The 72,089-nt window shown below is 40.3% G+C and overlaps 1 pseudogene; it reads left to right on the top strand.

Moving 5' to 3' along the window:
* The first annotated feature begins 26,800 nt into the window (after positions 1-26,800).
* LOC110739485 lies at positions 26,801-31,554 on the top strand (annotated as a pseudogene).
* The last annotated feature ends 40,535 nt before the right edge of the window (positions 31,555-72,089 follow it).

The raw sequence follows: 72,089 nt of genomic DNA on the forward strand, positions 1-72,089 counted from the left end.
CCTGCCTATTGAACATTATGAGCCAACACTTCGAATCATGCTCTATAATGAAGAGGCTAATTGGGAGGCCATGCGTCTAGCATTGGATTCATTCCCGGAGCGCAGGGGCAACGCCGCCTTGCGTCATGAGATATACCGTCTGAGAATGACAAGAGCTTACAACAGAAGAGTACACAAGGGACCCCTAAAAGTGGGGGACTTTGTGTTACGAAAAATGGAGGCAACAAGTAGGGCCAATGAACAAGGAAAGTTAACCCCTAATTGGGAGGGCCCCTACCGGATTTTTGAAGAAGTTAAAGGCGGCACCTACCGCATGGAAACTCTAGACGGCAGGCAGTTAGCCAGAACTTGGAATGTAGATAACTTGAAAAAGTACTACTTCTAAAGACTTGTAAATCTTTGTAAATAGAGTATATTAATGAAAGAATGCTTTATTTTCATTGTTTCTTGTACAAAGTCCCATCTGTGCAATGCACAACCGGGCAAACGTCTGCTCTAAATTAAGTAGATATAAGCTAAGTATCAAACTTAGTAGCTATTTATAAGGCCAATGGCCGGATAGTTTTCAAACCGCCTGCTCCAACATGAGCAGGCAACCGACGACGCCCATTTGGGTGAATTCGTCGAAGAGTGCATCTCCCATTTGGGTGGTACATTGTTCTATAAATCATAACTCAAGCGGCTTTAACCGACTGTCTATGTTAAGGATGAATCACGGCCGTTTGAATAATCAATTAAAACCTAGACTCAACCAGTCATTGCTTCAAAGCAACACAAACGGTAATTGAAATCTTGGTCAAATGTAACCGGTCTTTGCCCAAAGGCACTACAACTAGTTACAAACCCAAATTAAGCAAGGTCAGAACCTTGACAGTTAATTCATAACCTGGTTATGATGCATACGCCCGGCCAATGGGGCCGCTTGCATCCTAACAAACGGCGATGGCAGGTTTCCCAAAGGGTAACTCATGGCCGGGCAAACGAATAATCTAGGTTGGCCCTAGCCGGCACCGTCTGCTAATCCAACTTGGAGTAATTCTTCTTTAAATACGGTCAATGACCGCTTGTCTATCCGTCCGGATGCTAGTTTGGACGGCTACTTGCTGAGGGTTGGCAATATTAAGCAAGCAACCGTCCAGGGGCAGTTAAAGCCAATGCATCCGGCATACCGCATGTGCTGAGTCAAATTGCAAAACGAAAAAGATTTGCACGAGCATACTAAAAAATTTGCAAAAATAAAAATTGCAAAAAATGAAGCAAATTATATCAAAGGCAAAACCGACTCGGTTGGCAAAATATATTAATCAAATCATTGTCAACCGGAACTACGTCCGGGGAAAAGAAGTTCATGAAATACTCGGCTCGCAGGCCGGAGATAGAAAGAAAAACAATCGTCACTGCTACTAAGGCTGAGACGTCTGGCCTTGGCCGGACGGAGGAGCGTCTTGAGTTTGCTGGGCTTGAGCTTCGTTAGCCTCACCCGGCGCTCGTTCTTCCGCCTGCTCCTCCTCTTCTTCCTCGAAATGCCGGCACATTCCTTTAAGGGAGCCGGCTTCTCTGTTCCGAGGACCTTCGCATCGAACACCTCTGTGACGTACTTGTACCGAGGTCAAAGGAAGCCTAGTCGGTGTCTGGGTGGATAAGGGACCAAGCCATCTTCATGCGCTCTTCACAGTCGCGCTCATTCTCAGAGATCAGCCAGTCTTGCTCAGCTGCCAGCTTTTCCTTGTGGTCCGCCTGTGTCTAGGCCAGCTCATTCTTTAGGCGGTTGACGTCTGAACGCAACTCAGCATTCTCCTTGTTAGCCTCCCCCCAGTACCTTGACATCGGCCTAAAGGTTTTTCACTTGCAGCTCAAAATCAGCCGCCCTCTTGTTGGCCATCTCAGCAGCAGCCGTTAGCTCCTTGATTTTCTCCTCCTGTTTCATCTCCCGGCTTTTAGTTTGAATTTCATACATTAGGGTGTTGTATTGAGTAACATCAATAAGGTCAGCCTCCTGCTTATTGACGTCTCTTACCTCCTCCTACTTCTTCCTCAACGGGACCTTCATGTCGTTTACCCTTAGCATCACCTGCAAGACCAACCGGAAAAGGGTTAGTCTCTCAATTATGCTATGACAGGCTAAAGTCGTATCACCTAATCAAAAATAATTCCTAAGTCCTCTAACTAAAGTAGATAGGGAAGTAGGGTCGAATCCACAGGGAAACAATGTTCTTTTACTCCTAATTAATTATTATAATCTAAATTATAAAGTAACCAATTTGTGTGTGTGAATTATACTAATAATTAAACTAAGCAAATTAAATAAGAGAATAATCAATAATAAAAGGTCTAGGGTATAAGTTCACCAATAAATAATACTCCACGGTAAAAATAACAATCAATTATTAATGTATAAATTAACCAGATTATAAAGGGATTTTGCTACGTATTAAAATCACATAATTAATCTACCGGTATTAAATCGCATCTCTCGAATCTTGACCTAACCATTTATAGATTAACATGCCTATTGAAACTAAGCCTAAACAATAATTCTCATCTCTCGAATCTCGAATCAATATTGCAAAACTCATACAATTAAACCTGGTCAAATCTAATTGCATAGTATTAAATCAATAAATAGGAAATTAATCAATCAAATAATCAACAATAATAAATTACCCTTTCGTATTATTTATGAATCCCCACAAACCCTAGAATTAAACTACTCACACATAATTAAATCTCCACTAATCAAAGCAATAAAGCAAGACATAATTAAATCAAAGCAATTAAATTAATGAAAGTAAAGAGGGAAGAAATTGTTACCAAAATTAAAGGAAATAATGAATTGCATAAATCAAGGAGTGTAGAGAGAATAATAGTATCAAGAACAAGCTTAAACAAAATCTGGAATTAAATCTAGGGAGAAAAGACGTAATCGTCAATGTGTAAAAAAAAAACGTCCCACAATCTTTGGCAATAAAAAGTATTTATACTAAACTAATAATCCTAATTAAATAAAAAGATAAAATAATTAAAAATCCTAATAAAAGCACGCGCCCAGTCGGGCGAGTGCTCGCCCTGCCGGGCGCGCCTTCGGGCGAGTGCTCGCCCTGCCGGGCGCGCCTTCGGGCGAGGGCTCGCCCTGCCGGGCAAGCTCCCGGGCAGACCTGGACTTCTTCAATTGGGCCGTTTCTTAGCCCAATTCGCATTTCCTTTTTGGGTTCTAAATACATGGTCCATTGCCCCATACCCTTCTTATTCGTCGAGCCCTTAATCACCGCTTTGATGACTCCTACCGGTCCTGGGCCTCGGAATGTGGTCATATAAATGCGGCCTTACTCCAATGCTCGTAGTGGCTCTAATAAATCCAAGAAAATTCTCCAAATCTGCAATTTCCTATAAAACAATACCAAATCTACGAAAACACTAGAAACATATATTAGTAACAAAAGTAGCTCCGTAGAGCTCAAATAAACACAATTATGATCATTGGGATGGGGAATAAATATATATATAAAATAGACTTATCAAACTCTTCCAAGCCAAACCTTTGCTTATCCCTAAGCAAAGCAATGAATAAATAAACCAAAACTTTACCCCAAAAACAATTTAAATCAAGCACAATCGATTCAAGGCAAATCCAACAAATATGCATCAAAGTCAACCATTCAAATCCATCTAACTACTCATCTTCCCTAACAAATGTCAAATAGAGCAAACCACAAGTGTATATGGAATTCAAGACTAGTGCTCACACACTCTTCACTCTTTTATGTGGCGAGTAAAAGATGTACTCAATCGCTCTCCATCCAACCCCTTTAAATGTGAACAATGCCCTCCCAAACTCACATCACTCGTGTGGTTAAAAGACAAACACTCAACCTAATAGTCGACTCGAAATATGTCAAATCATTCTTTGCATTGATAAACAACTAATTTCACATTCACACAACTCTATGCACAAAGGTCAGAAGGTCTTCAAGCTTGTAATGTAAGGCTTAGGTAAATGGTAGGAAATATTTGGGAAAATGTGAGAGTAAAGCCATGCTTAAGGGAGCCAAAATCCTAATAAATAAATTCAAGGTCAAAATAAAATAATGACCAAATCATCTCCAACACAACTCAACTCTACCAAAAATTCACCAAACATCCAATTATATTAAAAATTCCCAACACTTCCAATTTCACTCATATATACAAAATATAACACTATAGAACTTGAGTGAACAAACAAACTTTGAACTTTTTTTTTCCTTCTTTTGAGCAACCTTCATTAGAACACTTGAACATTGAAACAATTTTTTTTTTTCATTTGCTCTTTTTTTCTTTTTATCTCACATTGGAAATTTCCAACTTTGAACAATAATTTTTCAATTTTTTTCCGATCCACAAAAATAAGAACAAATAAATAACTTCTCAAATCCACCCACATTGTGCAAATTAAGTGCACACTACAACTCCCTCACCTCACTCACTATTAGCTCCCCCAAGCCAAGCTTGGGACTAGTAACCAATGGGGCTTAAATAGGCTTGTAATGTAGCTAAATAAACAATGAAAGGGCACAAGCAACAACATGGGTAGCAAGAAGGGAACAAATGTATCTAATATCATCTGAAGCCTACCTAAAAGAACAAATGCCTTCGTCCTCCTCATTGTGCATAATAATGAGTCATATAAATATTATTCAGATTTATAAACCAATACTCAACTTCATTGACATACCAGGTTCTAACACACATTCCTAACCAAATTAACTAGTCAAGCACCAAATCAACAAATAGTTGGACAAAATTGACTCATGTTAGGGCATCCAAGCAATCAAACAACAAATCATGGCTAACCTATCCACAATACTTATCATCATATACCAAGAGTCAAAACAATTTCGAAATTTTCATGTAGGGGCATAGGGAAGCTTGATTCATAATTCATTGGATCGTATTTTTGTATTTTTTTTATTTGAAAAGCAATAAAATCTAAACTATAAAGAAATAAAATCTAAACTATAAAGCAATAAAAAAGACTACACTAAGAACACCAAAGAAAATAAAAAGGAAAAGGAAAGAAAGAAAACCTATATATACAAGAAATTCCCCCAAGCCAAACCAGACAATGTCCTCATTGGCTCAAAGGGAAGAAAGTAACCCAGGCGACTACCCCTCATCATTAAAATTGTATCCACCACCATCCCAAACATTGCAATGCATCACCTTGGTACAATTCTGGACAAGAAAGAAACAAAGTGTTAGTAGGAAAAGAGGTAAAAATGAATCAGGCTCACTATTTCGTTCATAACTTTTTTTATACAAATGATAATGCAGTGATTCTAATTTCATTGAAAAGTAGACTTGAAGATCTTTCCAACGATAGGTCACACGCAAAATTCCATTAAGAAACGCAAAAGATATGGCGTTTTGAAGTTGGCTAGTTTTGTTGTTGCGCTCTCGCGCCCGGTTAGGCGCGCCTTCGGGCGAGTTTAACACTTTTTTCGACCTTTGTTCCCGCGGCCGATCGGCCGAATTTTGGGAAAAAATCTTCATTTCTCTCGCGCCCGGTCGGGCGAATTTACTCGTATACGGACTTCCTCTCGCGCCCGGTCGGGCGGGTGCTCGCCTGGTCGGGCGCCCTACAGCACTTTGAGTCCAATTTTTCTCAATTTGTTCCTTTTTCTCCACTTTTTCATCTTCAAACCCAATCCCTACGCAATTTAGAGCCCTTTCTATAGCATCCACTTCATCCTTCCATGTAGTGGCTTTTCCCGCGGAAGATGTGACACAAAATATTGCCTCCAAGGGGTCTCTAACGAGAGCTTGGGGCTTATTAGAAAAATTATTTACAACAACCACATCAATACTATAGCACTTTTCTTCCAACATGGGGCTTTTGGGGGCATTATGTAGATTAAAAATAATATTTTCATCCCCTACACATAATGTAAGTTTACCACTCTTCACATCTATTGCCCCTGCAGGATGAAGGAATGGTCTACCCAAAATAATCGGAATTTGCAAATCTTCCTCCATATCAAGAACAACAAAATCAACAGGTATATAAAATTTATCTACTCTAACAGGTACATCCTCTAAAACACCTAAAGGATATTTAAGAGAACGATCAGCCATTTGCAGAGTAATATTGGTAGCTTTCAATTTACCCATATTTAATTTAGAGCTCACATATAATGGCATAACACTTACACTAGCACCCAAATCACATAAAGCTTTATCAATCATCAGATTGCCAATGTGACAAGGAATAGAAAAACTACCCGGATCTTTTAGTTTTAGTGGAGATTTATTCTCTAATATAGCACTACATTCTTCAGTAAAAGCAGCTGTCTCTACATCACTAATAGATCTCTTTCTGGTCAAGATTTCTTTCATAAATTTAGAATATGCAGGAACTTGAGTAATTAATTTTGTGAAAGGAACCGTTACCTGCAAATTCTTAACAACCTCCAGAAACTTACCAAACTGCTTATCTAACTTACTCTTGAGATGTCTATTAGGAAATTGTAGCTTGATAACTAGTTTCTGTACATCTCCCCTCTTGTCTTAAGTTTTACCCTGCAGTTTATTATCAGAAGAGTTAGTTTTATTCTGGAGCCCTGCAGGGTTAGTAACAACAATATTTGGTGTAACAGAATCATGATTAGCAATTTTTGTAATGATAGGTTCATCATCTTTGGGCATAGAAGGCCCATCGTAATTTGAACCACTTCTCAGCGCAATTGCATTCACGTGATCTGTAGGTTGCACTGGTTGCGATGGTAGGGCTCCCAGCTGGCGAGTTTGTAGAGCAGAGGAAAGTTGCGCAATTTGATTGTCCACGATTTTATTATGAGCTAGAATCAAATCAATTTGCGCATCCCTACTCTGCATCTGTTTCTAGTTAGGAACTCCTGAAGGATATCGCTTCAATTGCTTACGAGCTCGAAGAACCTCTTCCAGGGATGAGAATATAGACCTCTGGATGACCGAAAAACCAAAAAAGATGCTGATATAATATGGGGTCTCCAAGGATGTAAGAAGGTGGGGAGTGAAGTAGGTCATCACTATCAGTAGTCACGCAAAAAGAAGCAACGACGCCTTTCGGCGAAGGGTCTTCCAAGCCCTGAGATCGCGGAGTGCTGCACGCTTCATTAATAGGAGTTATATACTTACTAGAGCAGCGAGGAGCTACAAAAGAAAAGAGCTCGCCAGAGGGAGCAATCCACCTAGTCTGAACGAATCGTTCGACTATGACCTGGTCTCGTTCTGATTTCTGATAAGCCAGAATCAAAAGGAGGGGTAACAGTCTGTTGTGGTCTCTGAGGTGGAGGTTGATAGTACCTCTGCTGCGGTTGTTGTACCTACGGTGGGGGGTTAGGCGCATTCATACTATTGTACGACATATTTTGGTTATTTCTCAACCCTGCATTGTAGGTGTTAGAGTATGGACTAGTTTGCTTATAAGCCTGAAAAGCATTAATTTTTTCAAGCGAACTGGTACATTCTTGAGCCCAATGACCTACAAGACCACAATTTTCACAATTAATTGTAGAGTTAGTACCAATAGCAGAAACATTAGCAACGGGAGATGAATTAGAATTATTAATATTGTCTAATTTCTGGCTAATAGCAGTCAATTGTGCTTGCGAAAAGGATATAGAATCAACTTGGTGCTTTCCCTTATTTGCAAATCCTCTGGGATTCCCATATTGGGAATTATGAATAGCCATCTCTTCAACAACATTACACGCTATATTCACATCTAAATTCATAAATCTTCCGTTAGTTGCAGAGTCCAAAATCATTCTTGAATTATATCCAATCCCATTGTAGAAGCCTTGGATTATCTGCCACTGTGCTAGCCCATGATGAGGGCATTCTCTCTGTAAATCCTTAAATCTTTCCCAAGCTTCATACAAAGATTCATCTGCTTCTTGGGAAAAATTAAGGATCTTACTCCTTAATAAAGCTGTTCTCTCTGCAGGGTAGTATTTGTTATAGAAATTCAAAACAATAGTTTCCCAGTCAGTAATACCAAGTGCATTTCTATTCAGTCCATTGTACCATAATTTAGATTTACCACATAAAGAAAAGGGAAAAAGAATCTCCCTGATTTGGTCCTACGTGACCCAGCTTGCCTAATAGTATTACAATATTGGCAAAAATCCAAGATGTGAAGATTTGGATCTTCACCCTTAGCTTCGCTGAATTGATTCCTTTCGATCATGGTGATAAACTGGGGTTTAGTCTCGAATTGTACTCCCTCGAGATCGGGTGTAGGAGCAAGGTGTGGAAAATCTGTCAGGGACGGCTGCGAATAATCGCTGAGCTTGCGAGGTGGTTGAGCCGTCATCTCTGATTCTTGTTTCGAATAGACTTCTGTGTCACTAGAATCAGATGGTGGAAAGGTATAATACCCTCGGAAGTAGCTCGTACCTGTCTAAAAAGGTTCTTCTGTCTATGAAAAGAACGTTCAATTTCAGGGTCAAACGGGATGTAACCTGATCTAGAACTCTTGGGCATAAACACAGAACTAAACAAACAAGTATGAGAAACTGTCCCAACGAACTTGCGTTCTCTAAGACGAAAGAAAATAATTTAGACTACAAAAATAATCAGAAATATAAAAAAAACCGTTTCCTCGGCAACGACGCCAAATTTTGACAAGATAAAGTCGTATCACCTAATCAAAAATAATTCGTAAGTCCTCTAACTAAAGTAGATAGGGAAGCAGGGTCGAATCCACAGGGAAACAATGTTCTTTTACTCCTAATTAATTATTATAATCTAAATTATAGAGTAACCAATTTGTGTGTGTGAATTATACTAATAATTAAACTAAGCAAATTAAATAAGAGAATAATCAATAATAAAAGGTCTAGGGTATAGGTTCACCAATAAATAATAGTCCAGGGTAAAAATAACAATCAATCATTAATGTATAAATTAATTAGATTATAAAGGGCTTTTGCTACGTATTATAATCACATAATTAATCTACCGGTATTAAATCGCATCTCTCGAATCTTGACCTAACCATTTATAGATTAACATGCCTATTGAAACTAAGCCTAAACAATAATTCTCATCTCTCGAATCTGGAATCAATATTGCAAAACTCATACAATTAAACCTGGTCAAATCTAATTGCATAGTATTAAATCAATCAATAGGAAATTAATCAATCATCAATAATCAACAATAATAAATTACCCCTTCGTATTATTTATGGATCCCCACAAACCCTAGAATTAAACTACTCACACGTAATTAAATCTCCACTAATCAAAGCAATAAAGCAAGACATAATTAAATCAAAGCAATTAAATTACTGAAAGTAAAGAGGGAAGAAATCGTTACCAAAATTAAAGGAAATAATGAATTGCATAAATCAAGGAGTGTAGAGAGAATAAAAGTATCAAGAACAAGCTTAAACAAAATCTGGAATTAAATTTAGGGAGAAAAGACGTAATCGTCAATGTGTAAAAAAAAAACATCCCACAATCTTTGGCAGTATTTATACTAAACTAATAATCCTAATTAAAGAAAAAGATAAAATAATTACACGCGCCCGGTCGGGCGAGTGCTCGCCTTGTCGGGCGCGCCTTCGAGCGAGGGCTCGCCCTGCCGGGAGCGCCTCCGGGCAAGCTCCCGGGCAGACTTGGACTTCTTCAATTGGGCCGTTTCTTAGCCCAATTAGCATTTCTCCTTTGGGTTCTAAATACATGGTCCATTGCCCCAGACTCTTCTTCTTCGCCGAGCCCTTAATTACCGCTTTGATGACTCCTACCTGTCCTGGGCCTCGGAATGTGGTCATATAAATGCGGCCTTACTCCAATGCTCATAGTGGCTCTAATAAGTCCAGGAAAATGCTCCAAATCTGCAATTTCCTATAAAACAATACCAAATCTACGAAAACACTAGAAACGCATATTAGTAACAAAAGTAGCTCCGTAGAGCTCAAATAAACACAATTATGACCATTAGGACGGGGAATAAGTATATATATATAAAATAGACTTATCATGCTACAACCGGCAAAAGAATTAAAATTGTACAAAAGCACCCCAATCGACCAATTACCTCAGCGAGCAGTGAGTTGATGCGGTCAATGTTGACCAGGTGTACACCCGGCACCGCCTCCTTTTTGGACCGGGTGAGGGTCCTCAACATCCTCGTTGAAAGGAATGGTGTCCTTCCAACAAGTGTATTCTTCCGATAGAGGGTTCAGAATTATTACAGAGCTAATTCTCTAGTAAGGTCAAGTGATTGGAATGCCTAGGTGGAGGCCGCTTCCGATCAGTAATATCGAGGTACAATTGATATTACAGCTTAATCTTAACTGAACCCTTCGGGTCGAACTCAATCAAATCACCGATCCGAGACGACAAATTAATCCGAAAGGATTTAATGAGTCGACAGAGTTTTACGAATACAGACGTCGGAAATCGAGCCTAGGGCATTGAGACCGATCGTCGCAAAATCACAAGCGACAAGTACGAGTGTAGCCGTAGCACCACAATGGTCTAACCATGTGGATGCTAGGCTAGTTCGAGCTAGAATGCACCTAGCATGGCTAGGCGCACCATCGCAAGCTCATGGTGCACCATCGCAGCCTAGGTGCACCATCGCAGCCTAGGCATGCGCATGGCAGCCTATCGCAAAGCACCACAAGCCCCAGGCAGCCCATCGCAGCTAGCAGCGTGCTAGCCTGGCTACCTGGGTGCGCATGGCAAGCCATCGCAAGTGCCACAAGCACCAAGCAACCCATCGTAGCTAGCAACGTGCTAGCCTGGATGCCTGGGTGCATGTGGCAGGCTATGGCAGCACGCAAGCTCAAGGCCAGGCACCATCGCAAGGCATGGCACCACGCACAGCACCATCGCAATACCAGGGGCTTGCGTGTGTGTGCGTGTGTGCCTCGTAGCCTCGCCTCGCAGCCTCGCACAGCAGCAACAATGATGCGTGTGGGCTAGTGCATGTGTGCGTGCAATGGGGATGCTGGGATGCTAGGCAGCAGCACCACGCATGCATGTGCATGTGCGTGTGTGCGTGCCTCGCACCAAGCATAGCAGTGCTAGGCACTGGCTGGTGCGTGTGCGAGCGTTGCGTGGTGCATGGTGCGTGAGGGGATGCCCAACATGCGTGGCTCGCTAGTAGCACACATGTTGGGTAGGCGTATGCATGTGCGTGCGATAGGGAGTGCTAGGCAGCCAGCAGCGCCCAGCACTTAGCACTGGGCAGCACCAGTGCCTAGCACAGCCTAGCACCAAGCATGCGAGGCTGCTGGGCAGTCTGATGCTGGCTGGCTGGGCTGGCTGGAACATGCTAGCTGGCGTACTAGATGGCAACAACCTAGCACCCCTTTCAAGTGAGGCGGTTTTGTGAGGGTGGGGACCAAGGCAATGGTCCCCCCACCCCTCCATGGTCCTCACCTAACTCTCTCTCTCCCCTTGACACTTATTGCATTGTGATTGGATTTATTTATTAATTTATTTTAGAAATAAATTAATTAGCAAAATTATTCATTCTCCCACATTGGTGGAGGATGAAAAACCAAGGGTTCATTTCCCTATAAATACCATGCTTGGGTATTGGGAATGAACAACCTTGAGTGGAATTAAAAAGGCAACTCTAAGAAAGAGTAAACCTTTGATTCGTAAAACTCATAGTTATTTTGTCCGGGTCTTGACTAACCTTCAAGACTTAGGATGCTCAGGTCGGGTCGAGGGTACGATCCGTCGGAGATCTCGTCTTTTCGGGATTTTGAAGTAAGAGCTCTTTGGGAGCGAAGCATGTGTCAAAGGTATAATTCTTGATCTTAATCTTTTTTGATTAAGTTTATTATGCTTGTTAATTGCTTTAATTAAGGGGCGGGTCTTGGTGGGTTTCTTTCCGCGTAGTGTTGGGTCACTACGAAACCCTACACTCTTGGCATACTGTTGGAGGTCAGGCCAACGAGAAGAGGCATATGCATTAACAGATTTATTTGGCAAGTATTGAGCATAGGCGGCACCTACATTCTACCGGCTGCCTGAAGAATCCCCTGATTGGGTAGCTTGGGCCTTGACTTACATAGGCCCAAGCGGCCAGGGGGGATCAAAGGTGAGAGCCATACCTTCATTTTTAGGCTGAGGGGTCATCCCACCCCTAGCCGCATTGGAACCGGACGCTACAGCAAGCAGCCAGCTTGAGGGAATTTCAGGCTCCCTAGTCTCAACCTCAGCCGGCCCTATGCTTAGGCCAAGGTCTTTCAGGCTCTTGCCTGCTGAGGTGGGCCTCTCAGGCACAAGCGGCCTTCCTGAAGAGGTAGGGGCAGCCGGAGTCCTCCTAGACTTGGAAGGAGGCTGGGAGGGCTCCTCGCCCGGTCTTTTCAGCATCTTAGTTAGGGAGCAAGGAACATTCTTACTCCCCGTCTGCAAAAGAAAACAAAACAGCCGGTTAATAACAGAGTTGACATCAAACCATATAAATGGTAAAAGAGCTCAGTCGGCACTTACCCCATCATCTTTGGCCGCCAGTTGGGCCCTCTTCTTCTCTAATTGATCCTTCCGGATCTGAGCAACGGACTTAGCAGGCGTCTTTTCTGGAGGCACCATCTCTAATCCTTTCTCTACAAAGAAGAAAATCAAAAAGTTAAATGCCATTCAAGAATGATACAGGCGGCATAAAGTGCTGGTTATCAGTCAACATACGTCTGCTAAACATTCTGCTAAGGCCACAGGCGGAAAGGAACGCCTCGTCCTTTAGCCAGTCCGGGTGAGGGACCCAGTTCTTTGGGACAATGACTTCAGTCCCATCATCCAAAGGCAGGGAGGTCTTCTTGAAGAGCCTCGTCTCCATTATTTGCATCTAGGCCTCTTCCGGCACTCTAGGAAGGGCGCATTTCTTCCCAAGGAGAGCCGGGTGCGTATTGTAGCGACGCAGCCGGTGGTTTAGATGCAGCGATGGTGAAGAAACCAAGTAAAACTTGCTCTTCCAGCTGCTCCATTTTGACGGCTTGTCAAGTGTCATCATGTATTCCAGATGCGTGGTCAATGTATACCACGCATTCCAGCCGCCTAGGGCACGGCTAAGGTAGTGCATATATGCAAATGCCTCCCAGCTAGGCGTTATGTCCTACATCTTGCAGGAGGCTATGTATCCTAATATATTCACCCAAGAGTTGGGTGTTAACTGCCAAACACCAAGGTCGTAACCCCTTAGAATGGCTTTTATAGTATCATGGAGGGGGAACCGAAGGCCGGCTTTGAATGCCGCCTCATAACAGCCGAAATAGTCGTCGGCATGATCAAGGTCGTCATCCCAGACGACGGATGCCTCTATAGGCGGCACCACAATTTCCCATCCTTTCCCAACCGGGCGTTTCTGTAAAAATCCGGGTAAGGTGGAGTTTAGAGCGACCACATCCTTGGCGGTCATGTGCGCCTCTGTTAGATTATTGATGGAGGGCCATTTATATGCCTCCTCATCCTCTTGGGGGGCATCCAGTTCCATGGTAGATACTGAAGAGTCTGATTGCTGGACGGTCTCTTCACCGCCTACACCCTCGGACTCTTCCAAGATATCATCACTGGGCGTGCTAGGTACACCCGGATGGTCATAATGTACAATGTCAGCCGGAGCTTTGGATGAGCCGTCTGACTGGTATTCGGGCTTTAAAGTCGTCCATCTCGTCCAAGCCATTCTGGCCTGCACATGAATAGAGACGGTCGGATTTGCAGAAGAGTAAGGGTGTTCCAAACACCTCCATACGGCATCCCCTGTCCTAGATTCAGCCGTATCCGGTGACCAGCTGACAACTGTCCTAGGCCGTGCCGTGTGTGTGTCGGGTGAATCCATTATTCTTTACAAGCTATACAACCGAAAAAAACTCAAAAAGTTGCAAGGGGTAGAGACGGTACCTTGAAGATGCTTTGAATGTGGGGAAGTTGGCTATCCAGATCAGCAGCTGGAAATCTTTGTGTTGCTTGCTAGATACCCAGACGGTTGTCCGGATGTACTCCCTTTGAAAGCAATCAAAAAATTGTTGAAGAGCCCAAACGTTTCTCTGAAATTTTGCTTGATGATACCCCAGACGGTAGACCGGATGTGGGTGTATTGAAAGCAAAGGGAACCAGTCCAAAGACCCTCAGGTGGTTTTAGCAAGTTTTGAATGAAGAGCACTCAGACGGTGACCGTTTGAGTGAGGAAACGGAAGCCGGTTGTGCAAGAACTAGCAGCCAGTATCAGAGTTCTCTTTCTCAGAAAATTTTCTCAAAAAAATTTGTAAAGTGTGAAAATGAGAGGAGGGGGTCTCTACTTATAGAGAACCTCAGAACGCGAACCGTCACCTTCCCAATTTGAATTCAAAAAAAAAAGAAAAAATAAAAGAAGAAAAAGAAAGAAGAGAGAGAGAAGGAGACGAAACGTCCCCCCCTTAGAGCATGACACCTGTCACAGGTGCCACGTGGCAAGCCACGTCACACCTGTGAGGGGCAAATGTTTAGGGTAAAAATACCCTGTCCACGTGAACAAATCACGTGCTAACACGTGTCATCATCAGAGAGGTTCTAATAGAACCAATCCTCTGGTGACACGTGGCACTCTAACCTATGAAAGGAGAACTAATCTCCTCTCACTATAAATAGAGGAAAATCCTCATTTATTACACATTCAAAAATACACATAAAAAACCCGAGCAATATTAATTGCAGAATTCTCTCGGAATCCGAGAGAAAAACCTTTACATTCCGCACTTTTATAGATCTGGACACATTCTAACATGATCGTCGAAGGCGGAACTCCACCCAACCGGAGTTTCCGTGGTTTTGCTGGCATAGACAGTTGGCGCGCATTCTTGGAATTGTAACTCTCCCGATAGATTCCAAAAACCCCGAAACAGTTGAACCCCATGATCAGTTTAAATAGTCTATCACGCTCCCTTAATTGGTCTAAGCTGCACCCTTGTACAGCTATTCTAGTTGCAACACTAGCCAACAAGCCCAATTTCAAACGCCCCATTAAAAAAAAGCCCCAAATCAAAACGAGCCCACCCAAAAGACTGAACATATCTTTAAAATGCAGCCCACCCAATTGTCATTTATACAAAACCGTCACTTTCAACAGCTATTTTTTTTAAAATATAATTTTTTTAAAAAAATCATCACTCTCAAACTTAAATTTCTGAAACTTATTACTCCTCTCTTTGATTTTCTCTCTCTTACAATCCAACACAATTCAATCTCTCTCCTCTAAAACAACCATGGATATTTGAGATGAGATGAAAATCAAACGGATTCTCCCAAAAAAGGTATTTTTTTAAAGATTTTACTTAATTTTCTTTGAATTTATATGAATTATACTTAATTTTGTTTGAATATTGTTCAATACTATGTTGTTCGAAATTTTTATTGGAATTGTTAAAAAATTTAGTGAAATCAAATAGATACCTTATATTCATAAAATGTTTTGAAATGTTCATAATATTATTATTTGTAGTTCATATGATAAATATTCTTAATGTTCATAAAATGTTCTCATTTTGTCTGTTTTGTCTGTTTATGCTTGTGTTCATATTTTAAATACTTATGTTCACTTTCTGAAATGCATATGTTCATATTTTTTATGCATATGTTTACTTTCGTTCTTAAATTCTTATGTTCATATTTTGAATCCTTTTGTAAACTTTATGAAATGCTCATATAAACTTTCTGAAATGCATATGTTCACTTTCTGAAATCCATTTGTTCATATTTTTTTTTTATGTATATGTTCACCTTTTAAATGGCTTAATTATGTTCATACGCATTCAAAAAATGAACCAATGCATATGTTCATATTTTGAATGCGTATGTTCCTTTTCTAAAATGCATATATTCATATTTTTAGTGCATATGTTCATATTTTTAATACTTACAATGCGTATGTTTCATAATCATTTATTTTTTATTTCTTTAATTTTCTTATGTTCATAATTAAAGGCTGTAAATTCAATTCATATGAATTGCATGTTCACAAACCTAATCAGATTGATCATAATTCATTACAAAATCACCACAAAAAAAATCGAAATTCATACATAGATAAAATTAATAGAAATTAAACAAAATACAATTACAGAGGAGAGAGAAAATGAAGAACGAAAGAGGAAAAACAGAGGAGAATAAAATTTTGATGAAAATTATGATCGAAATTTTGATGAAAATTTTGATTAAAATTATTATAGGAAAGAAAAGTGAAGAGCAAAGTATTACAATCAATTTGTGTTCATCACCTATTACAAATTGGCAAATTACCCAAAAATTATATATGAAATATCAATCACAAATTAAGAAAATATAGCCAATTAAACCAAATTACAAATCAATAACATAAACTAACTAACATCAACAATCTATTCAAGATTCCAATTAAATCCATCACGAATCAACGAAAATACAAAAAATGGAGGAGCGAGAAAATCTTAAAAGAAGAAGTTAATGGCAAACACAGTGGAGAGAGAAAATTTCAACCAAAATTAAGAACTAAGTAAAGAATTTGGAAAAAAGAGAATTTTATGTAAAAACGAAGAAATAAGGAAAGAAATAAAATAGGAAGAAGATTGAAGGAAGGAGATGAAGTAATATATACTAGTATTCCAGTAGTACATAGTATATATGTGTGTTCGGTGTATAAAAAGGGGTATTTGATGAGTGGTGCAGCCAACTAAGAATATGCCACGCCCCCTCACATGAGAGCCCATTGGGGTTGAAGTGTGGATGTAGCATGGGCCCCACCATACCCAGCGTTTAATATTCCACTTTTAAAGGAGGGGTGGATGAGATTTGAATCTGTGACCTTTGTGTCACGCTGGCTCTTGATATCATGTTAGATGACCAACTCAACAAAAAACTTAAGCTAATGGTTGAAGCCCAGTGTCGGTTTATATACTCTATCATTTTGGTTACATACTAGATTAATCTCGTGCGATTGCATCCGCACAATTTGATCAAATAATTTTTTTTAAATTTATTTATTTTTTCATAAGAAAATTAATAAGAAAAATATTCCCAAAACAATCAATTTTTTTTTTTAAAAAAGAAAAAGTTTATTAAATTATGAAAAGGGTACCCGAAGGAAGAAAAATTAAATTATTATTGTTAAAGAGAATAAACCGTTTTTCAGAATTTGATACTAATAATAATGTAATTGACCAGAATTTTTACAAAATAAAATAAAACTCACAAAACGATGACATCACTTATAGTTTTGGAGGGAAAATTTTTAATGACAACATGACATGTGTCTAATTTTAAAATAGAATGATGTCATCGGTTGCTACTTTAGTATTAGTTATAGATTAGTAGGGGGAATTCGAGTCGACATATTGAATTTGGATTAGATTTCATGTCGAATTTCGGTCATGCTATAAAACAATTAGAAGTAGTTTAAAACTTACGGATTACGAAGTAATGTAATTACAAAGTTTGATATATTGGTCATATCGGGTTGATTTCATATTGTTCGAGTTTGGTTCAAGTAGGTTCGAGTTTCTCTTGATAGCTTCAAGTCGGATTTGGGTTGAATTAGTGATTGCCAGCTGTAGGCGTCAGATGAATTAGCCTACTTTAACATAAGTGGATATGCTTGATGACGCACAAGAATTTATGGATTTGACACAATATGATTAGGGACAATAAATAAAGTAGTGTTGCTAACAAATTTTTACACAAAACATGTAAGTCATTAATGGGTCATTACAAGAAAAGGACAAAGACAACCATGATTAAGGGACAATTCTGATGTAATCACGAATTAATCCATTAAAGTTAAACTCTTTAATAATCCAAGAGACTATGTTGATGATATTGTGTCCACGTCACCTGTGCAATTACTGAATAAATTATGGATCGAATTATGGAAAAAATTAGTACGTTCCTATGAGTCGTCATCATATCACAAGATTCACAACAAAACGTATTAATTTTTGCCTACATCCATATGCAAGAAGCACTATCTACACCCCCCTCTCCTTCATAATGACGAAAAAGAACATCTATCAAAATAAGAATGAATTATTTATCAAAAAAAAAAATTATAGTAATTTTACAAAATAACAGAAAATTACTGCAGTTGTACATTGTTTTCAATTTTGTTGTCCAACAATCTTATACTATGAGAACATAACATAATTTAATTCAACCAAAAAGTACAGTAGAAAATTCTAAACTCTAACATAATTCAATCATAAAAATATCACTTCTTACCATATATATATATATATATATATATATATATATATATATATATATATATATATATATATGTTTATGTATATACTACCTCCAATTAAATGTTATGTGCAACTTTTGCCATTTCGGGATGATCAGGGTTATGTGTAACTCTCTGTTTACTTTCTATTTTTAGTAAACAAAAACCCTGGAAATTACATATTTACCCTTACTTAAAAATTTTGATTTTCTTAATTTTACCCTTATCTTATTTTAATCACAATAACCTTTTTAATCTAATCTAAAATCATTAACCTAATTCTATCCACCCCATTTACTCATCTCCTAGTCTACCCACCACCCTTTCATCTCCTTCCTCAACCTTTCTTCATCTCTGTCACCTTCTTCATCTCTTTTAACCTCTTCATCCCTCCTCCCTCACGAGTCACAACCACCGCCCCTCCCACCACCATTCTTTCTCCTCCTTCACGACCACCTTCCATCCCACCAGCGTCTTTCTCCTCCCTATGACCATGACCCTTAGCTCCCACCACCACGAACAATCTTCTTCATCTCTTCTCCCTCACAAGTTTTGGGTTTTCTGAGTTTCGATGTTCTAAGTTTCGATTTTCTTGGTTTTGAGTCTCTCCCACCACCGTTCGATTTTCTGAGTTTTGTTTTCGATTTTGTGAGTTTTGATTTCGAATTTCTGAGTTTTGATTTTCTGGATTTTGATTTCAAGTTTCCGGGTTTTGATTTCCAAGGTTTTAATTTTGATTTTTAGGGTTTTGATTTCGAATGTTCTAGTTTCGATTTTGTGGGTTTTGAATTCGATTTTCTGAGTTTTGGTTTTTTTTTTTTTTTTTTTTTGGGTTTTGATTTCAATTGAAGGCGATGATGATGGTCGGATTTCTGGGTTAGGGTTTCAGAGCGTGGGTTTTGGGTTTTATTGAAGGTGATGATGGTGACGATTTATGGGTTAGGGTTCTAGGGCGTGGGTTTTAGGTGTTTTGGGTGCCAAATTCTAGGTTTTTAGGTTTGAGATTTCTGGGTTTTTAGGTTAGGGAGGGGGCTGCCGGAAAAGGAGGGAAAGACGGGGGAGAGGGCTGCCAGAAAAGGGAGGGGAAGACGAATAGGGGTTGTTTGTTTGGAGGTGGTGATTTCGTGGGGATGGTGGGTTTTCATGAGGGTGGTGAATGGTTTTGTGGGGGTGGTAGTGGTTTCGTGGGGTTGGTAGTGGTAGTGGTTTCGTGGGGGTGGTAATGGTGGTGGTGAAGGCGGCGGTGGTGTTGTTGAAGGTGGTGTGGGTGGTGTTGCCTGGTCTTGGTGGTGGCAGTGGGTTTTGATTAATTAATCTCTCTCCACCTTAATTACATACCACAAGTTCCTTAACTTTCTCTAATCTTTGCCCCTTAAATTTTGCATTGGTTTCCGCAAACCCTCAATTAGTTGCACATAACATTTAACGAAAGTAGTATATATATATATATATATATAACTATTTCATATGTCCTAGTCTACGTCAAAGTTTTTAATCAAGTGTTTCTATGAAGACATCTTTGTAGCTCCAAAATCAATTGTGAGAAGTTGCAATTTTTTCGATATAGGTGGAAAATTGCAATTATACATTTTTATTTAATGTTAGCTGTTTAAGAGATTATTTGTTATACATAAAAAGTTCTTGTACTTTTCTTTTATCATTCTAGCTTAGATCAATAATGTTAGAATATATTGGTTTTTGGCATTGTATTGTACATATACTAAGTCGTACTCTTCTTTGATTATGAAAAAAAATTGAATATGAGTAAACTTTTCTTTTGATTTTTTTACATGCTCAATATGTAATATCTTTGCTAGTTATACATATTAGTTTTCAGTGATTAAATTATTTTATTTTTTTTGAAAAAAGATTCTCCACATTAGATATAAAAAATATAGGCTGTCAAATATATGAAACTATGGACACCAAAAAGCGTTGCAAATTTTGAGATTATGGACAACAAAAAGCATCGCCAAATTTGAGAAAGTGCACGAAATGATACTATTTACGACACTTCGTACAAAAATTTGGACAATAAAAAGTGTCGACAATTGCGACACTTTTTGGTGTCCAACAAATTTCTCGACTCACGTTTTTACGACGCTTTTTTAGAAGCGTCGAGAAAAAAAATTTCGACGCTTTTTTGTGTCGAAAATAAGCTTAAAAAGCGTCTAAAAACCACGGAATTTCTAGTAGTGTCATGCCCCCCATTTTATCTCTCCCCTCAACTCCGTACTCTTCTTAATTTCCAAACAGCTTTTTATAAACAAGTATCCCATATTTACATTACCCTCAACATCCTCCTCAAATCGGGAAGCTATAAAGAGGCATTTAATCTCCTCTTTAGTTAGCTTCCCTAGATCTTGCTTCGAAAAGCAAGCATACCCCATAATTCTCATGAATATACAGAGTGCGGGGTGAGTGATGTGGCTAGCATGGCTAGACCAAGTGGTAAAGTTGGGATACCCCGCTATAGTATTCCACCAAACTTGCTCTTCATAGCTCGAGAGGTAGAAACTATCGAGATTGTAGATTTGGTTGAAGGTAGGCCATTCAAAGATTTCGTTGAGGAAAGTTAGGGTCTTTTCGGAGTTGAAAAGCCTAAATTTAATTTCGCACTCAAGAGGATCTCCTTACCATTGATCCGGCGCATGGAAATGGATGAAAGGATTTCTAGTGTTATCGACTCGTAGGTTAGTTCCCTTTTCTTAAGGATATTTAACCATCCGAATTGTCGGCCACACGCCGAACTCCTTCATCGACCCCTAATTTTTGGCATGCTTCTTGGTCATAGAATCTAGTTGTAAGAACTTTTCTTTTTGAAAGCTCGATATGTAATTTTCTATGCTTGTTAGGGATTCTAATAGGGGGAGGAGCGGTGTTTTGGTTTTGGTTTTGTTTTTGGCTCTCATTACATTGGTTTTCATTATTTCGAATTCCAGTATCTTGAGTCTTTCTTTTGTTTCCCCCTCCTCCAAATAATCTCAAAACCATTTTGACAAAAGAAGGGAAAAGGCTAAAGAGGTTCACTCAAACACACCACACCACAATCACCAAAATACAACACAACCACCTTAACTTCAAACCCCCAAAATAATCCAAGTACTTGTTTCAATCAAGCAAAATATATTCCAACACAACCAACAAAAATTTTCAACCAACACACAATTTCACATGTAATTTCAATTTCACCAAATTCACACAAATCAAAATTCACAAGTTTATCAAGAATGAGCAATCTACAATCACAACATCACTATTCCAAACATAATTCATAAATTTTCACCAACTATTTTCAATAATCAACAATAGTTGTCTAATTTAAACCAATCATGCAACTAACTACACAATTATATGAAATAAACAAAAATTAAGAAATTTCAAAGAAGAACCCTAAGGTTCAAGAGGGAAAGTGAAGTAGGGTAGGAAATTATACCAACTAGAGTATGAAAATACTCTAAATTTCTTCCAAAACTACTCAAACTCGCTCCTCCTTCTTCAAGCTTTCACCATTGATGTTGTTCTTGCCTTGGAGAATTGTGGGTTTTTGAATTTTCGCTCAAATTTGTGGTTTTTAAAGAGAGAATTGGATGTAGATTAAGGATTTGTGAATTTTGTGTGAAGATTTTGAAAGATTGATGACGATTTTAAAGAGAGAAGGTGAAGAGAAATGGGGTTTTTAGAGTGAGAAAGTATATGGAAGGAGGAGAGAGAGTAAGAAATGGAGAATGAAAGGTGAGGAATGAGGGAAAAAGGGTAAAAAGAGATGAGAAAAGCCCCCCCCTTTTTTTTACCGGATCTAGCAAGAGCGGGCGTGCAGTGATGTTGGAGCGCCCACTCCAATTCTTGAATGTGAATCTCATTTAGCTTCCCAGAACGGAGCGGGCTTGCAGGTCACCAGGAGCGCCCGCTCCAAAATTGATTTTCGCGATGGCATTTGCAGGAGCGGGAGTGCAGATATCTTGGAGCGCCCGCTCCTCCTTTACAACTTGATTTTGATTTTGCTGCCCAGATTGGAGCGGGCGTGTAGAGGCCAAGGAACGGCCGCTCCAAAATTAAATTTTGCTACGACTTTTGGTTGGAGCGGCCGCGCTGGTTGTGTGGAGCGCCCGCTCCTTTTGTTGCATTTTCCACTGATTTTTTTACCCCATAATGGAGCGGGCATGAAGTCATGTTGGAGCGCTCGCTCCAAATCTTTAGAGATATTCTGATCCAATTCCTCAATAATGGAGCGGGCGTGCAGCTCACCAGGAGCGCTCGCTCTAACACTTGGAGAAGTTCTTGATTTGTTTCTTCAAAACCAGGAGCGGGCGAGCTGACCTGTTGGAGCGCCCGCTCCATTCTTTGACTTTAGGTTTTGACTTAGCTGAGAAGTTGGAGCGGGCATGCATGTGTCATGGAGCGCCCGCTCCTTCAGGTACCTGAAGATACTGATTTTGTTGTAGAATTTAAGAGCGGGCGTACAGTGTACAAGGAGCGCCTCTCCTTCCTCATTTGAGGGTTCCTGTTTCTGAGTTTGGCTAGGAGCGGGCGTGCAATGAGGTAGGAGCGCCCGCTCCTAGCTGTTGACAACTTTTCTGTTTTTGTTTTCTTTGCTTCTTTTTTCTCTAAATACCTACTTAAAAACCACAAGAACACATCTTTAACCAAATGTTAGCAAAATCAGTTTAAACATGCTCATCTTCTCCATTTTTCCACTCAATTAATTCTTTTATTCTCTCTCTCTCCTTTTTTTTCTTTTTCTTTTTATACTCGGGTTGCCTCCCAGAAGCGCTTCTTTAACGTCAATAGCTTGACGACCCCCACACTCAGGAGGTAAGACTACATTGTAACAACTCAATCAACCCAACATGAGCACCCCCATAGTAAAGCTTAAGGCGATGCCCATTGACCTTAAATGATCTCAACCCATCTTAATTTGAAATTTCAACGGCTCCATGCGGGAACACTTCTTTGACAACAAAAGGACCACTCCACCTTGACAAAAGTTTCCTAGGAAACAATTTCATTCGTGAGTTGTAGAGAAGTACCTTTTCGCCTACAAGAAATGTTTTATTTTCAATCTTTCGATCATGCCATTCCTTTGAGTGAGCCTTGTAAATGCTAGGACACTCATAAGCTTCCAATCGAAGTTCTTCAAGCTCATGTAGATTAAGCCATCTTTGTTCTCTCGCACTAGCCAAATTGAAATTAATCTTCTTAATGGCCCGCCGAGTTCGGTGTTCTAGTTCCACCGGAAGATGACAAGATTTTCCATAAAAAAGTCGATATGGAGTTGTGCCTATTGGGCTCTTGAATGTCGTTCTATATTCCCAAAGAGCATCATCAAGTTTTTCCGACCAATCTTTCCTACTTCTTGCAACCGTCTTCTCAAGGATTAACTTGATTTGACGATTGGAAACTTCCACTTGTCCGCTAGTTTGTGGATGGTAGGTTAGACCGAACCTTTGATGAACTCCATGTTTTCTCAACATCTTTTGGAAGGCACTATGCACAAAGTGTGAACCGTTATCACTTACCACCGCTCTAGGAATCCCAAATATTGGAAATATGACTTTTTTGAACAATTTCATTACTACCTTGTGGTCATTAGTTGGGTAGGCAATGGCTTCAACCCATTTTGAGACATTGTCAACCGCAACAAGGATGTAATAATTCCCATGAGTGGAAGGGAATGGTCACATAAAGTCTATATCCCATACATCAAATACCTCTAACTCAAGAATTGGTTGTTGAGGCATCTCATTTCGCTTGGATATGTTGCTGGTTCATTGACAACGGTCACAAGTCTTCACAAAGCCCATGCATCTTTAAAGATGTGAGGCCACCATAAACCGCTTTGTAAGATTTTCAAGGATGTTTTGTTGGTTCCCATGTGGCCTCCACAAGGGTGTCGGAATGGCACATTTTTAACACATTTTGCACCTCTTCATCCGAGACACACTTTCGGAGCAAACATCTACTCCTCTCTTGTAAAGAATGGGGTCATCCCACACATAATGTTTTGCTTGTCTTTTAAGTTTCTTCCTTTGATTCTTGGAGAAATCTAGAGGAAACTCCCCACATGCCAAGTAAATCACCAAGTCGGCGAACCAAGGAAGCTCTTTCTCATTTAAAACAAAAAACATATCATCTTTTAATTCATTACAAATGGGTACCTCATCATCACTTGCATGCACTTTCTCCAAACGGGAGAGATGATCCGCCACTACATTCTCGGCCCCTTTCTTATCACGGATTTCAACATCAAATTGTTAAAGTGAAAGGACCCAACGAAAAAGACGAGGCTTGGACTCTTTCTTTGCCACTAGATACTTAATAGCCGCATGATTGGTGTAACACAATAGTTTTGGAAACAATGAGGTAGTTCCAAAACTTCTCAAAAGCATGTACTACAGCAAGAAATTCTTTCTCCGTTGTTGTGTAGTTGCGTTGAGCTTCATTCAAGGTCTTAGACATGTAATAGATGACATGAAGCTTCTTTTCAATTCTTTGTCCCAAACACCTTCAATTGCAACATCGCTAGCATTACACATGAGTTCGAACGACAAATCCCATCTTGGTCCTTGCACAATTGGAGAGGTGATCAAAGCCTCCTTTAATTTGTTGAAAGCATCAAGACACTTTTTATCAAAAATAAAGTTGGACTCCTTTTGAAGAAGAGCATTAAGAGGTCTAGCAATGAGGGAGAAATATTTGATAAATCTCCTATAGAACTCGGCATGCCCCAAAAAGGATCTCACTCCTCTCACATTGATTGGTGGTGGCAATTTCTCGATCACTTCAACCTTTGCCTATCAACTTTGATCCCTTTGCTTGAAATCTTGTTATGAAGGACAATTCCTTCTTCTACCATGAAGTGGAATTTCTCCCAATTTAGAACCAAATTGACCTTCTCACATCTTGCCAAACAATCTTCAAATGAGAGCCCTTCAACCGAGAAATCATCCATGAATACTTCCATCTTGGCCTCAAGCATATCTCCAAAGATACTCATCATACACCTTTGAAAGGTTGTCGATGCATTGCAAAGTCTGAAAGACATCCTCTTATATGCAAAAGTACCATATGGACAAGTAAAAGTTGTCTTCTCTTGGTCATCCGGGTTTATGGGGATTTGAAATAAACCAGAATAACCATCTAGAAAAAAATAATACTTGTGCCTCGTTAGTTTTTCAAGCATTTGGTCAATAAAAGGGAGGGGAAAATGATCCTTGTTGGTAGATGCATTAGACGTCTATAATCTATACACATCCTCTAACCGTCATCGTCCTAGTTGGAATTCACCATTCTCATTCTCAATTACGATTATTTCCCCCTTTTTAGGGACCACATGAACGGGAGAAACCCATCTAGAACTCAAAATGGGGAAGATGATGCCCGCATCAAGGAGTTTGGTGATTTCTTTCTTCACCATGTCCCCCATTTGAGGATTGAGTTTCTCTTAGCACCCTCCTCAAGTATTATGTGGTGCACACATAAAGCGAGACTAATACCTTTAAGGTTGTCAATGGTATAGCCTAAAGCACCTTGGTGGTTTCTCAATACACCACATAACATTTGAGTTTGACACTCATTCAAAGAGGAAATCACAATTACCGAATAAGTTCAGTTAGGACCTAAGAACACATACCTTAGGTGTGATGGTAGAGGTTTGAGTTCTACCATTGGAACACCCTTACCTTCTCTTGTTGTAGCTATTTCCAATGCATCATGGTTTGTGATTCCAATACAAACTTGCTCAATGCTTCCCTCCGTACTTCCTTCAAGCCTTTCTTCATACAATGCCATCTCCTTGCTTTGTTCCCCTATCTTTTCTTTGTTCAATAAAACATTCTCAAGGGCATCGTTAGAAGTGAGCAAGTGCTCATGCATAGATATCACAATAGAATCAATAGTATTAATCATCATGCAATTCTCCAAAGTTGAACATGGATATTTCATACTTTCATTCAAATCAAATTCTATTACCTCATCTTCTTCTTTAAGTGTTATTTTAGCACTTTTAACATCAATTCACTAGTAGAAAAAATGAAATAGGCACCGCACAATCCGCACCAATTTTTTAAAACCGGTGCGAAAAAAAATAGGCGGGATTGGGAAAGTTTTCGCACCGGTTCCAATCAAACCGGTGCGAAAAGTTTGTTTTCCCCACCGGTTCAAACCGAACCGGTGCGAAAAACAAACTTTCCCCACCGGTTCAAACCGAACCGGTGCCAAAACTCTTGCTAAATATAAATAATAAACCCGGTCTCTTTCTTTCTCTTTCATTTCCTCATCTACCTCTCTCTCTCTCTCCTCAAAAACCCACCATCACCGAAAAGTTAACCAGTCCAAGCAACCAGTCCACCACCATCGCCTCTCTCTCCTCAGAAACCCACCATCGCATTTTTCTTCGATCTCCTTCTCCGCCACTGCGCCGCAAGCGTTTTCATCGATGGCTATGTTTTTCAGAAACAATTTAAATTCAATATCTGCAATTTTGTCGTCCTTCTCATCGCTGCTCATGTCATAGTTTTGGTACCACCAATCGCACTCTTCTTCTTCATCTTCTTCGTTTCAATTTTCTCTCTCTTACTTTTGTTGATATTTCTGTTTCAGGTGTACTGGATTTTCAGAGTTGCAACTGAGAAGCAGCAACAATTCCTGGAAGATCCAGAAAACACTGATTTTTCCTCCTTCTGAATTGTATGTTCCGCCGCTAACCCTAATTTTTAGTTTAATTTTGTTTGATATTTGTTGATCATTATTGAAGATTTCTTGTGTACTGTGTGTGTTAGTGTGTGATTGCTGTGATTTTATTTTTGTTTCTTTGAGATGTACTGGTACAACTGTACAAGGATGCGTCACTCTGTTTTGGTTTTGATTTTGTTTTTTTTTTGTTCTCAATTTGGATCTTCGTTGCGATTGATGAAGTTGATTTTGTTGTTGTTGTTATAGGGTTGTCGAATCTGGTTGTGTTATTCATGTGTTATTAGATTGATTGTTAATGGATTTACTCGTGAATTTGTTCTATGTTTGAGTGATTTTTGCCAATTGAGGTTAATTGGAAGAAATGAAGGGTTTTCTGGTTTCGTGGATGCAGTGGTGGGTGTGGTGGTTGTGGTGTGTGTTGTGTAGAGCTTGTGTGTTGTGGTGCTTCTGCTTGCTTGTTGTCGCTGTGGGGATTAATTGTTTCCAGGGGGGGAGGGTGGGGGGATGTGTTTCTTGGATTATTGTGTATGTTCTTGCTGTTGGGATTAATTGTTTCAGGGTCATTTTTTTGGCTTAATTTTAGGGATATTGTAGGATTTATAGTGCCAAGAACCGTAAAATGATGAATTGTGGTGGTGGAATTGATTTCAATTGTTTAATTGAGCTTGTTTCGAGGAAAAAGATTTTTATGGGTCAATTATGGGTTTACCAGAAGTTACAGGAGTGAATTAAAGGCGTTTCGTGTCGATAAGCTGTGAAATTCAGCCTTTTAGTTGATTGTTTAGGAATAGTTGTTACTCAAACATTTGTTTGATGTTGATCATCGATGGTCTCATGGATTTGACTGCCTATCAGTTTTGGAAAACCATGATAAAGACTCTCTTTCAGATATAAAAATGAAGAGTTTATGTTGAAATTCTGACAATCTAGTACGAGTACACTTTTTGATAATTGTAATGGACTGGTGGGAGTATGTTGGTGTTTCATTATTGGAAAAATTGTTAAGGGATGCGAATGCTTTATTGCGTTGTGCATGTATTCTGGGGTCTTCGATTTTATTTACACATGCCTTGACTTGACTTATTATTATAAAACAACTCACTATCCAAATGAAACACTCTATGTGCGGTTCCTTTCAATTGGAGCCTGCCACTCAAGCAGTGCTACTCCTATTAAGCCTAACATGTTCTTCAAAAAGGTTTACCTGACATGCAATATTGAAATTTGATTGTGATTTTAGTATAATGTTATAGTGATTTGAGTATTTAGCTGAAGCTTGAAGTTGATTGGTGAGTGTTAGAAATCCACCAATTGTATTTTTCATGAAACAAATATTTTGTTGGCTGTTTGATAATCTTTGAACTGCAAACAGTGGTGTCTCTGTATTAAGTTGCAGTTGTAGCTTCTAGGCTTGACAAATATGAGAATTCAAACTTCAACTATAAGCCATGTGAATTTTGTATTAGACTTCTTCCATCCCTAAATAATAGACCACATTCTACTCTTGGATTGTAATAAACTATATAGGTTTAGTTTAAAAACTTATTAATTATCCATATGATAAAACTAAGTATGTGGCATAATAATGGTTTAAAAACTTACAAAAAGAAGGATCGCCATGGTAATAGAACCCAATTCCTTAAAATTGACCTTCAATCTAATATGGCCTATTATATAGGGACGTATAAGGAATACCTGTTAATATACCTTTTAAGCCTATAAGGTTTATCTTGTTGATTTTGGAAGATAGGAGGATTCTAGTGGTAGAGATGAAATTTGAGTGTAGTGTTTCCTACTTCTGTGATGCAAAAGGAGTGATGCTGTAATGACAAAGTGGTTGACATCATGATTTAAACTAATGATGCGCATTGATGCAGTGGCTATTACGCAAAAAATGGTCTATTGTGTATCAGCTACTTTGAATTCATATATGGATATTACTTGGTTCTACACTTATGAAATTATGTGGAATATGCAGAATAAAGAGACACTACTGCAGTTGTTGAATGCTAAACTCTGTAGAATGATTTTTTAATTCATTTGGCATTCTTTGATTCTTAACTATTATGAGCTAGATTCAATTATTCTTTCTAAATATAATACCATTAATAATTGCTACTGACTATAGTTATCAGTTCTTACCCTTTTTTGTCTTTTTTTTTTTGTTTTGTTTGGGGGGGGGGGGGGGGGTTATAAACACCCTTATATGCCTCTTCTCATGCCCCTAAGTTGAAAGGAGAAAGAAGAAAGAAACTCAAAAGTAACATTGAATTGTTCACGTTATCATTCTTAAATCTAGGTCTTTGTGCTAAGTTCCTTGTAGATTGATAACCATTTTTTTTATTATTTATAATCCCTGTTCCCTTGTAGATTCTATTTATAGTGCCGCCTATTTCTTATGTAACATGCTGAACTTCCTATTGCTTGCGTAATTACATAGCTGAAGATATGAAAAGTTCTTCATTTATCGTCTGGTGATCTATTGTTTTGTGACCTCAAACAATTTTCCGTTGTTTTACATGAATGATTAAGTTTGATTTATTGTTTGGTATGTGCTTTGGTGAAGGTTCTTCTTTTGCACAAGATTATTGTTATCGTGATATTCCCCTACCTAAAAAAGATAAGAACCATAGACAATGTTAGTTGCTAGGAACTATGTGTAGATCTTCGATGATGAACCTTTTGCTTGCCCTCATGTAGATGACTGACCCTTACAGGGCGTTTTATTTTTTTTTAATAATCAAATGAAAAGGACTATTCTATGTAATATTTGAGTAGCTGTTCATAAAGAGAAATCTGTCTACTCAGTACTTCAGATGCTCAAAACTTGATACTAGAGATAGTTGTGGCTCTGTAATCTTTCTTTTTGTTTCCTTTCCTTTATTTAAATATCTACTTTCCAATGTTCATAGCTTTGTAATTTTTTTACCATCAATTGTTTTAATGTGATAAGAGTGATAATAATGGAAGCCTCTTCCAACATTGAGCAGTGAGCACTTGTTCGAGTTATGCCACAATGGTGACATGAATTAAACAAGCTGATTAGATGTCTGGTAGCTGCTAATTTGACTATGTTATTTTGAGAACAAGAATTTTTTTCTGAACTTTTCTTAATGTAGGCAATTTGCTCAACGTTTGAGGGTTCAGAAGCTTCAGTACATAGCTGAGCTGGAAAATAATGTACAGGCATTACAGGCAAGTTTTTATTTAGTAATTTACCAAATCGATCATTTTTTCCCTTCTCTTGTGCAATTATGGGAAAGGAAATGATAGGTCAAAGGCCATTGGTTTTATATTTTCTTGTCTAATTTTACAGGAAGAGGGGTCTGAAGTTTCAGCAGAGCTTGAGTTTCTCAATCAACAGAATCTAATCCTAAGCATGGAGAATAAAGCTCTTAAGCAACGTTTGGAAAGCTTGCCCAGGAGAAGCTCATCAAATACCGTAAGTGTTGTCAACTATTTTGAAGATACATAAGCTCTCTTTTGTAATATGGTGATGTCAAGGATGTGGACACTAGGACTCTAGATTGCGATTGTCTGACAAGCTGCTTCAGCTAGGCCATCTTTATGTTAACCTAGTCTTGTCTCTGTTTTCTGGTGATGCTTGATTGTCTGGAAAGCAGCCAGAAGCTTGATGCTTGGATACTAGGAAAATCCTCTTATTACTTTTTTTTAATAAATCACTCATTGGAGTGGGGGTGAATTATTCTTTGAATTAGTGGGTCCTTGGGGTCACAGTGATAACGACATGCTGAATGATTTCATTGGACTTGTATCAGTTATGGGAGATATTTTAGCTACTATGATAGTAGAAAATCAAATGCATGATGTGTATAGTGTGCCAAATTGCCAACCCCTTTCACATATTGTGGTCAAACCATCCAAGATGCTACCATTTGATGTCACATTATACATTTCTATGAGGCTTGTCTACTGGTATAGAGGAGTTTGATAAATTCATGAATGTTGAATCTTGCTTTGATATCTTATGATAAGATCTTTCATGCTGATACTGCTAAATTTTTGAAATCCCATTCATCACTTCGACTCTTTCCCTGGTGAATTTATAAAAAAGAAATATAGTACAGACTTTACTGAAAAGTGTTGCCCTCATAATAAAGAACTTGCTGTTTTGAGATTATGTGTCATATCTTGCTAATAGCTGCTATGTATCTTTGTATGACTTTGTAAAATTTGAAGTTTCTCTGGAGCTCCCTGTTATCCGTTTTCTTTGTTGTGCCATGTAATTGCTTATTGCTGTTATCAATGAGAATTAAGTTAAATAGTGCTAAGAAAGTTCATGTTGGTTTCAGTGGAGCATGAAGTTTCGGAAAGAGAAATAGGCTGTCTTTGGGCTTTGTACCAACAGCAGCAGCAGCAGCCACACCAGCCACTTCAGCGACCTTCATCTAGCCACAGACGTACAAATAGCAGAGATCTTGATTCGCAGTTTGCAAATCTCAATTTAAAGCATAAGGAGTGTAGTTCAGGGCCTGACTCCTTCAGTGGTCCAGTTGGTATTTGAACCTTGGGATTGTCAGAGGAATTTGTATGTGCTTTGTGTCCTTCAATCACTGATGCCAACCTTGGGATTGTCTTTTTATTATTTTTTTTTCAGTTTTTTAAAGTGTAATATTACAAGTTATTGAAGAAAATATATGCGTTTTATGTATATTATGATTATATATAAGTATTTGGTACAATTTAAGTGAAAAAAATGCAAAAAAAAAAAAAAAATAATAATTATTTTTTTGGGGCATTTTTGGCACCTGTTTTGGACCAGAACCAGTGCTAAAAGGTTTTTTTTTATTGGCCACTTTCTGCATCGGTTCAAAGCAAGAACCAGTGCTAAAAGTTTTTTTTAAAATATTATTGGGGACTTTTCGCACCGGTTTTGAACCGATGCGAAAAGTCTTGGGATTTGGCATCCCTCAAATCAGAACCGGTTCAAACCGGTGCGAAATGGGGGTTTTGAACCGGTGCTGTTTAGCAATTTTCGCCTAGTGATTAAAGCACCCGAAGTAGCAAGAAAAGGTCTACCAAGAATTATGGGAATGTTAGCATCTTCATCCTTCTCTAGTACTACAAAGTCGACCGGAATGACAAAATTTTCCCACCCTTAGAGGAACATCCTCTACCTTAGCCTTTGGAAATTTAATCGATCGATCGGCCAATTGTAGGGTAATGTTAGTAGGTAGAAGTTCCCCTATTTCAAGTCTTTGATAAACCGAATATGGCATAAGGCTAACACTAGCCCCAAGACCACACAAGGCATTATCAATTTGCATCTTATATATAGCACTAGGGATAGAAAAGTTACCGAGATCTTTCAACTTTTGTGGCATCTTGTTCATGATAATAGCACTATAATTCTCGGTGAGATTCACCGTTTCCACCAAATTACACTTTCTCCTTCCACTCAAAATATCTTTTAGAAACCTAGCATAGTTAGGCATTTTCTTGATAGCATCGGTAAAAGGGATTGAAAGGTGAAGTTGTTTTAATGTTTCAAGAAATTTTCCAAATTGCACATCTAATTTGTCTCTCACAAATTTATGGGGATATGGAAGTCTTTGCAATTGTTTGGTTTCTCTTTCTTTTTCTTTCTCTTTCTCGTTAGCTTTCTCTTCTTCATGCACAAAATCACTCTCAAATGGAGGCTCACTCATGCTCACTTTCTCATGGTTTTTCTTGGGGACACTCTCTTCCAACACCTTTCCACTCCTTTTGCTATGGCATTGACGGGTCTCTTTGGATCTATCCCTTGGGGTGGAAGTCTGGAAGTGCTAGACCCTTCCTTTAAAGCATTGGCCAATTAAGAAATTTGTGTTTCAAGCATTTTATTATGAGTCATTACCTCACTAAATTTCTTGTCACTAGTGGCCATGAAAGTGTTGAACATCTTAGTTTGACTTTCTATCATTTCCTCTAAATTAGGTCTATATGGAGGTGCTTGTGCATAATTATCTTGGGGAGCTCTAGTACCTCTCACATTGGAATTAGAAGCATTTTGATTAAAAACCCTCTATTGTTATTATTGTTCCAACTGTTCCTAGTATTGTTGTTACCTCCTTGGTGATATTGATTTTGATTTCCATAGTTCCCTTGATTATTATGGTTATGGTTACCATAACCACCTTGTTGGTTGTAGTTACCTTGGGGATTTTGGTCCCTTTGGTTCTTATTACCCCACTAGTTTTGGTTATGGTAATCATAATCATTACCTCTTTGATTATAAGAATTTTCCCCTTGCCCTCTTTGATTAGGTGGTAAATCCCTTAGATTGTCATTTTTAGGTCTATTATCATAAGACAAAGCATTGAGATATTCATTTTCAAGTTCATTACCATCCTCATATTGGGGTTGGGGTTGGGAATCATAAGTGCAAGAAGAAGTATCATGATCATATGAGCCGCAATTTTTCATAAAAGAAATACCCACTAGGCATGTTATTAGAAGTAGAGGTAGATGGATTAGAATTCATACCTCTCCCCTTAGATTAGGAGGGATGTTCTTGGTGTGAAGAGGGAGATTTAAGCTTTGCCTTGATATATGTCATCTCCTTGCCAAGGTTGGCGATTTGAGATGTCAAATTGTTGATAGCGTTGAGGTGATCGACGGAGTAAACTGGATTCCCTCCTTTTCTTGAGGACTCCCTTTCTCCTTCTTGCCAATCCATATGTTGCTTCACAACATCCTCTATTATCTCTATCAATTGCTCCTCCGTCTTGTTCATTATCGGGCCACCGGCTCCCGCATCTAAACTAGTCTTCCCTTAGGGGCTCAAGCCTCCATAGAAAATTTAAAGCACTTGGTATGTGGGAATACCATGATGAGGACACTCCCTTTAATATTCTTTATACCTTTCCCATGCCTCATATATGGTTTCACTAGCTCTTTGTTGGAAGCCTTAGATTAAAGCCCTTGCTTCGGCCGTCTTCTTTTGAGAGTAGAATCTCCCTGGGAAAGCCGTGGTGACTTCATCCCAAGTTCTCAAGGAATTAGGTCTCACCTCCTTTTCAAGCCATTCAAGGGCTCTTCTTATAAGGGATAAAGGAAATAGCTTTAAGCTCACAAAATCTTGAGTGACCCCATTCACCTTGATCGTGTTACAATATTTCTCAAACTCATTCAAGTGTGCAAGGGGGCTCTCGTGCTTTGCTCCACTAAATTGTCTCCTTTCAATCAAATTTATCATCGCGGGTCGAATCTCAAAATCATTGGTCGGGGTGTTTGGGGGAGCAATCCCGCTTGAAGCTCTTAAGCTCCCGGAGTTCCCAACTCCTTCAAAGGTCTTTGTGGTGGTGGTGGTGGTTCACCCATTTGTTCTTGTTGTTCCTCGAAATTGAACTCCCTAGTTGGGGAAGTAGTCAAGGGCCTAGAACCGGCTCTCCTTCTTCTTTTATAAGTTCGTTCAATCTCTAGATCGTAAGGTACCCAAATCCTGTTATGGGTTCTGCGCATACACACTCAAAAATTGCAATTAGTAACAAGGCTACAAGTGTAGCCAAAAAGAAACAAACTCTTTTTGTATATTTTTTTTTCTTTTTATGGTGAGCTAGACTCAAGCAATCTATTAGCAATTAACAATACTGTTCCCCGGAAACGACGCCATTTTGATGGGCGTTAGAACGATCGCACATTCCACACTCATTCAAACACATTTATAAGCAAACATCTCACAAACCAAGCACAATGATAAGTAAGAGTTCGGTCCACAAGGAACGGGATATAATCGCTAAAGATCTTAATACGCAAGCTAGTTCAAAGACTTTTGTTGATTAGGGGTTCGTCAAGTAGACAAACAAACTATTGTTCTAAATCAAGTAATTAAAAGCACTAGGTAATGGGATCTACTCAACCATGGTAATTAAGCATATTGGGAGCAAATAGAGACAAGAGATAGCAAGGACTACATGTAAGACCAACCTCATGCAATTAAGAGTACAACTCACACTCCTAAACTTAGATCCCTCATTAGTTTAGCAATAAGAGATATTCACAACAAATCACGGCCACGCCATCTCATAAAGCACGCTGCCAGCTCCACCAATTGCCGCCAAGCGCAGCAGCTGCTCCACTAGAACCTCGCAGCCACACATCCACCTTCACTCCCCACCTTTCTTAACTTCCACAACACCAAAACAAAATAAACACTCACAAAATCACCTCACATTCGCACCTGCTCCAATTCACTTGCTCGCCACCAATAACCGCAAGCAGCCACCTCTTCTTAAACAAAATTTGCCAGCCACCACTCCTTACTTTCCTACCTTCACAACCTTGCTCCTCCAACACCGCTACATAGCCACCACACCACTTACGCAATCAACCACCGAACCAGCATTTACCTTCACTACAAAGCAGCAGCACCTGCATCATCACACAATACACCTCAGGCCGCCACAAACTGCAGTCCACTCTCTCACTTCCGTCCACCGTTAAGCAGACCAGCCACCATAATGTCCTCACCACCAATTCTCGCAAGAAATGTCGTAAAATCAGAGCAAAATGGCAGATTGGACATGGTTCAGGTAAACTGTTGAGAAGTTCGGTCAAAGTGCCAAAAAGTGCCAAAACAGTCAGAAACATTGGAAGTTTTCTAATTCGAAGAGTTCGGCCAAACACACCCATGGTTCGACCGAACTAACCCATAGTTCGGCTGAACCTACCCTCGGTTTGACCGAACCATTTCAGAAGCTTCGCACATGATATTTAATGAGATCGAACAGTTGAGATTGAAGGTCGAAGATGATGTTCGATGATAGCCATTGATGATGTTGATGTGCGGCGGTGATGAAAGTTCAGAGCAGCCAAATATCGAAGGGGAGAGAGTTTGGAGTGCATATAGGCGCATAGCAGCTATTGATTTAGCATGTATATAGGAGGGCTTTTTGAGGTTTTCAATTTTTTTTTTCGTTTGATTTTTTCTACAGTGGTACATTCATGTGTACCATTACGCTACAGTGGTACATTCATGTGTACTACTATGCATGTATAATGTATAGTGGTACTTTTTACCATTATATTTTCCACCAAAATTCCTTCCACTTTGGCCCACTTTCACGTGACAAACTTCCACTTAATAACAACTTTGTCATCCTATACATTAGCAAATCAATAGTTGCTATGCGCTAGTAGTTACCCGAGAGTTTGGGTCTAATTGTTTTTGAGTGGGATTTGTTTTCTATTAATATCCTTTTCTCTTTCTTTCTTTATTCTTTTATTTTCCTTTTTATCTTTTTATTTCCTTTTTATTTATTTCTTTCTTTATTTATTTCCTTTCTTTTATTTTTCTATTTTCCTATATATTTATAAATACCCATTGTGGGTAATTAAAAAAAGCTTAGTTTTATTCTCTCTTAATTAGATAGTTTTAGCTCTCCATCTCTCTCTCTAGTTTTTAGGGTTATCTTTAGGATTAGTTTTTAGATAGAGAAAGTGAGGAAATCAATGGTAGATTTTGGTTGTTTAAGATTCAAGAGCAAGACTTGTATTTGAACCTTCCATCATCAATCAATGAGCACCTTCTTACCTTTTCTTCTCTATTTTGTTTATTGTTTTTGATTATTGCCTTTGGTATTGCTTGTTAATCATGTTGATGCTTGTTAATTTTTTGATTAATCTTGTTATTAGCATGATTAGTGAGTTGTTCCCCCATCAAGGGGATGGGTGAGGTGTAGTTGGATCGTGAGCATGTCTTAGGGTTTGGAATTGATTTGTTTGTGATTAAAGTCTTTTTATGTTTGATGTTCTTCAATCTACTTGCAAAGTGCACGTTGTTTGTTGATTGAGGGTAGATTGATGCTAGGTGATGCGATAGATGAACTAGCTAGATTCATTTGTATCGATTGTTATTTGATTGCACCTCCCAATATATGGTTCTAATGTGACAACATAGAGGCTATGTTAGGAGAAACTAATTGACCACGACGGGTGGCTAGATTGGATTTACATAGATATTTAAGCATGTCTAGTTCATAATTAATTCGATTCCATGCTTTGTTTATGCTCGAGTGAATGCTATGCCTAAACCATTTCCCTTAGTGTTTTATTTCTTGTTTTAGTGTCTTTAGACTTTAGTTTACATATCCCCTATCCCGAACTAGCTTAATTGTTGATAGCATTTGGTAGTGCTTAACTTTTCCCTGTGGTTCGACCCCTATGCTTATACTCGTATTAGGTTTGTTTAGGTTGTATAAATTGTATTTGATCTAGGGATGGATAGTTGACGACGTGTTTATTCCCTTATCAGGGGCGCGTGGCAATCAATCGTGTATGAGAACATAAGCTCTCCTTGTTTCTCCCGAGTCAAGATAGGACATACCCAAAGTCGATGTATGTTGAATAAAGATAATGAGGTGTCAAATGGTGCTAAGATATTGAGACACCAAGGTTTTGATCAAGTGAATTCTATTTTGCTTTCTCAACAGGCTAATAAAGCAGGGGATAAAAATAAAGGACAAGATACAACCTCTAGGCTACAGATTCCAAGTTTAACCGGGTCTTCATCAAAGTCTAACACGCTCCAAATTCTGGTAGAAAATGAGCCCAATGGGGATTTTGGCCCATGGACTTTGGTAGTTAACAAAAGAAATCAAAAAAATAAAATATATTAATATTAACAATAGGAAGTTTATTGCAAAGGGAAATAATAATAAAGTTGATAATAACAACAGTAAAATGACAAAGCTTATATTAGTTGATAATAACAACAATAAGCAGGCTTTGAGTGCTATTAAAAATAAGAATAGTGATAAAAAAAAAAGGAAGATGTGAGTAATATCAATTATGGAAGCTTGGTTACTACCACTAATACTTCGAATTACGTAATCAAGGGCCCATAGATTAAGAACAAAGAAGAGCAATTAAGTCATAGTAAGGGTGTAATTATTGTTAAAAATAAGGTAACAAAAGAAAATGAAGAGACTACTTAAGCAAGTAAGGCAATGATTATGGAAGCCCAAGCAAGCAATTGTGTATAAAATACAAGTGTCATTAATGGCCAGATGTTGCTCCCTACTCGCCACTTTGAGGATATGTAAGTACACGAATCATCTTAACCCTTGGATTCAAGCCCCCACGACAATACAATTTATGCTTCTCCTAAAGTAGATAAAAGCCCTCCTCCAATTTTATTTTCAAATTGTCCTGTTTCTCACAATACTCAACCTATTATCTCTTCTATAAGCCATACAAAACCCTCATCAACATCCTTCTCCACAAAAGAAACTAATGATAACCTACCAGAGGCGCAAGATCTCTCATCAAGAAATCAATCATCAAGCTCGGGGAAAGGAACCGATTCTTCAGGGAATCCATATTCACGAGCTTCAGCAGGGCTCGGGGTCGAAATCAAACCTTCTACAGTTATTCCCATTATCACCGATGATCAAGATATTGTTAGTGAAGAACAAGCCGGGTTCTCCGACGGAATTGACGGGTGCGGTCAGATTGTTGGATGCATTGAAAAGGAAACAGGAAGCTCTAACAATTCTCAGAGCGAAGGAAAGGGATCGCACATACCTCTTCCAAATTCCAAGAAGAATACCAGTTTTTCACTTGCGATTAGAAACACGAGGGCAAAACGTGGAAAAACACCATATCGCAACCTTCATCTTGCAGGATGTGGTGGTGGGAATGCAATTGCAAATTCGATTTTACAGGTTTCTTCAAAGACCGAGGGAGATAATGGCTCAAATGACCCCTCTCTCCCTGGAGGATGTTCTACCAATAGGAATGCAAGAATATTAGAGGGATTGGGAGGAGTATTACCTTCCACCGAACCCGATGCCGACTGATCGTCTATCTGTGACTCTTTAGCGTCTGCTTCCGAATCTAAAAATGAGATTAATCCTCTAGAACGTTCGCGGAGCAACAAGGGACAAGTTCATTCCTCATGCAAGACATTTGGCCAATCTTCATCTTCTTGCCGTTTTCGTTTTTCTGGAAACAAAATCAGAGGATCTAAGAGCTCGACAGGTTATGCTTCAATTAGGCTTTCATGAGTACAAAGCAATCGAGGCAAACGAAAAAAGGGGAGGCATTTGGGTGTTTTGGAAAAACATGGTTGATTTGGCTGATTTTAAGGAGGATGCATGTTACCTTTTTCCTTGGGTTATTTCACTTCAAAAACATGAATACAGAGGCCTTGGTTACTGGCATGCATGCCCCTTCTACTCCAAAGGAAAGGCATACGCTATGGGAGGGAAATGCAAGATAACCTTCCACCGCCTAATGCTCTATGGCACCTATTTGGTGACCTTAATGAGGTTTGTTTCGGGGTTTTTTGGAATCCCTCGGGATACAGGTCTTGAATACAGCCGAACGGTCTTGGACACCTAAATGAGAACAAATATTTAGTTTGACGGAATATTCGCCTCCGACGATCAAATTATTGATCGAAAATCAAAGTAATTTTAGAGAGAGAAAGTAGAGAGAAGTTGGAGCAATTTAATATTCTTGAATGATATGTCTTAATCCACCCCTCCCATCATAAATGATTAGGGTATTTATAGGGGTGGGAATGTGTGCCTCTATAGGGTTAGTACCTTTAGGGAATTTTTCAAACTCAACATTTTGAGCCCCACTGTGTTCATGCTTTTAGGCATGGTGGCGCTCCAAAGGAAGGAAGCTAGAAATAGAAGAGCCGCCAACAAGTTTTAGGAACTTGTAAACCGTTCACAGGTGCGAAGGTTACACCCCATTCACGATCACGGATATCGCTAACTCCATAGTGGTCTAAAACGATGACTGGATGTTCGGGGATGATGGTACGAATCCAACCTAAAAGAGATTGAACCCCCCCTAAATCAGCCTCTACTCAAGTCTTATGTTATTCATGTGCGCTTTCCGATAAACATACATTCATCAAATTAATCCTAAGCATATTTAATCTACGTTTGTTGATTATTAATGCACAATCAAATCTATTATTGGTGATCACTTGAATTAAAATCATATTAGCCTAAATCAAATTATTAATTATCTTATTAGGCGTGAATTCAAGTACAAATTCCCTTTAAACCTGCAAGAAGGGGTGTATCAAGCAATAACAATCAATCATGAATAATTAAGCAATGTATAATTGATACAACAATCATCATCATAATCAATATCATCGAAACATCATTAGTAAGATCCTAAGCATGATACTAAATGGATTAATAACAAATCCTAGCATGTCACTAATAAAAATCATAATCAAAGCATTAACCTAAACATGATACTAGGAATCATAAAAGCATCCTAACATGATACTAGAAATTATATAAACATCTTAACATGATACTAGGAATTAAAACAATATTCTAAACATGATTTCTACTCCAAAATCAAAGAATAAAGATAGTAGATCTACTCACTTTGATGCGTCAACCTTCTTGCTATTAAAACAATAAACACGTTAGTAACTTCAAGAAAGATTAAATCAACAAAGTAAATAGATCAAATATAAATTGAAATAGAGATTTGGGACCAAACCCTCAGAATTATCAACCTTTCCCATCAAGGTCGAAGGCAAAGTCGAGGATGGCTAGGAGTATTCAAATTTCGCAAAGGAAGTATGGTGTTTGGTTGAGGAGAGTATCAAGGATGTGTTTTGGCTAGGCTAAGAATACGAGAAATCAAGAGAGAGATAATATTAGAAAAGGTATTGATGATTGTTAGTGAATGAAAAGGGGGTGATACGACCTCTATTTATAGAGAGTCGAAGGACAAAAAAGAGTCATAATTCAAATCAAAGTAAAACAGTTCTCATCGCGGCGCGACAACTTTATCGCGACGCGACAGGTTCATCGCGGAGTGATGGTTTTGGAAAGATAGAATCCGTACGGAGTTTGATTCCCAATCGGATTGGGTCAACCAAATATTCGTATGTATTCTATTTTCACCGGGATTAAGATCATTGAAAAATAGATGTTTTATCCAATGTAAAATTTTTAAACCTTTATCTTTTCGAAAACAGGATAAATCAAAACCTTCTAAAGGATTCTAGAAGCTCATAATAAATCCTAATGAATTTAGGATCGAAAACAAACTTCCAAAAGATAGAACCTTGTAATAAATCCTACTTGGTTTAGGAATGGGATTAAGGTAAATGGACCCTCCTCGTGATCATTGGGTCGCAGGCAAGGCTTGGTTAGAGCTCGATTTAGTATTTTGGCCATAACTTCTTCGATATAAGTCGGATTTGGGCTTATAATATATCGTTGGAAAGCTCTTTTCAATCCCCATCCAAATAAACAATAATTGGACCGAAATTATGGACCAAATTAATCTGGTTTGGACGTTTTTATGAGTTAGACATGAAATGAATGATTTCAAGGCACGAAATGAATGATTTTGGGTCTAAAGACACGAAATGAATGATTTTGAATTAAAATTTTTTAAGAAAAGTTAGGGGTATGGTCAAGGCTTAAAGGAATTTCACGAGACTCTTCAACTCTTTACCGAACTCGTTAATAAAAGATGTGAAAGGTACTCATCACTGGGTTTGGTTTTTGGGGAGACACAATAAGGTGTCTACAAAAACCCCCACTTTGACTGAGTTTGGAGAAACGTAAGTTTCGAACACAAAAGTCAAAGTAAATTGATAGGAACGGAGAATGATTCAGAACGTTCTGCGATCCCAAACCATTCTTTTTAACGCCGATACCTGTAGAAAACATTAGTTCTACAAATAAAGGAGTTAAGGGGAGAGAAACGCGTATATGGGATTGTCGAGCACACGTCTCTGGGTGACATCAATTTGTTTATTTGACAACCTCCAAATTATCAGGGAGTGCCGTCGAAGACCGCTACGCCTCATGCCATCTTCTCAAATCAAGGGGGATAGCCTCCAAATTATCAGGGAGCACTGTTGAAGACCACTATGCCTCGAGCCATCTTCTCAAATCAGGGTGACAACCTCCAAATTATCAGGGAGCGTTGTCAAAGACTACTACGCCTCGAGTCATCTTCAAATCAAAGGGGACAACTTCCAAATTATTAGGGAACGTTGTCGAAGACCACTTCGCTTCGAGCCGTCTTCAAATCTTCTCGTCTTCATGCCTTGAAAGTGATAGCTTCTCACGCCTTGGAAAATCTACCATAAAACCTTATTCCTCAAGAACTTACCGAGCTTCAAATTGATTTTCGTAGAAATCTTCCATCCTAGAAATCCCTTGTGATTATGATCAATCACTACTCAATAAATATTCTCAAATGTACTCAATCAATCATTAAGGTGATCGCCATCAGGCCGAACATCAATCAAATATGATCGTCATTAGGCCGATCATCAATCAAATCAAGATCTTTGGTAAACAACTCATCACGAGGCTTAAATAGTTCGCTCATCACAAGGCTTTAGTAAATAATTATCATCCAACAAATCGATTTGCAGGAACTCAAGTCTGACGTGCCACGCCAGGTTTCATCGCGCGACGTTGTTTCTGTCGCGCTGGGCTATGGTATATCGTGCTGCGTTGTTTCTGTCGCATTGCACTGGAATCAAGATCAGAGTTTTTTAACTCATTTTGCTCATTCAGCTCTGTTGCTGTTGCTCATGCCTTTTGCTCATTTGCGCTCAATCAAATTGCCTCAAATCTTTTGTAAAGGTTGCTCGTCCACCAGGGACTTATTGTACCTACATCTATATTTTAGACTATAGGACTTTGCTCATGTTTATAATTTTGTTGAGGTTGACCCAATGCTTTACGTTACTTAACTCATTGTGTGACTCAATGTACTTAAATCTACTCGACGTGTTTTGACACGTGTGTGCAGACTCAACTCGATGTGGTGACACGACATGACTTAATGTGCATGACTCGTGTGTGCATTGTGTTGTGATTGTGCTCATGCAACTTGAAAAATGCAGAAAAGCAAAAATTAATTTTCCGACATTTTTGTGGAGGGTACCAACTTTCTCCCGAAAAGAAAGACGTGAAGTGTAGGTGTAAGTGTTGGTGAAAAACGAAGTTTTTGAACTTCGTCAAAATGAAAAGAATGAATCAAGTAATGGTGCATGTTGAATGAGCTTAACCAAGCGTATGTATTAATCGTTGTATCTCTTGGTGAAAGGATTGATGATTTGATAATGAAAGTATTTGGGTAACTTAGGCACAGAGACTAAGTACTTCTCACTTTGTGATGCGATGATTATGATAATGAGTGATTCTAATATGACAAGGCATGCTTCAAAGTCGTATCAAGATTTCATGATAAAGGGTTCTTAAGGGAAGGATTATAGAAATTTGGGGGAAAAAGATGAACCCTCAATTCAAATGACGGAAAGAAGACTCATGCATGGACCTAAGACATAGACATGGTGAAAAGACATGTACGAAGTGTGTGCAAGGAGTCGTGAATGAAAGTGATATGTTCAAGACTTGTGTAATGACCATAGGACTAGATATGTGATTAGACTCAAACAAAGACCAAAATAAGACCTTGTTTATTCATTAAACTAGTTAATTAAGGCGGTAGGACTCGATTCAAAGACTGGGAAAGAATCGACTGAACTATCGCGTGGCGATGGAGTCATCGTAGAACGCTGGAACAATCGTAACGCGATAGGACTATCTCAGCGCGATGGAACCTAGCGTTCTGCGCTATAGACCAGATTCACGCGCCAAAATTGGAACATCAATCTAATCTGTTTTCATTTCGAAAGTTTAAGCCTATAGTATGCTAGGTCAAGTATGTTTAGACTTCATAGGTTCAAATTAATTAACCAATTAATTAAGCAAAGTCCTTTTAGTCTTTGTTAGTTCATTAGACATTATTTACAAGAAAAAAGTCGACACAAAGGGTTAGTTTAATCACAAAGAGGGTACGCACAAGTAAGAGATGCACAAGTAGTCAAGTAGTTTGCAACCTAACCATGGCTCTAGCTCTCTAAGGTCAAGGATTATGGTGTCCAAGAGGGTCCATGGTTATGAGTCCGAATGCATAGCGCGGAAGCCTTACCTTAGAAGGGTTGGCACGATGGATGGGACCCTGCAAGTTAAACTCGCTTCCATGGTTTGGTGAATTCACAATCTCAGATGCACCCATTGTTGCACGGAGCGTTCATTAGGATGGATGGAGCGTGAATTCCCAAAGGCTAAAACCATATGCAGAACACATATGGGTCCAGAAAAGTCGAAAAAACTCAATCAGGAAGTAAAATAATCAAAACGGTACTAGAATTAGTCAAAACACGAAGCTAGAAGACTGGCGCAATGTTGCGAGAACTCGGCGCGAGAAAACAAAGTCTATTGCACAGCGACAGCTCTATTGCGCCGCGATAGAGTTGTTGTTTGGCGATGGTCGTTGTCGTCTCGCGACAGTTCCAGCGCATCACGGCAATTCCAGTTTTCGAAGTTTTTTTTCGATTGTTCTTAGCTTTTATTCGATTTTAGTTGTGAAAGATATTTTCGGGTTTTTCTACGTGTAAATTCCTATGTTTTTGAAGCTTTACGGATTAAGGTAAATGGACCCTCCTCATGATCATTAGGTCGCAGGCAAGGCTTGGTTCGCACTCGGTTTAGTATTTTGGCCATAACTTCTTCATTATAAGTCGGATTTGGGCTTATAATATATCGTTGAAAAGCTCTTTTCAAGCCACATTTAACTATATAATAATTGTACCGTGATTATGAACCAAAATAATAATGTTTGGACGTTTTTATGAGTTAGACACGAAATAAATGATTTTCAAGGCACGAAATGAATGATTTTGGGTCTAAAGACACGAAATGAATGATTTTGAATTAAAACATTTTAGGAAAGGTTATGTTGGGTTTCGTAGAGACCCTCACTAAGCGGAAAGAAACCCACCAAGACCCGCCCCCATAACAAATGCAATTAAGAAGCAAAACATAATTAAAACACAAGAAGGGATAAAAGATTATACCTTTGACGCGTGCTTCGCTCAACTATGAGCTCTTACTTGAACCCCGAAAATATGAGATCTCCAACGGGATCATACCCTCGAACCCGACCCGAGCGTCCTAAGTCTCGAAGGTTAGTCGAGACCTGGACAAATAAAACTATGAGTTTTACGAATCAAGGTTTACTCAAATCAAGAGTTGCCTTTTAATTCCACTCAAGGTTGTGTCTTTCCCAATATCCATGCCTTTGGTATTTATAGGGAAAGCCACCCTTGGTTTCCAATCTCCCATCAATGTGGGAGAGTTGGTAAATTCAACAATTTATTTAATTCCAAATTAAAGAAATAATTAAATCAATCACAATGCAACAAGTGTCAAGGGGAGAGAGAGAGTTAGGTGAGGACCATGAATAGGTGGGGGGGACTATTGCCTTGATCCCCAAGGCTTTGCCCAAGCCTTGGTCCCCACCCCTTACATAACCGGCATTAAGGGGCTACTTGGCTGCTGCCAGCTAGCACGCCAGTTAGCACTGCCAGCTAGCCCAGCCAATCAGCACAAGGCAGCAAGCATCAGCCTAGCCAGCCATGCGAGCTGCATGCTGCTGTGCTTGGTGATGCCCATGCTGCGGCTTGCTAAGCGTTGGGCGTTGCTGGCTGCCTAGCACTCCCTATCGCACGCACATGCATATGCCTACCCAGCATGCGTGCTGCTAGCGAGCCACGCATGCTGGGCATCGCCTCTCGTATAGCTACGCACAGTTAGGCCAGCATGCACTAGCACTCGCACACGCACACGCATTGGTGCGATGTGCTTGGTGCGTGGCCTACGATGGTACCTACACACACGCACACACACAAGGCTAGTGCTGCTTGCTAGCTCCCTGTGCTTGGTGCTGCCATGCGAAGGCACGCACGCAAGCACACAGCTCGGTGCTGCATTGTGAGGCTGCTGGGCGATGGTGCACACGCACACGCACACACGCATGTGCCTAGCACTGCGATGGTGCTGTGCATGGTGCTAGGGTGTTGCGATAGTGCCCATACACATGCACACACACATGGGTGTTGTGCTTGGTGCGATAGGGCTGCTATGGTGCGAGGCATGCACGCTCACGCCTATGCGCCAGTGCCCAGCACTGCGATGGCTGTGCTTGGTGCGTGTGGCCTGCCATGCGCGCCTAGGCATGGTGCTAGGGCTGTGATGGCGCCTAGGCATCATGCTAAGGCTGCGATGGCGCCTAGGCACTCATGCCTCGCCTAGCATACCATGGTGCGCCTAGCACACACATGGTGCGCCTAGGCTTGCGATGAGCTAGCCTAGCCTAGCTACGGCTACGCTCATACTTGTTGCTTGTGATTTTGCGACGCTCGGTCTTGACGCCCTAGGCTCGATATCCGACGTCTGTATTCGTAAAACTCTGTCGACTCGTTAAATCCTTCGGTTTAATTCGTCGTCTCGGATCGGTTGTTCGATTGGGTTCGACCCGAAGGGTTCAGTTAATATTAAGCTTTAATATTAATTGTAGCTTAATATTACTGATCGGAAACGGCCTCCACCTAGGCATTCCGATCACTTGACCTTACTGAAGAATTAGCTCTGTTGGAAGGACACCATTCCTTTCAATCTCCCACTTGTCCTTCCGGACTAGTGTGCATATAGTTTATAGCCCATTTCCCATGTCGCTTAATGTCTCTTCGTGAACTATAAGGTAAGAGTCATCGTCATCCTTATTACATTCAGAAGTGTTTCTCGATCTCCGAGTTCGACTGTCAATAAGCAGATTATTTCTAAAATCCATCTGATCACGGCCATGCATTTTCACAGTCTCGCTCATCGAGCGGTCTTTTAAACAACAAAGACATTGTTAATAAGGGGAAATTCCCAGTCTTGCATTGTAAGTTTCTCTTACTAAGAGGACCTAATATCCCGAGTGTTCCCGTTATGATCCCCAGTTACGGCAGACGTTAGGCAACATCAAAGAGACTAGTTCTCGAACAAGAAAACTTCACAATACTCATGGTCGAGGAAACGAGTTCCGATAGCTATAATGAGAAATGTACTTATGACAATTTGAATCTCTTCAAGTACTCTCATAGGTCGATCCAGTGCAGTTTCAAACTGGCACCTGTGCAAATGATTTATGACCATCAAGTCCTTGCAGCACAAGAAACGGTGTTGTAAATCATACTACACACTAATCTCTAGTGGTCATCAATCGTCCATCAGTTAGATGACCTCGATTAGGGATAACTTTCGATTTAAATATTCAATGTTCACTTAACAGGTGTTTCTTTATCCAAGACATGGTCTTGATACCCTGTTTTGAATATTTCCATAAGTCGAATGGAGTGAATGATAATTTTGCACAAAAATTAATTACTCCATTAATGAATGGTTTCAATACAATGTCTTACATTAAATCAACCAGTTTAATTAAAACACATGTACATGGAATTTCAAAGCCAATCTCCAACGTGCTTGAGTCCCATTGCCTCAACGTGCTTGTTGTGTTTCACTTGAGGCAAAGGTTTAGTCAAAATATCGGCTACATTGTCATCCGTGCCGATCTTACAAATTCTGATTTCACCTTCGGATTTCCATTCCCTTATCATGTGAAATCGCCTTTGGACATGTTTGACCTTCTGGTGCTCTCTTGGCTCTCTAGCCTCAGCGATAGCTCCATTGTTGTCACAGTAGAGATCTATCGAACCCTTGATGGAGGGTACAACACCAAGTTCACTGATGAACTTGCAAATCCAAACAACCTCCTTAGCAGCTTCCGAAGCAGCCAGGTATACGGCTTCAACTGTAGAGTCTGCAGTTGTGCTCTGCTTGGCACTCTTCCAGCTAAATGCTCCTCCATTTAGGCAAAATATGTACCCTGACTGTGACTTGAAGTTGCCTCTGTCAGTCAGGAAGCTAGCGTCGGTGTAACCTTCAACAACCAGATCTTTATGGCTACCATAAACCAGGAAGTTATCCTTGGTCCTTTTCAGGTACTTCAGGATATTCTTGGCCGCAGTCCAATGCGCCTCTCCTGGGTTTGATTGGTATCGGTTCGTAGCACTCAAGGCTTACGAGACATCTAGCCTGGTACATATCATGACATACATGATCGACCCAATTAGCGAAGCATATGGAATCTTATCCATTCTCTCGCTCAATAGGTGTTTGTGGACACTGTTTCTTGCTGAGAGTTACGCCATGGGTCATTGGTAGATGCCTTCTCTTGGCATTCTCCATGTTGAATCGTGCTAGTACTTTATCAATGTAAGTACTCTAGCTCAATCCAATCATCCTCTTAGATCTATCCCTGTAGATCTTGATGCCCAATATGTATTGTGCCTCTCATAAGTCCTTCATTGAAAAGCACTTTCCCAACCAGCCCTTTACGGACTTTAGTAATTTTGTGCTGTTTCCAATGAGCAGTATGTCATCGACATATAGGACTAGGAATGCGATGTCACTCCCACTGACCTTCTTGTATACACAAGATTCATCTGGATTCTTGATAAAGCCTAACTTGCTGATGGCTTCATCAAATCGCAGATTCCAACTCCTGCTGGCTTGCTTTAGTCCATAAATGGACTTCATAAGCTTGCAAACCATTCCAGCGTTGTTCGGATCGACAAAACCTTCTGGCTGTGTCATGTACACAGTTTCTTCCAAAATCCCATTTAGGAAGGCGGTTTTGACATCCATCTGCCATATTTCATAATCGTAATATGCAGCAATTGCTAGAATAATCCGGACAGACTTTAGCATTGCGACCGGTGAAAAGGTTTCATCATAGTCAATCCCGTGGATTTGTCTATAACCTTTTGCCACCAGTCTAGCCTTGTATATCGATACATTTCCATCCTTGTCTGTCTTCAATTTAAAGATCCATTTGCAACCAATGGGTGTGTAAACCTCGGGCAAATTCACCTAGTCCCAAACTTGATTTTCAAACATGGAGTCCATCTCGGATTTCATGGCTTCTTGTCATTTAGCAGAGTCGGGGCTCGTCATAGCTTGCTTGTATGTCGCTGGCTCATCTCCATCCATAACTAGGATGTCCTGATCGTCGGTTAAGACAATACCAAGGTATCTGTCTGGTTGAGATCTTTGTCGTTGCGACCTACGAAGGGTAATAGGTTGAGCATTTACATTGTCTGTTTGATTCTGACCAATTTTCCCAGCTACTTCCAAAGCACTTAGATTGTTAGTTTTATCAGGTGGACATTGTTGCTCGTCCTCTCGAACTTCGTCGAGTTCGATTTTCCTCCCACTTGTCATTTTGGAAAGGTGTTCCTTCTCCAAAAAGACACCATCACGAGCAACAAACACTTTGTTCTCGGATTTATTGTAGAAGTAATACCCTTTGGTTTCTTTTGGATATCCCACAAAGAAACACTTATCCGATTTGGGGTGAAGTTTGCCCAAAATTAATCGCTTGACATATGCTTCGCATCCCCAAATCTTGAGAAAAGACAACCTAGGAGGTCTCTTAGTCCATAATTCATATGGAGTCTTTTCAACAGCTTTTGACGGAGCGCGGTTCAGTGTTAGTGCCGCGATTTGTAGCGCATGTCTCCAGAAAGAGATAGGAAGTTCACTAAGACCCATCATCGATCGAACCATGTCTAACAAAGTTCGATTTCTCCGTTCGGATACTCCGTTCCATTGAGGAGTTCCGGGAGGTGTCAACTCTGAAAGAATACCATTTTCTTTCAAGTGATCGTCGAATTCATGGCTCAAATAATTCGCCACTTCGATCCGATCGAAGTGCTTTAATTTTCTTGCCAAGTTGATTCTAAACTTTTTTCTAAAATTCTTTGAATTTCTCAAAGGATTCAGATTTATTCGACATTAAGTAGATATAGCCATATCTACTAATGTTGATTAGTTGAATTCTTAGATTTCTTAGTTATTGGTATCATCTTTTGTCTTATCATATGTAAAAACATGCAATTTCCATTGAACATATATTTGCAAGACAATTTTGAAACAACTATTGTCAAAATCTTACATGCAAAATAGCTAGGTTTCCAACACCATAGATCATAGTATGTTCAAAAGCATGATGAAAAACTAAGATTAGTTTAATTACATGTCATAAACAAAATAGTGCACGCAAGCACGACCGAAAAACCATCTTCGTCGTCTACTATCCATGCACCAACACTTGGTAAGCTTCTCACTTGGTCCCTGAAAAGGCAACATTAAGTGAGTCATACTTGGTATCTAATACCTATGATAAGCTTAATTCACAAGTGTTTAGGAAGATACCTAAGGCAGATGCTCCATTCCTCTCCTCTTCTTCCTTAAAGAGCTTGCATTCTCTTTTGTAGTGGCCTTGCCCACCACAATAGAAGCAATGCATCTTTGCCTTGACCTTCTTGAACTCCCTTCTCCTTGCTCTTAAGGGCCTCTCGGTCATTCCACATGCGGTGGCTCGGCTGAGTAGTTGCACCACCTCCATTAAGGAGCGTTTCTCCTTTCCTGCAACTATATGCACTCTAAGTGCATCATAGCCCGAGTGGAGCGAAGCAAGCAAGATATGCCCCGCCATCTCATCCTTCAATGAGATTCCGAGAAGCTGCATGTGTTTGAAGAGCCTAGTCATTCCAAGCACATGAGGTCGGAGGGGCATGCCGGGTCTCAATTTGGCATTGTAGACCTTGGTCCAAAGCCGACGCCTTTCCTTAGCAAGACATCCCACGTTTGGTGGCTTTATCCTCATGTTTGAGAGTGACCTAGTCAAGTCAAACACGAGTCCATCAAAGTTGCCATTGTCACTCTTGGTGACTCTTACATTGACAACGTCCTCAAGTTCTTTGAGGAACATGTCCGAAAGGTAGGAGGAAAGGGTTTCCTTCCAATCTTTTGGGATGGAATTTGCCATAAGTCGTGAGACCTTTTTGCAATTGGAAGACCATTCTTCATGAGCCTCATCGGTCATGATCCCTTTGGCAAAGAAGCTTGGAATGGGAGTATCAAGAGTGTACTCTAAGGAACAATTCCGGAGAGTTCTCCTGAGTTCCTCCTCCCATTCCTTGAAGTTGACCAAGTTCAAAGAAAAGGCCAACTTTTCGGGGAGTTCCGGGCACATTTGGTTGTCGTTTGAGTTACTTGCAGACATTGTTCTACAATTGAAAGAATTTGAAATGAAAAACCATTCATAAATCAATAAGTTGCAATTTTAAAAGCGTTCATGCATATTTTTAATCTTATTAAGCATTTTATCCACGTATTAATAAATTGTCCCTTATGGGCGAGAATAAAATGATTCCGAGATCCCAAAGATCAAGATATGGTTAAGCATGCTTTAGCTTATCTTAATCATTAATTATCTTAAGGTAAGCAATTCAATTGCTAATAGCTCCAAGCTACTCTCGGTTTGATAAAATGTCGCATCTAATGCATTCCTGACATTTTATCTCTTTTGCCACGACATCTAAGGACTCCTTACTGATATCGTTGAGCTTAACTAAGACAACTTGTATACCTTACGTTCCTAGGGAAGTAGTGATGCCTCAATTTGGCGTAGCCCATCACATACGCGCATTAGTTCGGTAAGTGTTGTTCTTGGAACGACAAATTTTAGCTCAATATTATTAAGGGACCTAGGGTTTCTATGTTGGTTTGATTTAAGTGAACTTAACTAATCGTCGCAACTTATAGAAATCCTAGACATGCATCTAACATTCATATATAACAACAATATATATATAAAGCATAAAAATAGATGCATTTGGCAACTAGCATGACCCCTTGAAATCTTCAATTTCCATGGGTCTTCATCTTGGCTCGTCTTCATCGAAACGCTGTCTTGAGACATCTTGGCCAAAATAAATAAACTAGCTAGAACGACTAAGATTAATCTAATAGTACAAAAATACTTAACGGTTCGCAGACCGTATTTAGATTAACAAAAATACATAACGGAACGCAGTCCATATTTTCTATCCTAGTCGGGCTCCACTAGTTGCCATTTTCAATAATCTGTTTTGAAAACAATCTTCCATTAACCCATTCACTTGAATGGCCCATGCAAATTACGAAATACATAATTAAACACGCAAAACTAGTAACTAACTTAGGTGGTTAATCCAATTAACGCGCCTAATTAAAACTAGTCAAAGTTGTTTAATTCATTATTTCTAAAAGTAAATTGCTCACGTAATTAACTAAGCTCCCACTAAATTCCGCATTCATACTTAATTAATCCGATTAAATAAGTCGGCATAACCCATAATTTGTCAAAATCAAAATTTTGCAAAAGCCGGAAAAATCGAGGTCTAACCTCATTAAAATAATTACATAAATAATTTAAAACGGCAAAATTTTCGCAAAATTGCATAGCTCAAAATTAAGCAACGAAGCCTCACCCAAGCATGGTGCATTGCGCACTATGGCTGCTAGGCAGCAGTGGGCTGGCTGGCTGGGGCTTACTGCCTCGCTGCCCAGAAGCACGCACAAGCATCTCCAGCAGCCCTGCGCCACACAACACCAGCAGGATCAAGGGCTGTGCTGGTGCTTGGTGCTAGCATGCTGGGCCCAGCACAGCACACTACACTGGCCAGCACCACGCATGCCTGCTCGCATGCTGGCGCCTGCCAGCGAGTGGGGGCTGGCTGGTGCTTGCTATCACGCTGCCCAGCAGCGCCCCAAGCAACCAGAAGCCAATGCCACTGCCCCAAGCCCAGCAGTAGCACCCCTCGCCACACAGCCATGCACAATTGATGCTCAGCCATGCGCGCACCACAGGCAGCCTACATGTGGGCTGCTAGGCAGCATGGCTAGCCTTGGTGATGCTTTCCATTTTGCATCGATTTGTGTGCATTTTACTCGGAATTTTAATTCCGATTTATGTGTGGCATAAATTAATTCTAAATTACATTTTTAGAATCAATTTGAGGAAAAATAAAATAAAATAAGTCTAACTTAAATAAATTTGATTTTAGTGGTGCACAAGTCTAAATCTTCCAAAAATTTATTTTTGAACAAATTTAGGTCTTTCTTTATGCTTAAAATTAAATAAGCTATGTCCATAATTAATTTAGCCAATATGCAAATTAATAATTGATTTGACGAATGGGAGTTGGAAAAATAAATTAACCATCCAATGATAAAAATTTTCCAACTTTCATACTTGTGTAAAATACCAAGATTACAACTTCCAATATGAAGATTAATCAAAATTTTACTCACAAGTATTTGAACTTCATGAATTTTAATCAACCAAACATGAAAAATCCAAACTTTGTTCAATATGGAATTTAGGGTTAGATTTCCAATCATTTAAACCTTTAAATATTAGAACTTTAACATACTTGGGAACTTAAAATTACACATTCACATCAAACATTCACACATTATTGCAATTAATTTGCAAAATCGTGAAAAATCTAGTTTATGTGAAAAAGGCATATCAACTCAAGCACTAATTAAAACTCCATAATTATGCTCAAGGATAATTAAAATAGCAGTAGATTAGGGATGCAATAATGCATTTAATCTAACCTTGTAATGCTTGCATTAATCAAGGCTTAAAAAGATTTAAAATTTTCGTTGAAAAACGAAAAAAAACCCCAAAAACTTGGGTTTTTGGTTCGAATATGGCGTCTGGACAGTCCTCAAAAGGGTTGAATCTGTTTCAGAATGTTGATTCCACCCAAAAATCACTATTTCTAAGCCAAAATCTGGGTTCGACAGCCAAATCGATAAAAACACGAGTTTTAAAATTAATTAAAACGAGCTTCTAATCTAATTAGAAAAGTAAAACCAGAAATTAAATCTTACTTTAAAACACCTTAATTAATCAATAATTGCAAAAATTAAAAGGAGCGTGGCTCCGATACCGCTGTTGGGTTTCGTAGAGACCCTCACTATGCGGAAAGAAACCCGCCAAGACCCGCCCCCATAACAAATACAATTAACAAGCAAAACATAATTAAAACACAAGAAAGGATAAAAGATTATACCTTTGACGCGTGCTTCGCTCAACTATGAGCTCTTACTTGAACCCCGAAATATGAGGTCTCCAACGGGATCGTACCCTCGAACCCGACCCAAGCGTCCTAAGTCTCAAAGGTTAGTCGAGACCCGGACAAATAAAACTATGAGTTTTACGAATCAAGGTTTACTCAAATCAAGAGTTGCCTTTTAATTCCACTCAAGGTTGTGTCTTTCCCAATACCCACGCCTTTGGTATTTATAGGGAAAGCCACCCTTGATTTCCAATCTCCCATCAATAAGGGAGAGTTGGTAAATTCAACAACTTACTTAATTCCAAATTAAATAAATATTTAAATCAATCACAATGCAACAAGTGTCAAGGGGAGGGAGAGAGTTAGGTGAGGACCATGAATAGGTGGGGGGGGGGACCATTGCCTTGCTCCCCAAGGCTTTGCCCAAGCCTTGGTCCCCACCCCTCACATAATCGGCATCAAGGGGCTGGTGGGCTGCTGCCAGCGAGCACGCCAGCTAGCACTGCCAGCTAGCCCAGCCAATCAGCACAAAGCAGCAAGCATCAGCCCAGCCAGCCATGCACGCTGCATGCTGCTGTGCTGGGTGATGCCCACGCTGCGGCTTGCTAGGCGCTGGGCGCTGCTGGCTGCCTAGCACTCCCTATCGCACGCACATGCATACGCCTACCAGCATGCGAGCTGCTAGCGAGCCACGCATGCTGGGCATCGCCTCTCGTATAGCTACGCACAGCCAGACCAGCATGCACTAGTACTCGCACACGCACGCGCAAAGGTGCGCTGTGCTTGGTGCGTGGCCTGCGATGGTGCCTACACACACGGACACACGCAAGGCTAGTGCTGCATGCTAGCTCGCTGTGCTTAGTGATGCCATGCGAAGGCACGCACGCAAGCACACAGCTCGGTGCTGTATTGTGAGGCTGCTGGGCGATGGTGCACACGCCCACGCACAAACGCCTTGAAAGGAATGGTGTCCTTCCAACAAGTGTATTCTTCCGATAGAGGGTTCAGAATTATTACAGAGCTAATCTTCAGTAAGGTCAAGTGATCGGAATGCCTAGGTGGAGGCCTCTTCCGATCAGTAATATCGAGGTACAGTTGATATTACAGCTTGATCTTAACTGAACCCTTCGGGTCGAACCCAATCGAATCTCTGATCCGAGACGAAGAATTAATCCGAAAGGATTTAATGAGTCGACAGAGTTTTACGAATACAGACGTCGGAAATCGAGCCTAGGGCGTCGAGACCGAACGCCGCAAAATCACAATCGACAAGTATGAGCGTAGCCATAGCTAGGCTAGGCTAGCTCAACTCAAGCTAGGCGTGCCATGTGTGTGCTAGGCGCGCCATGTGTGTGCTAGGCACCATCGCAACCTAGGCGCGCCCTAGCAGCCCATCGCAAGCTAGCAACATGCTAGCATGGGTGCTTGGGTGCACATGGCAGCCATCGCAAGCCACACAAGCACCAGGCAGCCCATCGCAGCTAGCAGCGTGCTAGCGTGGGTGCCTGGGTGCATATGGCACCTATCGCCAGCAATGGGCGCACCAGGAGCACCATCGCAGGCCCTGGTGCTGCGTGCGTGCGTGCCTGGCATGGAAGCACCATCGCAGGCACCAGGCGCACCATGGCAAGCACTGGGTGCTGCGTACGTGTGTGCCTGGCATGGCAGCACCATCGCAAGCACCAAGTGCTAGCATGGTTGGCTGGCTGGCAATGGCGCACCATGTGCGTGGATGCTTGTGTGCTAGCCTTTGCATGGCAGCACCAAGCATCGCACCACATGCGAGAGCCTAGGCGCCAGCATGATGCTAGGCCTCGCACAAGCAGTCTCTCACTACAGGCGCATTGATGTGTGTGGGCTGGGAGGCGTGTGTGTGCGCATGATGCGAGGGACAGTGCGGCCAGCATGCGTGGCTGGCTGGCTGGATGGGTGCTGGGCAGCAAGGCCATGCTAGCTGGCAGCCCCAGCAGGCACACTAGCTGGCAGCCAGCTAGCACACCTTGACCCGATTTTGGGCATGGTGTGTGGGGACCAATACATGTCCTTGGGGATCAAGGCAATGGTCTCCCCAAGCCTTGGTCCTCACTTGGCTTTCTCTATAATTGTGCCATGTGTCGTTTTGTGATTGAGTTGATTAATTATTTAATTTTGGAAATTAAATAATTGTCATTTTACAAACTCTCCCACATTGATGGGAGATTGGAAATCAAGGGATCATTTCCCTATAAATACCAAGCTTGGTATTGGGATTTGACATAACCTTGAGTGGAATTAAAAAAGCAACTCTAGAAAAGAGTAAACCTTTGATTCGTAAAACTCATTGTTATTTTGTCCGGGTCTTGACTAACCTTCAAGACTTAGGATGCTCGGGTCGGGTCGAGGGTACGATCCGTCGGAGATCTCGTCTTTTCGGGATTTTAAAGTAAGAGCTCTTTGGGAGCGAAGCACGCGTCAAAGGTATAATTCTTGTTCTTAATCTCGTTTGATTAAGTTTATTATGCTTGTTTAATTGCTTTAATTAAGGGGCGGGTCTTGGTGGGTTTCCTTCCGCGTAGTGTCTGGTCACTACGAAACCCTACAATAGTATCGGACCATGCTCCTTTTAATTTTTGCAATTATTGTTTAATTAAGGTGTTTTAAAGAATTTAATTTTCTGGTTCATGTTCATCTAATTAGATTAGATGCTCGTTTTAAATAATTTTTTAAAACTCGATTTTATTTTCGATTTGGCTGTCGAACCCAGATTTTGGCTCAAAAATAGTGATTTTTGGGTGGAATCGACATTCTGGAACTGTTTCAGCCCTTTTAGGATTGTCCAGAAGCCAAATTCGAACTAGAAACCCAATTTTTCTGGGGTTTTTCGTTTTTCAACGAAAATTTTAATTCTTTTTAAGCCTTAATTAATGCAAGCATTACAAGGTTAGTTTAAATGCTTATTTGCATCACTAATCTACTGGTTTTAAAATATCCTTGAAAATAATAATGGAGTGTTTATTAGTGCTTAAGTTGATATACCAAGTTATCACATAAACTTGTTTTTCACAATTTTGCAAATAAATTGCAATAAGGTGTGAAAACTTGTTGTGATTTTGTATTTTAAGTTCCCAAGCAATGTTAAAGTTCTAATCTTTAAAGGTTTAAATTATTGGAACCCTAACCCTAAATTCCATGTTGAACAAAGTTTGGATTTTTTTCATGTTTTGGTTGATTAAAATCCATTAAGTTTAATTACTTGTGAGTAAAATTTGATTAATCTTCATATTGGAAGATGTAATCTTGGTATTTTACACAAGTATGCAAGTTGGAAAATTTTTATCATTGGATGGTTAATTTATTTTTCCAACTCCCTTTTGTCAAATCCATTATTAATTTGCATATTGGCAAGATTAATTTTGGACATAGCTCATTTTATTTTAAGCATAAAGTTTGACCTAATTTTGTTCAAAATTGAAATTTTTGGATAAATTTAGGCTTGTGCACCAATAAAATAAATTTGTTTAAGTTAGACTTAATATTTGTTTTATTTTATTTTCCCTCAAAATTAATTCTAAAATTTGATTTAGAATTGATTATTGTCACTCACAAATCGGAATTTAATTCCGAGTAAAATGCACGCAAAACGATGCAAATCCGCAAACGTCCCCAAGGCTAGCTGGGCTGCCTAGCAGCCCACATGTAGGCTGCCTGTGGTGCGCATATGGCTGTGCATCGCTTGGTGCGTGGCTGTGTGGCGAGGAGGGGCTGCTGTGTGGTGCGTGTGCTGGCGCATGGGGCCTTAGGCTGCTGGTACGCTTGTGCGGCTGCTGGGCAGCGAGGAAGCAAGCCCCAGCCAGCTAGCCCTCTATTGCTTGTACCAGCAAGCTGCTAGCATGCGTAGCATGCTGCTGGTGCTAGCTAGCTAGGCAGGCTGTGCTAGGCGCACTTGCTAGCTGCCAGCACCACGCACCATGGCGCAGGGGCCATGGGCTGCCTAGCAGCCATGGTGCGGCATGCATCATAGGATGATGCCATTTTTTGCTTAGTACTTGAGCTATGATTTTGCGATTTTTCCGTGTTAATAATTTTAATTAATTATTTTAACGAGGCTAAAAACCTCGATTTTCGATTTTGCAAAATTTTTACAAATTATGGGTTATGCCGACTTAATTAATCGGATTAATTAAGTACGGATGCGGAATTTAGTGGGAGCTTAATTAAATGCGTTAGCATTTTGCGTTTAGAAATAATGGATTAAACCACTTTGACTAGTTTTAATTAGGCGCGTTAATTGGATTAACGACCTAAGTTAGTTACTAGTTTTGCGTGTTTAATTATGCATTTCGTAAAATTGCATGGGCCGTTCACAAATAGTGAACGGGTGAATGAAAATTGCTTTCAAAACAGGTTCTTTGAAAATGGCAACTAGTGGGGCCCGACTAGGATAGAAAATACGGACTGCGTTCCGTTATGTATTTTTGTAAATCTAAATACGGTCTGCGAACCGTTAAGTATTTTTGTACTATTAGATTAATCTTAGTCGTTCTAGCTAGATTCTTTTATTTCAATTTAGCCAAGATGTCTCAAGACGGCGTTTCGACGACGACGAGCCAAGATGAAGACCCATGGAAATTGAAGATTTCAAGGGGTCATGCTAGTTGCCAAATGCATCTAATTTTATGCCTTATATATTGTTGTTATATATGATTGCTAGATGCATGTCTAGGATTTCTATTATGTTGCGATGATTAGTTAAGTTCACTTAAATCAACCAACATAGAAACCCTAGGTCCCTTAATAATATTGAGCTAAAATTTGTCGTTCCAAGAACAACACTTACCGAACTAATGCGCGTACGTGATGGATTACGCCAAAGCGAGGCATCACTACTTCCCTAGGAACGTAAGGTATACTAGGTATACAAGTTGTCTTGGTTAAGCTCAACGATATCAGTAAGGAGTCCTTAGATGTCGTGGCAAAAGAGATAAAATGTCAAGTATGCATTAGATGCGACATTTTATCAAACCGAGAGTAGCTTGGAGCTATTAGCAATTGGATTGCTTACCTTAAGATATTTAATGGTTTAGACAAGCCAAAGCATGCTTAACCATTTCTTGATCTTAGGGATCTCGGAATCATTTTATTCTCGCCCATAAGGGACAATCTAAAAATGCGTGGATAAAATGTTCAATAAGTTTGAATATGTGCATGAATGCTTTAAATTTCAACTTATTGATGTATGAATGGTTTTTCACTTCAAATTCTTTCAATTGTAGAACAATTTCTGCAAGTAACTCAAACAACAACCAAATGTGCCCGGAACTCCCCGATAAGTTAGCTATCAAGCTTAACTTAACAAACCTTGATGAATGGGAAAAAGAACTCAGGAAAACTCTCCGGAGTTGTTCCAAGGAGTATGTTCTGGATACTTCCCTCCCAATTCTCTGTTCTAAGACCCTCTTGAGTGACGAGACTTATTGTGCATGGTCGAAAGACTGCAAATTAGTGTCACAACTCATGGCTAACTCCTTCCCAGAAGAATGGAAAGAAAAACTTCCATTCTCTTTCCCGGACTTGTTCCTTGGAGGACTAAGGGATGTTGTCGGTGTGAGATTTTCTAAGAGTTTCAATGACAACAATGATGGACTCTTGTTTGAAGTGACTAGGTCACTTACGGACATGAATGTAAAGCCATCGGATCAAGGTTGTCTTGCGAAAGAGAGGTACCATCTTTGGTCTACGGTCTACAACACTAAGTTGAGACCGGGTATGCCCCTCCGACCCCATGTGGCAAGAATGACTAGGCTCTTCAAGCACATGGAACTCCTCAGAATTCCACTAGAAGATGGAATGGCTGGTCATATTTTTCTCACTTCACTCCACTCAGGATATGATGCATTAAAAGCATATATTTCTGATTCAAAGGAGACACATTCCTTAAAGAATGTGGTGGAGCTTCTTCACCGGGCCAACTCATTTGGGGAAACCAAAAGACCATCAAGAAGGAGGGATCTCAAGGTTAAGGCAAGGCCACTTTAAGAGAGAATGCAAGCTCTTTCGAGAGGAGGAAGAGAGGAATGGAGCATCCGCCTCAGGTATCTTCCTCAACACTTGTGGATTAAGCTTATCATAGGTATTAGATACCAAGTATGACTCACTTAAATGTTGCCTTTTCAGGGACCAAGTGAGAAGCTTATCAAGTGTTGGTGCAAGAGCAAGAAGACGACGAAGATGTTTTTTTTTTCGGTCGTGCTTGCATGCACTATTTTGTCTATGACATGTAATTAAACTATTTCTAGTTTTCATCATGCTTTGAACATATTATGATCCATGGTGTTGGACACCTAGGAATTTCAAATGTAAGACTTTTGACAATGGTTGTTTCAAGTTTGTCTTACAAATTTATGTTCAATTAAATTGCATCTTTTACATGTGATTAGACAAAAGTTGATAACACTAAGCTAAGACCATCGAGTCGAATCAAACCTACTTGTGGCATTGTCGTCTTGGCCATATTAACATCAAACGCATCAAGAAACTTCTTCAAGAAGGTGTTCTTGACTCATTCGACTTAGATTTGTTTGAAAATTGCGAAGGATGCTTATTAGGCAAGATGATAAAACAGCCATTCTCCAAGTTGGGAGAAAGGGCAAGTGACTTATTAGGTCTAATACACACAGATGTATGTTGACCTATGAGCACACCCGCAAGGCAAGGTTACCGATATTTCATCACTTTCACCGACGATTATAGTAGATATGGCTATATCTACTTAATGTCGAATAAATCTGAATCCTTTGAGAAATTCAAAGAATTTCAGAAAGAAGTTGAAAATCAACTTGGCAAGAAAATTAAAGCACTTAGATCGGATCGAGGTGGCGAATATTTGAGCCATGAATTCGATGATCACTTGAAAGAAAATGGCATTCTTTCAGAGTTAACACCTCCCGGAACTCCTCAATGGAACGGAGTGTCCGAACAGAGGAATCGGACCTTGTTAGACATGGTTCGATCAATGTTGGGTCTTAGTGAACTCCCTATCTCGTTCTGGGATATGCGCTACAAACAGTAGCACTAACATTGAATAGAGCTCCGTCAAAAGCAGTTGAAAAGACTCCATATGAATTATGGACTAAGAAACCTCCTAGGTTGTCTTTTCTCAAGATTTGGGGATGCGAAGCATATGTCAAGCGATTAGATTCAGACAAACTTCACCCCAAATCGGATAAGTGTTTCTTTGTGGGATATCCAAAAGAAACCAAAGGGTATTACTTCTACAATAAATCCGAGAACAAAGTGTTTGTTGCTCGTGATGGTGTCTTTTTGGAGAAGGATCACCTTTCCAAAATGACAAGTGGGAGAAAAATCAAACTCGACGAAGTTCGAGAGGACGAGCAACAATGTCAACCTGACAAAACTGACAATCTAGATACTTTGGAAGCATCTAAGAAGATTGGTCAGAGTCAAACAGACAATGTAAATGCTCAACCGATTACCCTACGTAGGTCGCAACGGCAAAGATCTCAACCAGACAGATACCTCGGTATCGTCTTAACTGATGATCAGGACATCCTAGTTATGGATGGTGATGAGCCGGCGACATACAAGCAAGCTATGACGAGCCCCGACTCTGCAAAATGGCAAGAGGCCATGAAATCCGAGATGGACTTTATGTCTGAAAATCAAGTCCGGGACTTGGTGAATTTGCCCGAGGGTTATACACCCATTGGTTGCAAATGGATCTTCAAAGTGAAGACAGACAAGGATGGAAATGTATCGATATACAAAGCTAGACTGGTGGAAAAAGGTTATAGACAAGTGCACAGGATTGACTATGATGAAACTTTTTCACCAATTGCAATGCTAAAGTCCGTCCGGATCATCCTAGCGATTGTTGCATATTACGATTACGAAATGTGGCAAATGGATGTCAAAACCGCCTTCCTTAATGGGATTTTGGAAGAAACTTTGTATATGACACAACCAGAAGGTTTTGTCGATCCAGGCAACGCTGGAAAGGTTTGCAAGCTGAAGAAGTCCATTTATGGACTAAAGCAAGCCAGCAGGAGTTGGAATCTGCGATTTGATGAAGCCATCAGCAAGTTTGGTTTTATCAAGAATCCAGATGAGTCTTGTATATACAAGAAGGTCAGTGGGAGTGATATTGCATTCCTAGTCCTGTATGTCGATGACATACTGCTCATTGGAAACAGCACAAAATTGTTGGAGTCCGTAAAGGGCTGGTTGGGAAAGTGCTTTTCAATGAAGGACTTAGGAGAGGCACAGTACATATTGGGCATCAAGATCAACAGGGATAGATCTAAGAGGATGATTGGATTAAGCCAGAGTACTTACATTGATAAGGTACTGGCTCGATTCAACATGGAAAATGCCAAAAGAGGGCATTTACCCATGTCCCATGGCATAACTCTCAGCAAGAAACAGTGTCCGCAGACACCTGTTGAGCGAGAAAGAATGAATCAGATCCCATATGCTTCGCTAATCGGATCGATCATGTATGCCATGATATGTACAAGGCCAGATGTATCGTATGCCCTGAGTGCAACAAGTCGATACCAATCGAACCCAGGAGAGGCGCATTGGACTGCGGCCAAAAACATCCTTAAGTACCTGAAAAGGAACAAGGATAATTTCCTGGTGTATGGAGGGCACAAAGAACTGGTTGTTGAAGGTTACACCGACGCTAGCTTCCAGACTGACAGAGACGACTTCAAGTCACAGTCGGGGTATATATTCTGTCTGAATGGAGGAGCATTCAGCTGGAAGAGTGCCAAGCAGAGCACCACTGCAGACTCTACAACTGAAGCCGAGTACTTGGCCGCTTCGGAAGCTGCCAAGGAAGCTGTTTGGATTCGCAAGTTCATTAGCGAACTTGGTGTTGTACCCTCAATCGAGGGACCGATAGACCTCTATTGTGATAATAATGGAGCTATCACTCAGGCAAGGGAGCCGAGAGAAAACCAGAAGGTCAAACACGTGCAAAGGCGATTTCACATGATAAGGGAATGGAAATCCGAAGGTGAAATCAGAATTTGTAAGATCGGCACGGATGATAATGTAGCCGATCCTTTGACTAAACCTTTGCCTCAAGTGAAACACAACAAGCACATTGAGGCAATGGGAATCAAGCATGTTGGAGACTGGCTTTGAAATTCCCTATACATGTGTTTTAATTAAATAGGATATTTAATGTAAGACACTGTATTAAAACCATTCATTAATGGAGTATTTAATTTTTGTGCAAAATTATCATTCACTCCATTACTATTTAATTGTGGTTTAGAATTAAATAATGAGTCCATTCGATTTACGAAAATATTCAAAACAGGGTATCAAGACCATGTCTTGGATAAAGAAACACCTATTAAGTGAACATTGAATATTAAATCGAAAAGTATCCCTAATCGAGGTCATCTAACAGATGGACGATTGATGACCGACATAGATTAGTGTGTAGTATGATTTACAGCACCGTTTCTTGTGCTGCGAGGACGTGACGGTCATAAATCATTTGCACTGGTATAGTTTAGAACTGTACTGGATAAGACCTATGAGAGTACTTTAAGAAAATTTAAATTTTGTCATAAGTACATTTCTCATTATGACTATCGGAACTTATTTCCTATGACCATGAGTACTATGAAGTTTTCTTGTTTGAGCACTAGACTCTTTGATCTTTCCAAACGTCTGCCGTAACTGGGGATCATAACGGGAACACTCGGGAGTCTATGTCCTCTTAGTAAGAAGAACTTACAATACAAGACTGGGATTGTCCCCCTACTAACAATAGGGAAAATGTTTTGTTGTTTAAAAGGCCGCTCGAAGAGTGAGACTATGAAAATGCATGGCCATGCTCAGATGGATTTTAGAAATCATCTGCTTATTGACAGTCGAACTCGGAGATCGAGAAACACTTCTGAACGTAATAAGGATGACAAAGAATCTTACCTTATAGTTCACGAAGAAACATTAAGTGACAAAGGAAATGAGCTATACACAGTATGTACACTTGTCCTGAAGGACAAGTGGGAGATTGAAAGGAATGGTGTCCTTCCAACAAGTATATTCTTCCGATAGAGGGTTCAGAATTATTACAGAGCTAATTCTTCAGTAAGGTTAAGTGATCGGAATGCCTAGGTGGAGGCCGCTTTCGATCAGTAATATCGAGGTACAGTTGATATTACAGCTTGATCTTAACTGAACCCTTCGGGTCGAACCCAATCGAATCTCCGATCCGAGACAACGAATTAATTCGAAAGGATTTAATGAGGCGACAGAGTTTTACGAATACAAACGTCGGAAATCGAGCCTAGGGCGTCGAGACCGAACGTCGCAAAATCACAATCAACAAGTATGAGCGTAACCATAGCTAGGCTAGGCTAGCTCAACTCAAGCCTAGGCGCGCCATGTGTGTGCTAGGCGCGCCATGTGTGTGCTAGGCGCACCATGGTGTGCTAGGCACCATCGCAGCCTAGGCGCGCCCTAGCAGCACATCGCAAGCTAGCAACATGCTAGCATGGGTGCCAAGGTGCGCATGGCAGCCATCGCAAGCCACAAAAGCACCAGGCAGCCCATCGCAGCTAGCAGCGTGCTAGCGTGGGTGCCTGGGTGCATATGGCACCTATCGCCAGCAATGGGCGCACCAGGCGCACCATCGCAGGCCCTGGTGCTGCGTGCGTGCGTGCCTAGCATGGCAGCACCATCGCAGGCACCAGGCGCACCATGGAAAGCACTGGGTGCTGCGTACGTGCGTGCCTGGCATGGCAGCACCATCGCAAGCACCAAGTGCTAGCATGGTTGGCTGTCTGGCAATGGCGCACCATGTGCGTGGATGCTTGTGTGCTAGCCTTCGCATGGCAGCACCAAGCATCGCACCACATGCGAGAGCCTTAGCGCCAGCATGATGCTAGGCCTCGCACAAGCAGCCTCGCACTACAGGCGCATTGATGCGTGTGGGCTGGGAGGCGTGTGTGTGCGCAGGGTGCGCGGGACAGTGCGGCCAGCATGCGTGGCTCGCTAGCAGCACGCATGCTGGCTGTGCTAGCAATGAGGCGCGAAGAGTGTGCGTGTGTGCGTGGGGCTGCTGGGGGCCAGTGTCAGCACTAGGTGCTAGCAGCGCCCAGCGCCAGCACGTAGCACCAGCACAGCCCAGCAGCAGCGTGTACTGGCTGGCTGGCTGGGTGCTGAGCGGCAAGGCCATGCTAGCTAGCAGCCCCAGCTGGCAGCCAGCTAGCACACCTTGACCCGGTTTTGGGCATGGTGTGTGGGGACCAATACATGGCCTTGGGGATCAAGGCAATGGTCCCCCCAAGCCTTGGTCCTCACTTGGCTTTCTCTATAATTGTGCCATGTGTCGTATTGTGATTGAGTTGATTAATTATTTAATTTTGGAAATTAAATAATTGTCATTTTACCAACTCTCCCACATTGATGGGAGATTGGAAATCAAGGGATCATTTCCCTATAAATACTAAGCTTGGTATTGGGATTTGACATAACCTTTAGTGGAATTAAAAAGGCAACTCTAGAAAAGAGTAAACCTTTGATTCGTAAAACTCATAGTTATTTTGTCCGGGTCTTGACTAACCTTCAAGACTTAGGACGCTCGGGTCGGGTCGAGGGTACGATCCGTCGGAGATCTCACCTTTTCGGGATTTTGAAGTAAGAGCTCTTTGGGAGCGAAGCACGCGTCAAAGGTATAATTCTTGTTCTTAATCTCGTTTGATTAAGTTTATTAAGCTTGTTTAATTGCTTTAATTAAGGGGCGGGTCTTGGTGGGTTTCCTTCCGCGTAGTGTCGGGTCACTACGAAACCCTACACGCATGTGCCTAGCACTGCGATGGTGCTGTGCGTGGTGCTAGGGTGCTGCGGTAGTGTCCATGCACATGCACACACACATGGGTGCTGTGCTTGGTGCGATAGGGCTGCTATGGTGCGAGGCATGCACGCACACGCCTATGTGCCAGTGCCCAGCACTACGATGGCTGTGCTTGGTGCGTGTGGCCCGCCATGCGCGCCTAGGCATGGTGCTAGGGCTACGATGGCGCCTAGGCATCATGCTAGGGCTGCGATGGCGCCTAGGCACTCATGCCTCGCCTAGCATACCATGCTGCGCCTACCACACACATGGTGCGCCTAGGCTTGCGATGAGCTAGCCTAGCCTAGCTACGGCTACGCTCATACTTGTTGCTTTTGATTTTGCGACGCTCGGTCTCGACGCCCTAGGCTCGATATCCGACGTCTGTATTCGTAAAACTCTGTCGACTCATTAAATCCTTCAGATTAATTCGTCGTCTCGGATCGGTTGTTAGATTGGGTTCGACCCGAAGGGTTCAGTTAAGATTAAGCTGTAATATTAATTGTACCTTAATATTACTGATCGGAAGCGGCCTCCACCTAGGCATTCCGATCACTTGACCTTACTGAAGAATTAGCTCTGTAATAATTTTGAACCCTCTATCAGAATAATACACTTGTTGGAAGGACACCATTCCTTTCAGGTTAGGGGTATGGTTAAAGCTTAAGGGAACTTCACGAGACTCTTCAACTTTTTACCGAACTCGCTAATCAAAGACGTGAAAGGTACTCATCACTAGGTTTGGTTTATGGGGAGACACAATCAGGTGTCTACAGTACCCTAAAAAGGTGGGCTCTGATTGGCGGTGCAATCAGGAGAGGACAAGTGTCCTTCTGGGGGCGCCGTTTTAGCGCTTTTCTCGGGAATTGGGCCTCCTGATGTAAGGAGGCCTTTCTCTCATTCAGGTGCTCTTAGGGTTGCCACGTGTCATCTTCCTATAGTGACATGTGTCGCCCTTTTATTGGGCCACGTGTCACTATGGGATTGGGCCACGTGTTGGGGTATTTTTTACCCTAAAAATTTTCCCTCATAGGGGGTGACTCGTACCCTACGGGCCGCCTCCTCTAATCTTTACTCGTCTAGTATCGTTCGAATATCGGGCTGATAGAGCATCGTTATCGGGCTGATAGAGCATCGTTATTAAAAAGAGGCGGATTGTTCAGTCCGTCTAGTCATGGGATTATTCCTTCGGGCTATCTGCCTTAATTGGCCCGCCTGATTTCATAAGCGGACTTAAGTCTTAAAATAAGGCGGATGGGTGGTGCCGCCTGGTATTAAGTGGAACACCTATCTTTCGTATTTTTCGGACTGACGGTACGAATTCTGCTGACCTGGTCGTTTATTTTGACGCGCCGTTAGGTTAGCCATACATCTTCCCGTCTTTAATGACAAGGCAGTGTTTTAACCGTTTAATAGTAACCGTTTGAGCTTCTGGGTAGGAAAAGTAAGCTTCTAGGTTAAACTTTTTCAAAAGTAACCGTTTGAGCTTCTGGGCAGGAAAAGTGGTTTTACCATTTTGCCCTCATAAATTTTACCTATAAATAGAACCGGTTTGACTTCATAAAAACACTTGTGTTTTCTAGAGAGAAGTTAAAGCTATTAGAGCGAGAAAGTGATTTTCTTCCCAAATCTTCGAGAGCTCCGCCGTGCCTTTCATTTTTCCGTTCGAGTTTCCTTGAGTTTTCCGGTTAACATTCAAGATCTTCAAAAACTTTCAAAGTCTTCTATTCGTACAAGGGTAATCATTTGCTTTCCTTTACTTCTTTTTTTCATACTTGTTTTACTTTTTAAACACGAACTGGCACATCGGCTTCGTCCGTTTCTCCTCATGAGGTCGGGTGTTCGCTTGGGACTGAGGAGTCTAGAGTGGACGGAGACGATTCCTCTCTTTGGAGTGGGTCCATTTGTAGTGCGTTACCAACTCACCCCCACCTATTCTTCTCTATCCCTGCAGTCGAACATGGCGCGTACGAGACAAACGTAAGAACGGGGTGTCCCCAGAAATCCAGACGGCAGTATTGTGGACCCCTTAGTCCCTTATGATCCGAGTAATACGAACGGGGAGAACACGGACACCACTGTTAATGGTAATTCATAATCCGTAATAGAAGTGACCGCCTCCTTTTCTGAGCGCCAAAATCAGCAAGGCACTTCTTCTTCTAGGGAGGCATCCGAAAAAAATCCTGTACAACGCCTCTCCGAATATACCAGCTCGGTCTTGATGTCGTCTGAGCTACTATCATCTAAAAGGCTTCCTTTAGGAAATTAGGCGGACGCTAGGTCCGGCCGTGTGGGATCGTCCGACCAAAATCCCTAACAACCCTCAATCCAAACTACCAGGTCGGCCAGGCCTAGAATTGGCATTCACATTGCTGAGCTGACCGACCTGCCCCCTCGCAGCGCTCCTCCTTCTGGAAATCAAGCGAACGCTGGAGGAAAACAAGATAAGGGCAAGAAACCCTTGGTGCTTGAAGGCACCATTGTCACTGAAGGCGGCCAGGGCTCCAAGGAAGGGAGCTCGGCTGAAGCTGCTGAATTGGACACAGTGTTGTCGTTTGAATTTGGCTTGACAAGGGTCTCTGCACCCCAAGCCGCTAATGGAGAAGCTAAGAACCCGGACGCCGATAAGGCGGCCATGAAGGCCAGCGCCGATAATATTATGAACCCGTACGCCTGTATGGTCGGCGATGTTGCCTTGGCTTTTTTGCATTTGAACTTTGAGAAGTTCAAAGAGTCCTTCCATCTAGGAGAAGGCTACGAAATTGTGTCGCCAACCCGCTCTTACTCAGTGGCCGCCTAGGAGAGCAAGCGGTAGCGGAAGAAATGTTTTACTGTCTACTGCGTCGCCTTGGAAGTGGGCCTTTTCTTCCCCTTACATTCATTCGTCCAGGCTCTGCTGGATGAATACAACATTGCTATCTTCCAGCTGGTGCCGAATAGTTGGGTGAATATTTTTTGCTATCTGGTGCGTGCTTTCGACAAGGCTTCAATCTAGACGTCCCAATTTTTTGTGAAATGCATTCCATGGTCTGCCTGTATTTTGGGACAGACGACTGGTTTACCTTGAGCACCCAGATAGAGTATCTGGTGGTTCATAACAGGTCGTCCAATTAGCAAGACTAGAAGCACCGATTTTACCGCATCAAGACCAAGGACGAAAGTTTTAATTTACCGATGAATCGGTTTAATGCCGATCCAATTCAACTCAGACCGGGTGTAGACACCTTATTGTGTCTCCCAAAAAACAAAACTTAGTGATGAGTATCTTTCACGTCTTTAATTATCGAGTTAGGTGAAGAGTTGAAGAGTCTCATGAATTTCTCTTTAGACTTGATCATATTCCTAACCTTTTCTAAAATGTTTTAAACCAAAATCATTCATTTCGTATTTTTAAACCCAAAATCATTCATTTTGTGTCCCTTAAAATCATTCATTTCGTGTCCTCTTATACAAAATGTCCAAAACAGATTATTTTGGTCCTTAATTGTGGTCCAATTATTATATAGTTAGATGGGGCTTGAAAAGAGATTTCCAACGATATATTAAAAGCCCAAATCCGACTTAAAACGAATAAGTTATGGCCAAAATACTAAACTAAGACCAAACCGGACCTAGGTCCACCTTACCTACGATCAAAGAGTTTGAAATTGAATAAAACTCCTCTTTTTAAAAGTCGTTGTTCTATTCAAATGCAAAGACGTTTAGATATGATTTTCATGCCTCATAATTTTTATCCAAATCTTAGATGGTTGTAGAGGTGGGCAATGTGCCGTGCCGGGCCACCGCAAGCCGTGCCTCATCGTGCTTGGTGGTGGCTCGTGTCGGGCCATGATGTGCCTGCAACATGACGGGTCGTGCCGTGCCGGGCCACCATTTTCCACACCCCAGCCCACGTGCCTACCGTGCCGTGCCGTGCCTGGCACTAGGCCGCCCAGAAATTTTAGTTATTTTTTTTAAAAAAAAAATCGATAAATATTTTTTTAACAACTTTTAAAATGGGTGTATTTAAATAATTTTATTAATTCCATTCAAAAAATAATTTTATTAATGTATGTTTATGTTTTTGTATTATATTATTTATATATTATTATTGTTCTTTTTATTATTCTTATTTTTATTATTATACTTCTTTTACTCTTTATTATTATTTATATTATTTTTATTATTAATTTATTATAATTAAATATAATTTTTATTATTATACATCTTTATTATTATTTAGCAAAAAACAAGAATGCATATAATTAAAAAATTGACTAGTGCGATGATACGAGAATTGATGAATAATTTATTTTATTATACGCCGGTAGGATAAATCGATAATACAATAATTGATAATGATAAAAATCGTACAATAATTGATGAATAACTTAACTTTATAGCTTATTTTATTATATGGGGAAAGATAATACAAAAATTAGCTATAATTAATAGTATGTAATCTAATTATTCTTCTTCGTCTTCTTCTTCTTCTTCAAGGAGGTCATCGGGCAATTGAATTGATTGAGAATTAGTAGAACCCGACGTTCCTTCATCGTCGTCGTTTTGTGCATAAGTACGATCTTGAGAGCGAGTTTCGGCATCCAACCAATCCTTGAAACAAACACATATTTCAAGTGTTTTGGGTTTAAGACTTGTACTGTTCTTCTATCGTCTTAAACCCTTCCTGACGCACTAAAAGCTCTTTCGGAGGCAACCGAGGAGACTTGGATAGCAAAAATATCACGAGCCATTGCCGCCAAAATTGGATGTTTTGTGCTTTGTGTTTTACACCAATCAAGGATGTCGAGGCCGTACTTCTCTTCGTCGTCCATGTCTTTCATGAAGTCGTAACTTAAGTACATTTGCAACTCTGAAACATCGTTTTGTGTTCTGATAGATGATGATTCACTACCTGAAAACGACATCATGTTAGCAGCTTGTGCAAATAAACCTTTGGCCCTTTTACTTACATTTTTGGATGATTGAGAAGGAAAAAATCGAGACACGGTTCCATAATTAGATTCATAAACTCTATATAAGGCAAAAAATTGATTGGTAACATTAATTTTATAAGATTCAACATCATCTTAAAAATTCATGCATTGAAAATAAATATCAATTAATAAAAATGTGCCATCATACTTTTTCCTTGAATCTAATATAGAAGCAAAAATATAAATCATAGGAAGAGTAGTGTAATATTTACGCCATTTTTCCTCCATTGATTGAAGATATCCATCATAATCGTGTTGTTATCGGTGTTCAACGAAAAGTTTTGCACGTAAACATGCATTGCTAAGAAAAGAATAAGCACAAGGATTATAAACAGAAGAAAAACAATGTGTCATACTATATAATAATTGTAAAAACTGTATATACTTTTCACAATTAGACCAATCATCATTTAGTAAAGAAAATTGTGGAAATTTTTTATTATAAAAAATTGTTAATGGACCCTTGTACTCGATTGCCATACTCAACATTTCATAGGTGGAGTTCCACCTAGTTGCACAATCTGTCTTGATTTTAATAGCCTTTATCCTTTGTTGCCTATAAAAAGCTTTCCATTCCTAAAATACCATTTCTAAATTGTGATAAAATGGACCAATTGCTTGTGTTCCATCCTTTACACATAAGTCAAGAACATGACAAATGCATCTAATATAAAGTGCATCTCCATCTAATATTACATCGGTTAATTGTGCTTTAACTAAATTTGCACTAAACGTCATAGAAGTTATATTATCAAAAGTCATAGACATGATTTTAGGCCTAAGATTATATGCATCAATAACTTGCATTAAATAGTGAGAAATATTAAGACCGGTATGGGGGTATTCAAGCATTTTAAAATGGATAATGCGTTTTTGTAATAACCAATCATTATCCAACCAATGACAAGTCACACACACATAGTGATATCCGTAACTACTATCCCATGCATCCGCGGTCATAGAAACTCTACAAGTAAGATTGCTTAATTCATCATATAATTTCAATTTGTAATCTTGAAAAGATTTCATGGCAGCCGGACGGGCAGTTTTTCTACAGATTTTTTTGTGTTGGGGTTGTAGTGCTCAGTTAATGAAGTTGTTGAAGGGATCATTTTTGGCGAAAAGAAAAGGTTGTTTGGCATGTACTAACATTCTCCCAAGATCATCCCTATCTCTTTCATAATTGTAAGTAAAGCCATGTGGATGGAATTGAGAAATTTTGGGTTGAGTTGGATCACTAAATGGTTCACCACATGTGCAGACATGTCTACTTAGGTGTCCTGTCCCTCCTTTGGTTTCGGCCGAGTAAATTTTGTTACATGTCTTACACTTGGCTTTGGTTCCATCTCTACCTTAGAAAAAATGATTCCAAACATTACTCTTTCGTTTGGTAGCGGCAAATTCCTCTTCGGTACACCATTGGTCTAATGTGTTTGGTTTTTGGGTGTTTGGAATTTGGTTGTTTGGCATTTGGGTGGATTGTTCACTAGACCCGGCGGCATTTGTTTAGCTACCTTGGCTA

This window comes from Chenopodium quinoa, unplaced genomic scaffold, assembly GCF_001683475.1.
Source record: "Chenopodium quinoa cultivar QQ74 unplaced genomic scaffold, ASM168347v1, whole genome shotgun sequence".
In the NCBI taxonomy this organism is placed as follows: Eukaryota; Viridiplantae; Streptophyta; class Magnoliopsida; order Caryophyllales; family Amaranthaceae; genus Chenopodium; species Chenopodium quinoa.